The sequence below is a fragment of the Coturnix japonica genome, chromosome 1 (genome assembly GCF_054131305.1).
Source record: "Coturnix japonica strain WE chromosome 1, WE-NBRP24, whole genome shotgun sequence".
Classification (NCBI taxonomy): Eukaryota; Metazoa; Chordata; class Aves; order Galliformes; family Phasianidae; genus Coturnix; species Coturnix japonica.
In genome coordinates, this window is record NC_140663.1 from 70,571,694 (window position 1) to 70,641,976 (window position 70,283).

The 70,283-nt window shown below is 41.4% G+C and overlaps 4 protein-coding genes and 1 long non-coding RNA gene across 27 annotated transcripts in view; 2 read left to right on the top strand and 3 right to left on the bottom strand.

The window, feature by feature from the left end:
- Positions 1–2,967: 2,967 nt before the first annotated feature.
- Positions 2,968–20,799, bottom strand: STYK1 (STY kinase 1). 8 transcript variants are annotated; one of them, XM_032447207.2, is made up of 12 exons: positions 20,475–20,799; positions 20,282–20,383; positions 15,431–15,547; positions 9,809–9,918; positions 8,741–8,890; positions 7,086–7,331; positions 6,666–6,847; positions 5,369–5,452; positions 4,910–5,118; positions 4,629–4,669; positions 4,241–4,337; positions 2,968–3,557 (listed from the first exon to the last, which is right to left on the bottom strand). In XM_032447207.2, the coding sequence occupies exons 4-12, from the start codon at positions 9,873–9,875 to the stop codon at positions 3,353–3,355; spliced, it is 1,281 nt and encodes a 426-aa protein (XP_032303098.2). In that variant the 5' UTR covers positions 9,876–9,918; positions 15,431–15,547; positions 20,282–20,383; positions 20,475–20,799; the 3' UTR covers positions 2,968–3,352. The 8 variants fall into 8 exon arrangements, with proteins under 8 accessions (XP_032303098.2, XP_032303106.2, XP_015729471.2 ...); XM_032447215.2 differs by lacking the exons at positions 20,282–20,383; positions 20,475–20,799 and adding exons at positions 11,412–11,530; positions 16,335–16,599; XM_015873985.3 differs by lacking the exon at positions 15,431–15,547 and having other exon boundaries at positions 9,809–9,913.
- On the top strand, positions 4,357–23,383 carry SYCE3 (synaptonemal complex central element protein 3). 8 transcript variants are annotated; one of them, XM_085522971.1, is made up of 3 exons: positions 4,357–4,375; positions 22,186–22,294; positions 22,504–22,873. In XM_085522971.1, exons 2-3 carry the CDS (start codon positions 22,186–22,188, stop codon positions 22,671–22,673), a joined length of 279 nt encoding a protein of 92 aa, XP_085379097.1. In that variant the 5' UTR covers positions 4,357–4,375; the 3' UTR covers positions 22,674–22,873. The 8 variants fall into 8 exon arrangements, with proteins under 8 accessions (XP_085379097.1, XP_015729576.1, XP_015729567.1 ...); XM_015874090.3 differs by lacking the exon at positions 4,357–4,375 and adding an exon at positions 20,318–20,456 and having other exon boundaries at positions 22,136–22,294; XM_015874081.3 differs by lacking the exon at positions 4,357–4,375 and adding an exon at positions 20,338–20,456 and having other exon boundaries at positions 22,504–23,383.
- A 4,232-nt stretch (positions 23,384–27,615) lies between these two features.
- Positions 27,616–48,728, bottom strand: YBX3 (Y-box binding protein 3). Of its 2 annotated transcripts, none has more exons than XM_015874038.3 (9): positions 48,441–48,728; positions 44,642–44,705; positions 43,305–43,338; positions 38,966–39,055; positions 38,528–38,650; positions 33,288–33,382; positions 29,267–29,438; positions 28,783–28,883; positions 27,616–28,158 (listed from the first exon to the last, which is right to left on the bottom strand). In XM_015874038.3, exons 1-8 carry the CDS (start codon positions 48,658–48,660, stop codon positions 28,818–28,820), a joined length of 864 nt encoding a protein of 287 aa, XP_015729524.2. In that variant the 5' UTR covers positions 48,661–48,728; the 3' UTR covers positions 27,616–28,158; positions 28,783–28,817. The 2 variants fall into 2 exon arrangements, with proteins under 2 accessions (XP_015729524.2, XP_085379029.1); XM_085522903.1 differs by lacking the exon at positions 48,441–48,728 and adding an exon at positions 47,828–48,089.
- Positions 48,729–48,747: 19 nt separating this feature from the next.
- On the top strand, positions 48,748–55,324 carry LOC146762515 (uncharacterized). 6 transcript variants are annotated; one of them, XR_014936821.1, is made up of 5 exons: positions 48,780–48,879; positions 49,362–49,492; positions 49,736–49,955; positions 51,784–51,852; positions 52,652–53,001. XR_014936821.1 is itself a non-coding variant. In XM_085522915.1 (5 exons), the coding sequence occupies exons 2-5, from the start codon at positions 49,400–49,402 to the stop codon at positions 53,830–53,832; spliced, it is 315 nt and encodes a 104-aa protein (XP_085379041.1). In that variant the 5' UTR covers positions 48,780–48,879; positions 49,362–49,399; the 3' UTR covers positions 53,833–53,964. The 6 variants fall into 6 exon arrangements, 2 of the variants coding, with proteins under 2 accessions (XP_085379041.1, XP_085379044.1); XM_085522915.1 differs by lacking the exon at positions 49,736–49,955 and adding an exon at positions 53,761–53,964 and having other exon boundaries at positions 52,652–52,732; XR_014936820.1 differs by lacking the exon at positions 52,652–53,001 and having other exon boundaries at positions 50,136–52,099.
- Positions 55,325–67,605: 12,281 nt separating this feature from the next.
- LOC107319274 (uncharacterized) overlaps positions 67,606–70,283 on the bottom strand; it is an 8,895-nt gene continuing 6,217 nt past the window's right edge. The window contains exons 3-4 of one of the 3 annotated variants that reach the window (XR_014945203.1): positions 69,653–69,793; positions 67,606–68,553 (exon numbers count right to left, since the gene is read on the bottom strand). This is a non-coding gene — a long non-coding RNA (uncharacterized LOC107319274). Of the gene's footprint in view, positions 68,641–69,652; positions 69,794–70,283 lie in introns of all 3 variants that reach the window. The other 2 variants (XR_001557719.3, XR_014945204.1) reach the window with 2 other exon arrangements.

Consider the following 70,283-nt stretch of genomic DNA (forward strand, 5'->3'; position numbering starts at 1 on the left):
TTGCAAAAGGGTTTTAATTATTTAGAAGCTTCTTGGTAAGTACAGAACAAAAGACAGATCAGTCACAGATGCATCTTTTTGCTACTGGAATTCTGTGCTGCAGAGTGTGCTGGAGAATCTGGATTGGAATCATCGAATTTTTCTCATCCAGTTAATAAAAAGAATTGCACCCTCTCATAAGGCAGTGAGATGAGCAGCTGTTTGTCTCTGCAGACATTTCTGAAGGTATATAGATGCTACGTGTAATGCTGTGTATGTTAACAACAGTGACATAACAAAAGGTATTCTTTGAATGTTACGTATTTATTTCATGCAGTCTTTGGACCTTAACACCATTGAAGATGTTCATTGTGTTCACTGAATGTTCACTGAAGATGATCATTATGGTCCTTTCCAACCCAGGTCATTCTGTGATTCTATGATCCTCTTTGTTTCCTCTTTGTTTGATACTGTCCCGAATGACATCCTTGTTACCAAACTGGAGAAAAATGGTTTTGATGAACTCAGAGAGTTGCAGTCAATGGCTCAATATCCAAGTGGAGACTGATGATGAGTGGTGTTCCTCAGGGATCAGTGCTGGGACCAGTGCTATATTTAACATCTTTGTAGGTTACGTGGACAGTGGGATCAAGTACACCTTCATCAAGTTTTCAGATGAAACCAAGATGAGTGGTGCACTTGATGTACTAGAGACAAGGGATGCCATCCAGAGGGACCTGCACAGGCTTGAGAGGTGGGCCCATGCAACCTTCTGAAGTTCAGTATGGCCAAGTACAAGTTTTTGCACTTGAGTTGAGGCAATCTAAGCACAAATACAGGCTGGGCAAAGAATGGCGTAGAGAGCAGCTCAAGGAGGAGATTGATTTGGAGGTATTGGTTGATGAAAGACTCAACATAAGCCAGCAATGTGTGCTTACAGCCCAGAATGCCAACCATATCCTGAGTTGCATCAAAAGAAGCATGGTCAAGGGAGATGATTATTCCCCTTCACCTGGGGTGCTGTGTCCAGTTCTAGGGCCCCCAGCACAAGAAGGACATCAAGCTGTTGGTCACTGTTAATTGTTAGTCACTGTAAAGTGCTTAATTGTAAGGTGCATACGGGGTTGGCTGGGAAAAGGGAAATCCACAAAGGGTAAGACCACAATTAAGGTTGGGGTATCGCTACATCTATTGTAAGATAGTATAGCAGTTTAAGTGTGATAGGATTTGATTAGATTTGGTAGATTGAGTTAAAATGGAGGGATTGCAGGGGATATAAGGAAAAACTTAAAAAACTACAAGCTCGTTGGAACCTGGAAAGTTTGCTAGAGGAAGCTTGGAGAGTGTTTAGCAATCGGGAGGAGGTAGATAATAGAGAGGACAGAAAGGTATTGATGACAGCTTTGCAAGAGACAAGAAAGGGTGCGATGAACAAAGTTAGGAAGCCTCTGGAGAAGGACCAGTGCGCCCTCTGCAGGAAAAAGGGGCACTGGAAAAATGAATGCCCGCTGAGAAAGCAGAAAATGGGGGGGGGGGGGCGGGGGGGGGGGCATGGAACAAGATCCAAGCTTCCAAGCTCCTGTGGAAAAGGACTGATCAGACTGTCACTGGACTTAAAGGATGCATTCTTCTGCCTGCCCCTAAACCTCACCAAGGTGATTCCCTGCAGGGGAATCTAATGAACATGTACCCAAACTTGGGGGGAGACTATGGATTATGTATTAGTTCAGCTTATATCTGTAACATGCTTTCTCCTTATGGCGCACAAGTTTGGAGTGTTAACCCCTTGCACCGGGGCTCTGTGCACATCTCTCTATTATTAAATCATACCTGCTTTATATCCTAACAGGCTATAGAGTTTGATTCCACATGTCATTTGGACACACCTGGTCTAAACTAATGTTTGTAAAGGAAAAAACATTGATCTCCCTTCTCCTGACATCTATTTTTCTATTGTAAGAGGCTGTCATTCCTGTACACTACAGTAACAAACAAACAAAAAAAAACCCAGAACACCCAGCAGCCAGTAATTAATGCGCCTTTTTGATATTACTTTGTCACATGACAGCAGCTCTGATGTGGTGAGGCCGCTCTTCAGGTAGGACTGAACTATTCCAGCACTGGCTTCCTACTGTTCCAGCTGACAAAACAAGACTGTCTGAGACCATGTGGTCCATTTTCTTTCTTCCAGTACTTGAAGGGAGCATAAAACATGAGGGGGAATGGCTGTTTAAGAGGGTGGATAGTGATAGGACCAAGAGGGATGGTTTTAAGCTAACATGGGAGGTTTAGGTTAGATATTACGAGGAAGTTTTTCACTCAGATGGCGGTGAAGCACTGGAACAGGCTGCCCAAGGAGGTCGTGGCTGCCCCATCCCTGGAGGCCTTGGACCCTCCTGCATGGCAGCTCACTGCATGACAGAATTTCCTTTTAAGTAGGGATGGCTCCTGAGTTTACACCTGCTGTAAAGATCCCTTACACCCCAATGCCAAGAGACTCCTTGCTGATACAGAACCTCTATAAGTGACTGTTTCTTTAAGCTTTGTTAGCTTTTTTAAGATTATATCTTGGATTGATAGTGCGCATATAAGCTCTTAGACATAAGCCTTTGACCAAGTTTGGGTATGGCAGTAGATTCATCCACATCCAGGCCCTTTACCTCCATTGCTCAAGGTGTTTAGAAAGCAAAGGGCTGCACTATGAACCTCGTAACTCAACAGGAAGGTCTTCTGGATAAGCGTGTTTAACCCTACCCTTTATGTAGTAAAGTGTACTTTGACATCTCTGTCTCTGTACTCTGCCATCTAAGGTGCTGTCTTATTTATGATTAAGCTTTGCTAAATCACTATATTATTTTAATAAACACACTGCTACTTCTCCCTTACGACTGAAGCATAGTTTCCATTTGTGACAAGCACACACTCAATCTCATCACTGCCACAGAAAAGATACAGTCTATGTGGAGATGTATCACTTCAATTCAAAAATTTCTGTAGTTATAGATATGTAAGCATTTTATTTTATTTAAAATATACAGAGCCTATTCTTTCACGCGAAGCCCTGGAGAGATTCTAGTTATTTATTCAGCGCTTAACAGGCAACAATGCAAGTTAATCACAGAGGCCGTTAGTGAGTGTTTAAGTAATAGATAGTGTCTTGGTTTTATGATTGTTAGCAGTATTTCACATCATAGCATCAAAACATCATGTAGTGCATTGGGAGTTAAGGAGTTAATCCTCCAATTCTGGGAACCTGTCCCAGAAGAGAAGAAAAACTACATCTCTCTCAGGACCATTTTCTGTTCTGTTACTGTTTTCCACCCAGAGGGAAAAATAAGAACTGTTCTTATTGAGAAAGATGAGAAAGAATACTTCAAAGCACAGTATAATCACTCACTAGACTGTCCATTGCAACACCAGTGATATCAGCATAGAGTTCAGGCACCACTAGCTCAGGAACCTGCAGTACTCGCTGGTCATTGCTGGTCTTTATAGCTGTTTGTAGGCTCTGGATCAGGTCTGACGGGGAAGGCCTGTCAGCTGCATTCCACTGCCAACATGACTTCATGATGCTGTACCTGTAAGATGAAGAAGTAGAGAAGAGCTGGGAATCAAAAATACCAACAAAATTTTATCTCATATGTAAAACATCTGGAGGCCTCCTCTTTTTCTGCCTCATAGAAAGTTCTTTCAGCAAAGCCTGTACCTACACAATAATGTGTGGGGGAAAGGGCAGACAGATGTTTGCCAGGATGTCATCTCTGAGTACAGGAAAAGGGGAAATGATTAGATTTGATATTTCCTTTTGAAACAGCAACTGGGGATCCTACCAATGAAAAAGCCTCTGAATATTAAAAAAAAAAAAAAAAACAATTTTTGAAGTCTTCACAAAAAAGAAACACAATCCCTCAGATCTTCCCTGTGGTTTCTTAGTTCATTTCATAATTCAGCACTTACAGGAGATTGATTACTCTGGAATAGTCCGGTACCTTGCAGAGAAGCAGTGGAGCAACAAAATTTAAGGGCAGAATAGAAAGCAGAAATAAGAACAATTTTCAAAGCAGGTAAGAGAGTGGCAGTCGAGTTTTCATGCATGGGAATCCAGTAAGATGTGGTAGGCATGAGAACAAGTCTTTTCAACTAAGAAGATACAGTTTTGTACAGTCTAGACTTAGAAATCATCTTTAAGGTATGGTTTTGCATGCTGCATTTCTATTTATCTCTGAAAGTCTTTCAATTGTACATAAAGCAAGTGGCTTACATGGCTTGCTGGCAGCTTGAGGGCTGTTTCATGATGTTTCGTCTCTGCAGGTATGGTAAGATGTCAGAAGGTCGTACATCAGGATATGGTGGATCACCTGGAAGATGAAAGGGAAGACAGCAGAAAAGCTATGAGGTAAAGGTCACAGACAGCAACTTTAGTGCAAGAATGCCATCTCTGCCTAATAAAATCTATTCTCTTGTTCTTTCAGTTCACACTGATAGAAAAACTAAAAACAATTGTCACGACTTTTCATGTCAGAAAAAAAGTGGGTTGCTTATTATTTAAGTTAGCCTCAATTTTGCATTCTTAAATGTCCGAATTTTGATCTTGTTAATTTGTTGCTAACTTCTATATTTAAAAAACTTTTAAAATTACATCTTCTTACCTAATGTAATCATTTCATACAGTAGAATTCCAAAAGACCATCTATAAGAAAAGAAAAGAAAGCAATATTAAGTTTGTGTTCCAGCAAGCTAGCTAGCTTAAACACATACAAATGATTAGTTATGTATACTGCAGAAATGAGAAGGCATGAGATGTGAAGTTAAGCATTGTGCTGAGTACAGGCGAGCCTTGCTGTGAACTTCAAGATATGAAATAATTATACATAAAGAAGTGAAAGAGAGGTCTGACAGATGAAATTCTAGTTCAAAAATAAAATCATACATGTCTGCCTTGATGCTAGGGGGGTTCTTTAGAAGCCGCTCCGGTGCCTGCCACTTTACTGGCACCATCTCTGTGACTGAGCTGGCACCATACGTATGAGCTTCATAGGTCACCCCAAAACCACAGAGCTTGGCAGTGAAGTTGTGATGAAGTAGGACGTTCCTGGCAGCAATGTCACCATGGAACAATTTCTTCTGCTCAAGGTAAGCCTAAAAAGTTGGAAGAGACTATGATCATTTTAAAAGTAATTCTAATTGGCAGAAATTTTTAATGAGTTTGTACCCATCCTCCACAGTGCAGAACAGAAGTGTAGGCCCACCAAATCAGTACAGGTGTATTTGGCTCAGCTTTAACAAATTGCATCCTTACTGCCTAAGTTAAGAAAATCTAGGCAATCATGTGAGCTTATGTTGCAATCAAACAAGAAGCAAAAAACTGAGCAAATCTGAGCAGACTTACCAGAGCTGCTGCAACTTGTTGTCCAACTTTGTATACTTGCCTTTCAGTGAGATCATAAGGGATACCATCCATTGTCATTACATCCTAGAGACAAAAGAATAGACCTTGGATTACAGCTGCAAGGTGCTGGGGAACCTGTCTCCTTTTAATCTCATAAAATGATTATTTTATCCATATATCCAGTTTTAGTATCCATAGCACTCAGTGAAAAGGAATTCCATTAGTCAAATCCCTACTTTGTGAAGAACTACCTCCACTTGTTTGCTTTGACCATGGTACTTACTAGCCTTATTTGTTACCACCTTGTCTTTCTGCTGAACAAGACAGAGAGCAGTCTCTCTGTATTTAGTATTTCAGACGTGGAAGAAAGACAGATACAGAGACATAACAGAGCCTTGTTTCTATGCCTTTCTTACTAATTTCAAATATTTGTGGATTATTTATTTATTTATTTATTTTGCATAACTTCTTCATGACAGTATGTGTGTTCATAAAATCAGTCCCGTGATTTCACATCTGATCAGCAATAGGCTGGTATAAGGCCATCATTATGTTAAATCAAGATTGCTTTTGTACCTATGCATCATTTTATTTTTAGCTGTGCTGAATTTTATCTGTTTCATTTTACTCATTAGTTACTCAGTTTTGAAGGATTCTTCTGCAAATGCTCAAGCCCTTGCTATTCTCATTACCAGTCATCACCACCTCACTTGCAACATTTCTGCTAGGCTATCGACACACACATTGAAAAGCACCAGGTCCTAATACATTTCCTAGCACAGCTTCATGTGTGACCTCTCTCCAGTGCAAGTACTGACCGTTCTCACGTGTATTCCATTAGTTGTCTTTTTAATAATTTAGTTAATTTAATTTAGTTAATAATTTAGTTAATTTTAATTATTTAGTTAATTTAGACCTTCTCCCCATCTTCATAACTACTCTGCTGTTCTAAAAGCTCTTAAAGTAGAACTTGCACTTAAAACTCTTGGGAAAAAAAGTATATGTCAATGTATCACTTCTCCCAATGCCTGCTTAACCCTTCAAAGAATTCCAGTGGCCTGCAAAGTCAGACTTCTTACAAAACGTCAGCTTCTCCAAACTTTAACACACCTATTCAGAAATGCTTCGGTTCTATTCCAACTCAGAACTTCACTGAACTTCTCTGAGGATGGAAATGGTCTAGACTGATACAGGTGGATGCATGATTAGATGAAAGGAATCTTCCATGACTTACACACAGATATGCAAATGATCAATTTTAAGAAGATATGTTATCACATCACTTTTTTTGACTCACCTTACGACATGTCCATAGAAATTTTAGCAGGTCACCAAGAGATACATCTTCCATTATCATATAAAGTGGGAATCGATCTACACAGCATCCAACCAATTCAACCAGGTTCTCATGATGGCCAAGATTTTGATGGAATTTAATCCTTCCCAGGAAATCCTTTACTTCCTGGGGACTAACCAGGTCTGAAATAATCAAAGAAGCCTCAGTCCACCACCACACAGAAGCAGTTAGCAATTAGCTTGAAATGACAGCAGTCTTCTTTGATACTACTACAGTACCACTTCAGTAGACTAGTTAACACATTAGTATGTTACTGAACACATCTCAGTCTTGCCCAGTAATGATTACAAAATTCTGCCCACCTTCGTGTCTTTGACATGCAGATCTGTATCAAACTGGATTCTCTGCCATATGCTTTACCTTGTAAGGCTTCCAATATGACACTCTTAGTCTTCCCCGAGTTCCCAGTTTCCAGTTCTGCCCTGTAGATGCTCCCATTGCGGACATGTTTTACAATCTGCAGACTGCCTAGTGAGAGCTTCTCTCGTGGTATCTGCAGTTCTTTCAGAGTCAAGGATGCAGAACTTAGCAGGTTCTCTGTAGATACCTCACTCAGCTGTATACAGTGGTTCTCTTGTGAAGTGGATTCTTGATGGTTCTTGTTCGCTGACAAAACCAAAGTCATGTGAAACACAAAAAAAGGCAGATGAACTCTTGTAGCAAGTGGCAATGCCCATTATTCTATTTTCTTTGATTCTTGCTCCACAAAAAGGAAGAATGAGTTTGGAGACCTCTACTACATTTAACCATGCAAACTTTCTGGACTTGTAATTGATTCTTGTGCTGAAGAAATGGACATTATTTTCTTTTATTACCAGCTAGAACTATAGAATTGTAGAGTCACCAAGATTGGAAAAGACCTCCAAGATGATCATGTCCAACTGTTCACCTATCACCAGTATTTTACACTAAGCCATGCCTCTCAGTACAACATTTATATGTTTCTTGTACTCCTCCAGGGTCGGTGACTCTATCACCTCTCTGGGCAGCCCATTTTAGCACCTGACCACTCTTCTGGAGAAGTTTTTCCTAATGTCCAACTTGAATCTCCTGTGGCATAACTTGAGGCCAATTTCTCTAGTCTGCACACCAGTTGCATAAGAGAAGAGGCTCACCTTCACCTCACCACAACCTCCCTTCAGGTAGTTGTAAAGAGCAACAAAGTCTCCCCTGAGCATCCTCTTCTCCAGACTAATCTGTTTCCTCAGCTGCTCTTGTAAGACTTGTACTCCAGATCCCTCACCAGCTTCGTTGCCCTTCTCTGCACATGCTGCAGGGCCTCGATGCCTTTCTTGTAATGAGGGGCTCAAAACTGAACACCGTAGTTGAGGTGCGACCTCACCAGTGCTGAGTACAGGGGGATGATCACTTCCCTGCTCCTGCTGGTAACACTATGTCTGACACTGTTAGGTATGAAAGAGACACACAGAAGGTGCTCCCATCTATGCCTTATCATGGTTTTCAGTTACTTCCCTTAACACAGGGTTTTTTCTTGTATAGAAAGAAAATCAGTTCAGAACTAGAGTTTCATTTCAGCATAGCAGCATGCGCTTGCAGTAATGACAACCTTTTCCCCTTCTCACTGCTCCCTGTTCTGTTTTCTGTTGTCCACATAGGACACCAACTTAAGATGAAATTTCATAAATGATAATAAATGAATGGCATAACTAGGTGTGATATATATCCAAAATTATTATATACGAACTTTCATTTGTAATTATCCCTGTTGCTTGCAGGAGCATCCATGAAGGCTCTTACATAAACATACTTTGTAATTCTCAAGCGATGTTATCACTTGTTAATCCACTTACATAGTATGCTGGTTTAGGTTTCCTCAGATACCTTGGCACTATAGATTCTATAATTGCTAACAGAAGTTGGACAAAACAAAGTTCTCCAGTTTTCTTTATATTCTCTAGATGGATGAATACCACTCAGGAGCTTCAGAAACCTTATTGCCTAACAGGGGACTGAAATCAATACTCTTTCCTTAGTTTGAAAATGGTGATGTTTACCTTGTTGTCCAGATGATGATGATTCCTCCCGCTTTGTTCTTGTTCGCAAGCCACGGCAATGCAGCCAAAGGATCACAGTTAGCAGAATGACAAAAAAACCCACAAGGAGAGCTGGGACAACAATCACTTCAGTCTGATATTCACGCACAACTACAAGCAGATAAAGAAAATGGGAATTAAAGGAGCACTGCTCTGAGGACTGTGTGCAGCATTGCCTAGTGTGTGCCAATTCTACAAAACACAGCAGTAATAAACTGTTTGAGGTGTAACTATTTCAACTCTGACAATATGTGTGCGTGTCCATCCACTTGCGGCTTCTTAGAATAGCAACTGAACACCTTCTAGTGCTGCAACCCTGTTTCTCAAACCTCGCTTCTCAATGGTGCTGAAAATTTGAACCCTCATAAAGCCACTAGAACTCCTTGTACTTATTTAGATGCCTTATTCACTTATATAGATGCCTTAGTACAAAGGCAAGGAACTTCAGTCATTAGTGTAAGTATCACCCACCACTGAAACGTAGTGGCCCTGGAAGAGGTATAGGAGGGCTTTGGGAAGAGTTGGCCACTGCTGTGCCTTCACAAATCTACAGTGAAATTACAGGTTAAGCTTGTTTGATTAAAAAAATTAAGGAGCAATTTAAAGACAACAGAGCATGATGACCTACTTTGGAGTCTGACCAAAAGACACTGCCATTAATAAGGAGTTGCAGTTTACAGACAGTCTTATGTCCCCAGATTTGCATGGGACAAGGTACCAGTTCAGTTTCAAAGATGACATAAAGTGACAGAATCAAAATCTCACAAAATCGGTACTTACGAAAACAGAAGAGAATCTTTACTGACTGTGTTATGAGGTTTTAACCTCATTTTTATGGGTCATTCAAAGTAGAAATACTTGGCTGTAAAGGCCTGGGATCTTCACAGGACTTTCTGCTGTCAAATCCTCTTTTGTGGAATGAGATGTATGTGGATCCAGGGAAAGACCTTGTTCATTTTTTTTTATCAAAGTAGGCCTTCCTGCTCTGTATGTGGAAAAATACTGCCTAAAGGAACAAATGAATCTTACCACACAGCTTGTCATTGCTGTTGCATTCCAGTAGCATGCGTGTGAATCTTTTCACATCTCCTGCCATGTTCAATTACAAGCAAGCAGATCTCCAACCTCTGTCTCCTGCACTGATATGAAGAATTTTAATAAAATTTGTCAGAAGGAAGGATGATTTATTAAACAATTAACAAGCAGAATATGGATATTTCCACCCCTTAAGTTCAGAGTTAGTGTGAAGAAGAGGCACAGAGACTCAAGGCTTAGAGAATGATATGGAATATCTTCCATCAAATGCCATGAACCATGGACAGCATGACCAATGATAACTTAAGATTAAGCTTCTACAGTATTACACAAATATAGTAATTGAGCACCTGGTAGGAAGGCAGGGCCAACCCCAAGGGAGTTCATGTGCATACAATACACGAGTGACCAGAAGGGGGGGAGCCAGGATTCTCCCCTTCCCAGACCTAATTTAAGGGTTGGCAATGGAAGCAAGGGTATCTTGTTGGAGATCCCTGCCTACCAGAGGTCTCCTAAAGGTAAGCAGTTTTTCTTCCTTTGTTTCTGTGTCTATGGCTGCTGCATTTGGGTTGTTCTTATTTGTAGAAGCCTAGGATTGTGCTGCCCAGGAAAGATTTGCCTGTGTAACACAAGGAATGTATATAAGCTGAAGATCTTACATTCCAGGTATGTATGATAGGCAGAACTTATCACTCACACATCCAGCACCAAAAATAAAGAATGTCTGCTTTCTAACATCAAACAGAGTCTTAGAGAGTTTTCTGATCAACCAACTTAGAGTGACATATTTTCCAGACTTTTATCATATGTCTTACCAGAGGAATACCTCTTGCTTCACTATCATATTCATGTAATCACTTTATATATATAAAACTTGGTAGGTAAAAAGCATGGTAGTAGGCCACTCTGCTTTCAGAATGCCAAAAATCAAGGTAATGCTGATATGTTTGGTGTGGTTTCAGGCACTGAAAACCTCCTGAAAGATATCTTCTCCTTTGTACGTTGACCAGAATGCTACTTAGCTTTTCTAGAACAATGTTTCTCAGCAGGAGAGAACAACAGAAGTTTGTTCTTTACAAAGAACTTCACAACAGAGGGTGCAAAGTTCTTTGAGGAAGAGTTGAAAAGTCACCCATCTATTTCCCAGAACAGGGTGGGGGGAACAAGAACAGGTCTTTCATTAAACAAATCCAGTGATATGTGAGAGTTTTTGCTGTGGCAAATATACAGTGACTTGCAAGGCAATGCTCAATTTTTATTGTTAACAGTGTTGAGATACAACATGGTTCCATACGGACTGTAACAACAATGATAGTCAAGCCTTTCTTTGACCAGTACCCAAATCCAAAGCTCCATGTCCAAACTAAATATATATCCAAGAGTGTCATAGCTAGAAATAGCAGAAGCAACTGTCCTTGAACTGTAAGAGATATATAGCAAAATCTTAGCAGAGGCTATCCTGCAGTCAACACTGTTTGCAAACTGATACTAGCAGGCTACTGAGTAAACTGCATATGGGGCAGTTCCACAGCTATTCCTTTGCTGATAGTGCCAAGTGTGTTAGCTCTCCCATATCTGGCTCATACTGACTGCTTACCTCTCCACATCTGACAACATGATGAGCACTGGTGAAAAAGGTGGTGTTTTGTTTTCAGCCATGTGTGTTCCTCAAGCTGTTCTGCCACTTTGGTAATTGATGGTAATTGATGAACAACACTACCTCAGGAATAAGTAGGTAAAAATGTCAGTTGTGGGGTCTGTATAAATCAGTTCACTGTCCCAGTAATTAATACATGTAAAGTTTTGTGATTGAAGCCAAGCTGAACAAAGGTTCACCGCTACCAAACAGGGCAAGGGTATCTTCCCTTTCTGCTCTCTTCCCACACAGTTTTGCTCTCAACAGTGCATCTGCTCACGTGGTAAACTAATTTAAACCTCTATGCCAGTACAAATAATATTTACCACAGTAGTTTCCTATCATTTGTCATCACACAATTTAACAAGTGCCAGCACAGGCTTGAGGAAGTGGCGGGAGCGTACATTCAGGGGAAACTCTCCTTAAAGGCATGGGCACAGAACAGAGCCGGCAGCTCTTTAAGGACACCCTTCTGAGAGTGCAACAGCTTTCCATCCCCAGCAGGCGACCATCATGACCAAGGACCTGCAGCTTAAACTGAGGAAAAAGAGAGAAACATACTGCAAGTGGAAGCAGAGTTGTGTAGCCTGTGAGGAATACAGGCTGTTGTCCACATATGTAGAGATGATAGGATTAGTAAAGCCAAGGTGTAGATGGAGCTGAACTTGGCAAGAGAGGTGAAAGATAACAAGAGGGGATTCTACAGGTATGTAAGCAGGAGGAGACAGGCTAAGGTGAGTGGTTCCCCCCCTGATAAAAGTTAATGGAGAGCTGGGTTCCTCAGACATAGTGCTTTACCTCAGTCTTCACAGGTAGTCAGGCTTCCTGTGTTTGCCAGGACCCTGAAACTCTAGCTGAGGGTGTAGGGTGTTGATTCCACCCCACTGTAACACTGAAACAAGTCCAAGTCCTCCTCATAATAGAACATGTCTAAGTCCATGGGGTCAGAGTATATCCACCCTAAGGTCCTGAGAGAGATGCCTGGTGTGGTTGCCGAGCCACTTCCCATCATATTAGAAAAATCATAGCTGTCTGGTGAAGTCCCCAGTGCCTGAAAAAAGGGAAACATTACTCCCATTTTTAAGGAAGGGAGAAAGGAAGTGCTGGGGAACCACAGGCTGGCGAGCCACACCTGGGAAGATTATGAAGCAGATCCTCCTAGAAATTATGTTAAGGAACAAATGATACAAAGAGGTGATCTGAGACAGCCAGCATGGCTCCACCAAGGGTAGATTCTGCCTTGCCAATCTGGTGTTCTTCTTCGATGAAGTGAAAGCTTTGGTGGACAGGGGAAGGGCGATAGATGTCATCTACCTGGACTTTTGCAAAGCCTTTGACATGGTCCCTCACCACATCCTTCTCTCTAAACTGGAGAGGTGTGGATTTGAAGGATGGACTGTTTGATGGATTAGGAAATGGTTGGATGGACTCAGCCACATGGTTGTGCTCAATGGTTCTGTGTCAGGGTAGAGGTTGGTCACAAGTGGTGTCCCTCAAAGGTTGGTCTTGGGACCGGTGCTCTTCAAAATCTTCATCAGCAAATCAGATGGTGGCATTGAGTGCATCCTCAGCAAGTTTGCAGATGACACCAAGCCAAGTGGTACAGTTGCTACATTGGAAGGGAGGGAAGCCATCCAGAGAGACCTGGGCAAGCTGGAGAAGTGGGCCCATGAGAACCTAATGAGGTTCAATAAGGCCAAGTGCAGGGTTGGGGCAGTCCAAGGTATTTATACAAACTGGGGGAAGATCTCCTTGAGAGCAGCCATGTGGAGAAGGGCCTGGGTGTCCTGGTGGACAAGAAGATGGACATGAGCCAGTAGTGTGTACTTAGCAGGGGGGTTGAAACTGGATGATCTTAGTGGTTCTTTTCAACCCAAGTCATTCTATGATTCTGATTCTGTTTATTTAATTCCATGCAGCAAAAGAACCATAATCTCGTGCCTTTTTAGTCAGCACTTTTGTACTGCTTTTATTATTTTATTTCTCTTTTATATGACCTTTGAACGTGGCTTAGACAGACACGTGCAGAGATGTGCAAATGTGTTCCTCAGTCCACAAAGCCAAAAGAGAAGAGAGCTACTAGGAAGTGACAAATGCCAAAAATGCAGTGAAACCACAGTGTCTGATCTTCAGGTAACCTGGCAGTTTTGGACACTGAATGCGTGAGTGGCAAAAGAAAATCACAGTGGAAAAGCAGACGGTGAAATACATTTCTTCCCCATAGCACTGACAGTTTTACTTATCAGTAACATCCAAAAGAAATAAAAATCCAACTGACAGGTCCCACATCTAACAACCTGATGCCAGGACATATGCCTACGGCTCTGCATGTCCTGTCCCTTCTACTTTCAGAAGACTTTTGTGGCAATTTCTCCACCAGATTGGCAGATTGTGGCAACTTTGCAAGTTTTCCCTGGCCTACTGAGCCGCCACCTCATCATTCACCTCTGGGCTGTTTAGTCTGAGCAGTGTCTCCAGCTCTTTAGAAAGAGGAAATTCTGACTTGTCAAATCAATTCTTAACATATTTATAATGCCTCACCACTGCTCTGAACAGAGATTACCTATAGTATTCTGCAGCTTGCTGTGCTTGGTTTGATAATTCCTCAGCTACAAAGATTTGGTACTGCAGCTCACTCCCTTGTGTACCAGCTGGCAGCCATAATGTTCTATAAGAAGAAAGATAGTGCTTTAAAGAAGTAATGTACTGACTCAATATTTTCACTTGAACCAAAATTAGAAGTGGTATCTGAACATCAAACCTAGGCTAGCTGCTAATAAAGCATATTAAGGAGTGAAAGAAAATCAGGATGACAAGTTTTGAAGTGTTAAACCATGAGGAAAACAGCAAATAACGTAACCCACACCGCAATCTGAGCTGGTGAATTACTTAGAGCAAACCTGACTCCTTTTCAAGGGAGAATTAAAAACAAGCAAAGTCAGCAGCCACTGCTGCATTGAGAAACATGAGTGAAGAGCACTCTGCACTGCTTAAAGAAAGGTCAGTTCAAGCTGGCACCACAGCAATGGAGATACGCAAAATTTCAAGGTGCTTTGTTTAAACTTTGATAATTTCACAAAAAAACCAAATTTATTTGTGCAGACTGAGAAAAATCTGGCTACAGAACTGTGAAACAACACAGAAACTGAACTGTGATTGAAATAAAAACATATTTTTTTCTGATGCAAACAAGACCTTGTATATTTTCTGAAATATTAACATACACCTTGACCATATTGATCACATTCCCCCTCAAATGAGGCCACACAAAAAAATCTTATTTCTCACAGACAGTCTGAAAAATAAAAGTCTGTATTACAAAAACAAACAAATAAAAAAGACACACACATTAACCTGAAGCCCCTAATGAGGAAGTATGAAAAGTCTGGATGCCAGACTCTCAAGCATACTCTTGCCTTTGACTTTCTGAGGCTACTTTTAGAAGTGCCTCCCAGTGCTTTACCTTTCTGATTGCCTGAACTTTGACTCTGGTTGTACTTGCAAGCACTGAACCTGCATAAAACCCTATAAACCTGGTACAGTTATAAGTCTGATACTGAAACTCTGTAACACTGTGGCAGCAAAAGCTGTGGCAGGAAAGAAAAAATGTTAAGGGACCACAGCTATATGTAACTCTTGCTGTAAAAAACACTGCTGATAAAAATACACCATATTATGGTGCTGTGTAATGGCTTATGAAACACAATTTGTATCTGCTTCCAAAGCCATATTAAAACTTAACTGAGGTTGTGTACAGTTTCACCTTCACAGGTTCCTAACTTTTAGATGATTCTTGGTGAACTTAACAGAGATTTTGTTTATAATTTGATCAATAGCATGTGTGTACACACAAATACACAGAAAAAACTAAACAGATTATTTACCATCCTTACAATCAAGTAAGGCTGAAGGAAATAAAACACTAATTCTGAGTTGATAAACTGGTACACACAACTTCATCAAGCACTGAACGAACTTACTTATGTAGACAGGCGCTGCATCACTGGTGAACTGAGGTTAATTTTAAATTGAATTTCCTTCCTTTGTAATTTTCTCCCTGTTCAAAACGTGTCTGGGAGTTATTTCTCTAAACCAACCTGCAAACAGATAGATTTCAGTTTCTTTCTTCCTTTTTTTCCTCCCCAAACTTCAAAACCATTATGATCACAGAAGTATTACCAGATCAGTAACTTCTATACAATCAGTAAGTACAGATGCAGATATATATACATACAGAGGCATATACACTTTATGGCGCAGTTATATCCTAGTTTAGAGCACATTCATGTTAATAAAGTCTTTTCAAACATTTAAATATTCATTAGCTAATCCTCCAGCAGTATTTTCTCTCGCTTACCTGAATTACACCACTTCTCTTGCCCTGCGGTAGTCTCTTCCTGAAGCTTACATGCCGCTGCTTCCCTGTTTGTCTGAGGCCGCTCAATACAGATGGTTACCTCACGCTGCTGTAACTCTTATGACTAAGTTCCTTCTCACTGATATCCCTGCCCCATACCTGCCCAGCATCAGTTCTTTATTCTTCGAGTTTCTTTCATTTTTCTCCCCAGAAAGAACGTAAATCTAACACATGAGTTGACAGGTAGGCACAAACCCATGAAATGGGTCTAATCTGGCTGGCACGCACTGGCTGGCTGAGAGCAAAGCAAGGCAAAGACTCCTTGGGTGGGGACCTGGTGTGTAATTTGAAAGGCAGATAAACAGACCAAGAGGGATAGGCTAACATAACAAATGGAAACCACGCTCTTCATATTAATGTTTCACGTTTAGGAAAGAACGTGATAGAGAACATGCAAATGAGCAAAGGGAGAAGAGATTAATAAAAAACATGACAGAATAGACAGCAGCAATGCGAGTTTTTCTTACATTCAGCCTTGTCCCTTGTATTCCTCCTGCTCAGGCTGTCCACTGCATTCTGCTTTCATTTTTCAGCTCTGCCGTCACCACTTCTCTTTCTCTGTCCTTCCAGTAGTCCAGCCTGGAGCTCCCTACACCACCTCTTGAAATATGTCCTGAGCTCCCTAACAAGACCTATCAATATTCTTGAACTTGCCCTGTGATGTTATCCTGTTAACATGCCCCTGAGGACACCGTTCAGCTCTGCTAATGCTTTCAATCCTGAATCATGTGCGAGGTGTATTCCTCACTGCATTTCATTTCCTCAGTGTTTCTGCCCTGGGGACTTTCTTCCAGCCAATCAGTGTATTCCAGTCCCAGCTGCTCGACTGCATGCTCCCCACCATCAGCTCAAAGACTGTCTTTGCCTAATGCTGAAAAATCTCATGTTTCAGATTCCCGACTTCTGGTTAAACAAGCCTCTACAAGACTGTTTGCTTACCTATATCACACAAGTGGAAAGCAGTTGTATTACAAGAGGAAACAACACAAGACCTAACACTGAGAGACAAAGTTCATTTTACAGTCAATATTATGCCGCAGATAGCTTTGAGAACACCAAGACGATATGATCTCTACCAACTCCTTGAGCAAACCTGACCTACTCATATTAATACTTTGGTGCTGTGTACATTACTTTATTTAGGGATTATTTTAGTTGAGGTAGGGGGAAAGAGGTAGAGTTACATACTGAAACACAAAAGATAAATTAACTGCAAGAACAACCACATAACAATATATGTGCAGAGCAGAACATCCCAAGCTTCAACCAGGTCTGTTTAGCCTTAAGAAAAGAAGGCTGAGAGGGGACTTGATCCAGGTTTATAAATACCTGAGGTGTGGGAGCCATAGTGGTGAGGCTGGTCTCTTTTCAGTAGTGTGTGGGGACAGGACTAGGGGTAATGGGATGAAAGTACAGCAGAGGAAGTTCCTCACGAATGTGCAGAAGAACTTCTTTACAGTGAGGGTGACGGAGCACTGGAACAGGCTGCCCAGGGAGGTGGTGGAGTCTCCTTCTCTGGAGATATTCAAGACCCGCCTGGACGCCTACCTGTGTGACGTGGTGTAGGGAGCCTGCTTTGGCAGGGGGGTTGGACTCAATGATCTCTAGAGGTCCCTTCCAACCCCTACAATTCTGTGATTCTGTGATTCAGTCTGGCACTATTCTTCCAGCTGGTATTTACTGTAAAAGCGTGCAAAATGGAGAATACTGGGACTGTGTCTCTTCACTGCATGATCTCTACGTAAGCCGGTAGAACAGTAATTACAAATAGTTCAGTGATGTGGAGTTTTGTCCCTGAAAAACCAGAAGAGAAATCCCCTAGATTGTGCAAACCAACCTGTGGCCCTTATTCTGCATGTGGCCCAGTACAGCTCACAATGAAGTTCGCTCCCTGCCCCATACCATCATGCTGGTGGCTATTCCCCACCAAGAGGTCTGGGCAGGCCCTGGGTGTGCACCCATCCCTTAGCAAACAACCAAACAATTCATAGAATCATAGAATCACCAAGGTTGGAAAAGACCTAAAAGATCATCCAGTCCAACCATTCATCTATTACCAATAGCTCCCACTAAACCGTGTCCCTCAACAAAATGGTCTTTGTTGTTATATGTTTTATATACTGTCCAAGATAATTCCTCTTCACACAGTGCAGCCCAAGCATGTCAGGAAGATAGACACCCATGTTCCAGACTGAGCATTTACTTCAGTTGCAAAGATTGTTACAGCTGCAAACTTTAAGCTCAGGCTCTGGCTTCTGTCATTGTTTTATGCTGGTGCTAACTTTCATTGACTCTCAGTGTTATTTTTTCCATGAAGATGCACAGGATCTGTCCTTTAACCCATTCCTGTTTAATACATGGATACACTGAAAACAACATTTTCTCTTTTACATGTGTTATTTACTGAAATATTTTGCTTCCCACGCGCTCCTTTTGTAAGGGCAGCTGGGGGAACCTCTTCAGAGGAACCTGATTCCTATTTAGGGATTAGGGTTTAAAAATACAATAACTGATAGTCTTCCTCCTTTCACTCCTTCTTCCTCAGTTTTCTAAATACCCCTTTTGCGGGGGGGAAGGGGGGCAAAATGCAAGGGGTTAATATTCAAGGCATGCATAAGCAAAAGCAGCAATCCCCACTGCTTTTTGTTTCCTTAGTTAATCTTTCTGCTGTGCTCCCAGTCAGACTGGTCGGAGAAGATATTTAAACAGTTCAGAGTTCAGGCCTCAGACCAGTGTTCCTCACTGGTCCATAAACCCTTCCTCCTGTTCGGCTAAGGGACAGCACACATTTACTGTCACGTTTCATCTCGTTAAAAGCAAATTTCTGCTACAAGTTATTTATTCTGTCTGTGCACATCCACAGGGAGAACAATGCCTGTGTAAATGTTTGTGTTCCTCTTGCTATTTTTCCTTATGCAAGTATGATAAGGCGCACTGAAATTGGTGGAGCAGCGGTTCCGTTAACACTAGTGTCCTCTTTATCTCCGAGACATCTACAGCATATGAAGCAACCATTCAAACCACATACACAACTGCTCAGTAATCTCTACAGTGCACTTTAGAGACTGACAGCAAGCGCAGCCACAAACCATTCAGTCTTTTTCTTGTGTGAAGAGACTGTTAAAACCACAGGGCTAATCTTGTGGCTGAAAAGTCACAAAAATCAGCAAACTCCAAGTAACTGCCCAGAAAACAAGTTTCTTCTGAAAGGATCTGCTCTTTGGCATCCCAAAATCAGTACTTATCCACAGTTAGCCCATGGAGTTCTTCCCAGGACTCCAAGGGCAATAGGGCAACTGATAGACTGGAAAGTAGGTGCAGCACATATCACTTGCATTTCCATTAGCTTTGTGTAGTTTCCGGGTGTTATTGACCTTAGCAACTGGGTTCCTGAGCACATTATGTATGCATATTCTTCTGTTAATTTGACCTTTCCTCTTTCCATTTTGTTCATTCTGTTAAACATACAAACTTTCCTCTTAAGTTCCTGGGTTTTGCCACTCCATTTTTTCACGTCGTTCACTTTTCCAAGTGAGAATACAACAGTTCTTGCTGACAAAACTTAGAAGCTGTTGAACATACTTAAGCACCCTGTGTAAGTATTGAATAAATTGCACCACTTCACACAAAAAGAAGTAGAGGAGCCATCTCTCCTCCAGGAAGGTTGCCCACAGAGACCTTACTAGAACTAGGAAGTACATATAACAATATATCACATACCAGTTTCAAACAAGGGGTCCATTAATGAGCACTGTGCCTCAGACAGCTGGCAGTGGGACTTCTTAGGGAAACTAAAGCTCAAAACAACATAAAATGGTATTTCTCACAATGCTTTCCATTGCCTCCAGCAACCCGTGATACAAGAATTTATTTAGCCAAGTATTATCTTTTCTTTCATCTGTTTTGAAAGATTTTGCCTACTTTCAACACCCTGCACAATTTTAGCAACACGATACTTCATGGTAAATTCCACAGTTTTCATGTAACTTGGTATGTTTATTCTTTGCATAAGGATGGAGTGCAATATTCAAACTAGCTACTTATTGTGCACAGCTGGCAGTGAAATGAGTGATGGCTACAAGAGATGAGTAAAAGTTTCACACATAATTAAAATATTAATATATTCAATTATTTAAAAGCAAGAGGAGTTTAATGTTTGGATACTAGAAGAAACAGATTGTAAGGTTTGGATAGGAATAAAGAATAGGACACAATCAGGGGTGTGACCCATTCAAAGGGCCGTGATCCTCAGTCTCCTATATACCACTTAAAGCCTATTATCAACAACTTGGACAATCTTTGTGTCTTGTTTCTCAGCCATCATAGAATTTCCTGCCCTTCTTTGCTTAGCCCTGCAAACACCTTCTCCAATAACTGTTTATAAAGACAAAAATCATGAAGACGGCAGGTGTACCTCTGTAGGAAAGAAAGCAGATGCAGCCAACTTCGAGAGTTCGTGCTTGAGGCATCACTCGGCTCTTATCTTCAGATCTCTCACAACAACAGCTCGGGGTACCTGGTGGGTAAAGGACGCCAGCATCGAGGGGTGTTGCGGTGTAGGGCCGTGGGAACTGGGGAACCGCAGACAGGTAAGGGGGGGGGGTTACCTTCTGCTCTCCGACCTCCGGGAGTACTTATGTTTTGTGGCAGGCCGGGGACGAGGCAGCACGCAGCAGGCAGAGGGCCAGGCCTTCACAGGAGGCCATGGCCGGGGAGCAGCGCGGCAGGGGCCCGCTGAGGTGCCCGCTCTGCCGCAGCCCAGGGCCGGCCGCGACCGCGCTGGAAGGAAGGAAGGCTGGGCGGACACGACAGCGCTAGAACCAGCAAGCACCCTCCTGTCGCGGCTCCGGGGCACAGCTGTCCGGCTGCACCGCCACTTCCAGCCCCGTGTCCTTCCCCTTCTTTTCCTCACGGCCGCCTAACTGTTTGTCCAAGCGTTTCCTTGTCGTGAAACAGAAGATTAACCGAGGTGGGGAGTTCGAGGGCAGAGCAAGCACGAGCGTACAGGGAAGAACGTTTTCTCGTGTCCCGCTCCCGCCCGTCCCTGTTGTTAGAATCAGGAGGAGGGAGCCGCGCTATATACGCGAGCTCGGAGGGTTGGGGTTGAGCCGTGGGGTCTGTTAGGCGTGTCGGTTGCGGCCTGGCCCAGGGCGAGGCGGTACGGGCTGCCAGGGCGGGGAGGAGTCTAAAGGATCCTGACGGGGTTCCTCACGGACACCTGGGACTCGGGATGGGGTGGTAAAGGTGCAGGGATCACCAGCTCTCTGCCTTCTGTCCGGGCATCGCGGCGGAGTGAGGTTGCCCTGCAGTCACTGTGGTGGGTGACAGTCCGGATGAAATCGGGACTGTGGCTGCGTTTTTAAGACCCTTGGCATCCCTGCTTTGTCGGCACATAGTTATTTAGTAAGACTTAAATGCCTGGTGAGACCTCTGAACACGAAGCACCCTGATGGAGCTTTAAATCCATTATAACTCGTTGCATTCCTTCCACACTTCCACACAATAATAACCTGAAAATGGATACCCTCTGATAGCACTTGAGCAATTACATATATTTAAGATAAAACAAACAAAAATGTTGCCTACTGCATGGCGTAATTACCACAGTGAAACTCTTTCCATAGTGTCATCCCACCCCTTGTTTTCAGAGAAGGAAATAAAAGCAAGGCTGTATGTCTCATGTTTGGACAATATCAAGGTTCAGAAACTCACTGATGAGCTTGAGTCTACCTGTTTTTGCTTCCTGCACATTTAAGCTGAGGTTGCTCCTACAACTTAGCTGGGTATATAGTTACAGAATTTAGTATGTGCAGTTATCTGGTGTGCGTGTGAAATACTGGATGTAAATGGGGATTTTACAGCTCACTTTGGAAAACGGGGACTGGTCTGTGTCAGGATATTTGAGAGAGAGGCTGTAGCAGAATAATAGATAAAACTGTCTAATGATTGGTTTAGTGGGAGCTATTAGTAATAGGTGAATGGTTGGACTGGATGATCTTTTAGGTCTTTTCCAACCTTGGTGATTCTATGATTCTATGATCTCTTTGATACAGATACTAAAATCATTAATTGGCACAAATACAGCATATTGAGTGTAATTCCCTCTGAATCACTCAAAATGATTTCAAAATGGATTAAAAGTAGTATGCAACAGGCAGTTGTTGACCTGTAAATTTCAGGCCAGATTCTTAATGAATTCACATATAAATTGAGAATTGTATGTATTTTAATTACTACATTTTATTACACTATTACTTTCCCTCCACAGGGAAAATCAACTCACCTTAAAGTAAAATAAAACACCCGCTTTCCTTGTAGATGGCCAGACAAGAATCTCAAGAGAGAAACTATGACAGTATGCTAAAGATGGTGGAGGATCTGAACAAGGACCTAGAAAAACTTCTGGAGGAAATGGAAAAACTGACAGGTAAAGGTCTTTATTAAGAAAAATATGGGTTTGTTTACTAAAGTGAAGACATTGAGGATGTATTATTTATGTTTATCGCTATGAACTGTCCCATGTGATAGAAACATAAGTGGGAAAAATCACCATCATATATAAAATTTTTATTTTTCAATCACCCACTGTGTTTTTAGCCAAAATTCCTGGCTTGGTGGTATCTCTTCTGTTTATAGTGCAGGCAACCTGGATGGCATATGACATGGTAGTAATGCGTACTAACCCTGACCTGACCAATTCCATGAGGCGTTTGGAAGATGCCTTCCTGAACTGCAGAGAAGAAATGGAGAAAAAATGGCAGGAAGTGCTGAGAGAATCTAAAGGTGAAGAGCCAAAAAAGGAATGAGTTGAATTTAGTCATGCTGGCAGAACTGTATCCCTTGGAAAGTCTCCAGTTTTTTTGTATTCCAGTCATGGAGGTTTCACAAACACCATGGAAAACGAATTGCTGTTCTTCTTACTAAGAACTATGTATACGTTTACATTTGTGGAAATATTTTTATGATATATTAATATTGTTGAAGATAAAAGGTAACTATGCTTCTATTTTTTATTATGCTCACGTTGTAGTGTATGTGCGTACAGAATTTAGGTGCTATACATGGGTTATTTTTCCTGCAAGACCACACTTACTTCATAGTCAATATTTGTATGTGCAATTCTTTGATCCCTGAACAAACTGAGTGGGGGGAGAAGGGGAGGCTGTGCAGTACACAGCTACACTAATGTGCTTTTCAAGGAAAACTAAGTATTTTATTACTATTATTATTATTATTTAACCAAATTAACAATTCTAGATTTACAGACTCATCATGTTAGCTTGGTGTGAGATCACCTACTAGGTGTTCATTGACAGAACTTTATTGTTAGCTAGCTCACCTGTAATTTCTTTCGTTTTATTTCCTGAAGGTAACGTCTCATTTAAGGAAAAAAATGTTCACAGTTATTAACTACACTTTGGTCTGTGGGATTGCTGCTGAAACCAAATGAATCTTATTGTGAAACATGCCTTTCTATGTTCCTGCTGTATATTATTAAAAAAGAATAGAAAGAAAATATTTTGTAGTCAAGATGCAGACTAAGAGCACCACCTTGTGGCTTGCAGTTAATTCATAAATATTTTATCTAAGCTGGAAAGCCATGTGAGTTTCCATTATTCATCGGGCAGATTTCTAGCGAGCAGCAACATAGCAAGTAATAACACCCTAATGTCAACTTGCCCTCCCTCCCCCCAATTATACTTAGTGCTTCTAGAGGCAGATGGAAAGTTTGATCTACATTCTTGACTTCTGTTGCAGTAGGTAGGTCTTCGTTCCAACCAAGGTAGGGCAAAATAGCAGAACTTGAGGAATCTTGCAATTTCATCACTCCTTGGAGGACCTTCATGGCCTGCTTTCACTTTAGTACCTTGACTGCGTCATCCCCCTTCTTTAAATCTGCATTAAGAACTTTTAGCTTTTTTGAAGTGTCACAAGTCTTTTAATTGTTCATGTGGAGATCTCCTCAATCTTATGATTATGTGGTGTAACCTTTTGGTCATCCTTTTTCTTACTCATGGATGTTCTTACCCTAGTAATCACGTGCCCAACAAACACCCAGCTGTAATGAGTGGTAGGGAGAGAAGTTGGAAAGAGAACAAAACACTGCATGTTAGGGCTGTATTTTGCTTGGAGGATCTGGCTACTTTAGTAGACTGAACTGCATTTTCCTCTCTAAACTTTTCTTTCCAGCTGCATAATGATAACCACAGGGGAGATGCACCAGAACCGGGACAAGATTATTACACTTGTCTTTCACTACTACTAACTTTTTTTTTGAGATTTATTAATCATGAATTTGAAGGGATTTGTTTCGTACATCTCACCATCTTCCATATTTCAGCCCAGTCAGATACCTTAGACCTGCAACAGAAACATACTGAAATACACTGGTGTCCTATCACAGGGGTATGTATTATAAAAATTTAATTTACAAAAGTAAAAAGGTGCTGGATCAACATCTTCATCTAGTGTTCACATAAACAGTAATTGAGATCGCTGGGTGGACACCTCTATCATCCATCATGGAATATTTTTGTAATGAAAAGTATCAGTAACAGTTAAGCTTTATGCTCACTTGCAGTGAACTCCACTTATGTGATTTCAGCCTGTACAGCAGTTATACACAGGTACTTCCTGTACTGTATTTCACAGAAAAGCACGTTTCTGCGCAACAGCCACAAGAGCAAGAGAAGCTGGAACTGGTGGACTGCCAATCTGTGTGCCCAAATATAGCAGTAAGGAATTTTCTTTCCTTGGCTATTCTTTCCTAAGCTTCTGATGGTAAAATTTCATAAGCAAGATATAAATCAGCTGAAGTTTGTTGGTAGTTGTTTTACACACAGATCTGGACAGACAGTAGAATTTGTTAATGCTAATTTGTATTGCATGAATAAAGACAGTGCTCATCACAACAAAATTTACAGATCATTGCTATGTACCTAACTCATCTTCAAGGCAAGAGTTGGATGCCCAAGAATTAAATATCCAAGAACCAGCAAACCAAGCCACGTGCTGTCTCGTCCAAAAAGCCTGTAATGACAACATAGAGCAGAACTGAGAAGGGGCTGTGGGGCCTCTGCATTTCACTTACTTAGGCATCTCACTCCTCGCTGAAATATAGCCTAGAGCTCTAGTTAGAATATTTGTTTCAGTACTGGTGCTTTGCAGTTCTCACTACCCTTTGGCTGGTACAGCTGCTTTTCCCCAACCTATGTAGGAGCATCTCAGAACAGATACTTTCTTGCTACAACTTTACAGTGATGCTGAGGGCCAGCTGGTTTCACAGATGGAAAAAACCAGACCAATGGAAAGGACAACATCTAAGACTTAAACCTGGGATTTGCAAATAGACTTCCTGAACAGAGAAACCAAATTTACTTGTGTAGCCATTAATCTTCTATGGAAATTTCCAGGGATGTTCCAAGCTGTTAGTCTAGAGCTAAAGTCACTACAACTCTTAATAGCCAGATCATGCATTTCATTCTAGCATTCTTCCAGGGAGCCTGAAGCACAAGTCCTTGCATGAAATATACATGTACATAGAATTGTGTTTTTCAGCCCTTACAGCAAGCTTTACAACAACAAATTATATACTGTAAAATGATTACACTGTGGGTGGCCAACCTTTTGGCCTACTTGGGCCCCCTTGATCCTTTATGTTTGTACTACCAAAGAATAATGACATGAACATAACTGTAAGGCAAAGGATATTTTTCTATGTTAAGGTAGGTCTGGTAAAGGTCAAGTAAGAGACATGATCAAAATTTTGAGCTGATTGCAACTCTATACATGCTGTGCATAACTATCCAGAACGTGCTTGTCTTTTATGTTGCTGTTGCCACTGCTGAAATACACAGCTGTCCTAACACTCACTGTTTGGTCTCCATAAAGGTTCAGCAAGCATCAGTGAACATCAGCAGGTGCCATTTTTTCCCCCCACAAGAAGACACTCAGTGATGCACCTTTGCTTCATAAGCACCTCCCATGTTAGATACCATTTTGTCCAACTGCCTCTCCATGCATCACAGAGCAACAAAACGTAACAGAATATTGGCAGGAAGGCTCAGTCTCTACTGCCATACCACCAACACCTGCTTCTGACATAATGGGCCAACATAATGAAAGTAATGCCACTGTGTATAGTAAATATCAAGGCATTACTACAGAATTTAAGAGTATACCATGTCTGTTAAGATTACAATGAACAAAGACAGCCTTGCACCCACATGCCTGAAGTAGATTTAGTCCTGCTTAAGGATACTTGAGAGTATGCGTGTTTTCCTCAAGTTTTCAATTAGAGCAGCCATATTCTTTTTCTCCTAGAGAAAAATCCATGAGGATCACTGTTCCCCCCTCTTCCCTGGTCTGTAGCACAGTAGGTTCTGCACAGAACATATCTCATGATAGCCCTCACCCAGCACTTACAAAAGTAGTCACGGAAGTGACCAGTAATGCAACATGAGCTTGCTTTACAGTGAATGGATGCATTGTTACACATGCTTAAAGGAACCAAAAGCACTCTTATTCTTGAACCAAGTCTGTAGTTTTCACTGTACTGTTTATACAAAGTTCTTAACTCACTGATTACAAAAGCAAGCTAAGAAAAACGCATAGTGCTTGTGCTAGAGGCAGGGTAATCCATGCATCATGCCTTCCCTTGTCACTCCCTCGCACCAGGCACAGAGAAAGGAAGCAAGGCTCCAAAGCAATTTGCTTCCAACCCTTATTATTATTCATAACCTGAGACTCCCTTCCTTTCCCCACCCTCCATTTCCTGAGAAGTAACATGGGAATGTAAGACCCCAGAGAATCTCATCTGATTTTTAATTATTAGAGCAGAGAAACTAGAGGGGACAATGATAGAAATTACCTGCCAGGAACCTCTCTACATTCGTTTAGTTTTAAATATATATGGTGTTGCACCATAGCAAAGGAGATTTACCTAAAAGCACAATTTACTAGCAGCTGGGTAAATGTTGTATTGCTAGGAACAAAATCAGGTGTTTTAAGGAAACAAATATGGTATTCAAGGTCAGGATAACATCAACTGTAAAACAAGAACGTGAGAAATACTTGGGCCAGAGAATGAAGCATGCAACAAGATAGCTGAAGGAACACACCCATACTCAGCAGCTGGCAGTAGTGTGATAACACTTGCAAAACAGCGCAGGTTTGGGGAGGAACACTAAAAAAACCCCATACACATTAGTATGACTCCTTGGTTATTAGCACAAAATGGTGCAGGTGGAAAGATTTCACTGTTTTCAGATAAGGAAAACTGAGGAAGCTAATGAAATATACTGCCATTATTTGGAACTTTATTTGCTAGAACAAAGTACCAACTTAAGTCTTTCTGAGCAGAGAGGAACCTACAGGCTTGGATTCTACTGCTTTGATAACAAAAGCCTTGCAAACCAAAAGGGAAAAAGAAATATCCCACCAATGCACTCTAGATGTTACAAACAACTGCTGCGGTATAGTGACAGGAAAAAACCCAAGTCAGAAAAGCAGAGAGGGTAGTGTAGGTTCTAGCTCTGTTGTCTAATTACTGTGCAGAAGCTGCTTTTGTTTCCACAGTAGCCATGACTGACCCAGTCAAATCCTTGCACATGCATTGTCCAGCAGTGTTTTAGACAAGATATATCACTGCACTTTAAGAGATGCAGCTCATTTTCACATGTCAATACTGAAGCAGCAAGATTAAAGTTATTAATGATTTTAAAAGGTAAACACAAACACTTCAGTGGGTTGGTTTTGGTAGTTGAAATCACTTTTATTTGCAAGGAACGTCACCCATGCTGCACAGTTTCAAATAGACCTTACCAAGGAAAGCTGAAATTTCTCCTCCCCATGTCCTGAAGTGAACAGGACTGGCACAGAAAAAAAAGGAAATACTCAACACACCTGGGAGGTCTAGCACCAGCATCCAATAAAGAAAAGCATTTGATTTCTATTTCAGTTCTTTCATTGGGTATTTTCCCCTTTTCAGTTTGACACCAAAAGAAAAACTGAAAAATTCAATACTAGTGAAACATTGAAATTCTAAACAAGAAAAAAACCCACAGTTGCTCTTGGAACTGGGGAGGTTGCTCTTTCCAAATCTCACTCTTTATGCATCCATCTTGCAGGCGTTCCCTGGATCTCAGTTGCTGGTTTTTGTTTGTTGGTTTTTGTTGGTTTTTCTCCTCCTGCTTTTAGCTCTGATGTTTTGAATCTTTGCTTTCTTCATTGTTGCTTACTTATTGCTTGAATGTTTCTTTGGTGTTATTTCTGAGTTATATTTTAGGACACCTGTTGAAAAAAATGAATTAAAAAAAGCAGTTTAGTTTTCCTAGTGTAGAGAATATTCTATACTTATTAATGACAAGATAAGCATGACCAGCATATCTTATAAATTGAGTATCACACCTCCCTAATAGCATCTGTTGATGAGTTGGTGCTTTAACAAAGTGTACATACACAGAACCACAGAATGGCCTGGGTTGGAATGGACCTCAAGGATCCTCTTTGCCCCCTACTGCAGGCAGGGCCACCAACCTCCACATCTAATACTAGACCAGGCTGCCCAGGGCATCATCCAACCTGGCCTTGAACACCTCCAGAGTGTTCACCACTCTCACAGTAAAGAACTTCCCCCTGACATCCAACCTAAAATCTTCTCTCCTTCAGCTTAAAACCATTTCCCCTTGTCCTGCTGTTACTGACCCTTTCAAAGAATTGAGTTACCTATTACCAATAAAGCAAACTTTGTGACAGATACAGGCAGAGGCAGATAAAGATGTTCCTTGAATCACCTATAAAAGGCCATCAGAAGTTACCACCAAGTATCCAGCCTAAAACACATGGATGTGGCCACATCCCAGGAGCCCTAAAAATCCCATTTCGCTCAGAAAAGATACTAGCTATACTCCTTACCTGAGAGATAGTAGAGGTGCCTGCAGAACCTGATGTTACTCAGCACCACTCTGCTCAGTCACCGGAGCAGGATTTTCAGCAGGTGTTTCAGTCACTTTTGTCTGAGACACAAAGACAAAAAACTTTAGTTATAGGTAAAGACTGAGTTAAGTCCCTTCTCTGTCCAATAGCAGTTTTTTTGGTTTGTTTTATTATTTTTAAAGTAAGATCTGACATGGAGAGAACCACCTTGAGTGGATAGGATAGAACAATAAGGTCTTCTCCTCACTAGGGTAAAGTCTAGTTATTAACAGTTAACCTAAATCTAGTTTGTGCAGTTCAGTTCATAAGAAACAGGCAATTAAGCCAGCTACCTTTACTACCAACTTGCCATCGGTTTCCTGTAACATGCTGACAACAGACTTCTCAAATCCCCCTGCCCAAACCTCTTAACACACTCAGGCCATCAAAACTCAGCCTGTTACACAGCTAGGAGCATACTTACCTCTTTCCCATCCTGAGCTGGTGTATTGGGTGGACGAGGCCGACGCCGATAGTTGTATGGGCGCCTATACCCACGGCGAAGCGGCTGCTGACTCACAGCACCGGCCTCATGCTGGTTCTCTTTGTTCTCAGCCTCTCCAGTGACAGGGGCAGGACGTGGACGCAGGGGCCCTCTTGAAGAGGCAGGGAAATACATGTAAGTACAAAAGTAGCCTAAGACTGTTAAACTAGCTTAATTTCATAAGGAAAATCCAGGAATGGTTCATAAGAAACCAATACGGTGTTGCCTCTCTTGACCACAAAATACACATCTCAAGGAGAGTTGAAGATCACTCACAATGGAAATAAAATACTCTTTTGGGTACTTCAGGAACATTGATTACTTCATCTATGCTGTTCACAACAGTGTCAGAATATGGCTAGAAGTCACTGCTATCTTGTTCCCATTAGGTAGCTTAATTAATCCACAGTTACCCAGTTCCAAAAGCCAATTCAGACTTCCCAAGAAAAAGAAGAGAAACACTAGTATCACTAGATTTATGCATTGCTTGCACTTACATGCACTGGTAACCTAAACAGAAACATAATTCACTCACATTGGAATGAACATGTTAAGCTACCTCTCACAGGGGGTAGCCCAACACTAATGAGGACTTTCAGTAATAGTTTATACATGCCGGATTACTACACACAATGTCAGTATTATCCACATTCCTGCAGCCCCAGATAATGTTTGTGTTGAGGATGACTATGTTAAGTGTTAGAAAACCTCAGAGTGGAGAAGGAAGGCTTATAGTTCTAGACTCAGCATGAACAAGAGCATTATGTTTAACTGCATGTTAACATGGAACATGGTGTCACTGCAATTAAGGACCACCTCACTATTCCTATGAAGTTCAGCCACTTCTTACTTTTGCATTATTTTGCTCCTTTTTATTGCCTGAGTAAATATGCAAAGAACTAGAATTATCAAATTCAAATCAACCCAACCTCCATAAGCTATATTAAAAATAAGATGACCAGATAAGAAGAACCAAGTAAGGTATATCATATGGCAGACTAATTCTTCTCCTTAAAAGTAGTCTCCATAAGGCATTATATTTGTCACTCACCCTTCAAGAGGAAACAATCTGATTTACTGTGACTTATTTACTTTGCTACTTACAGGAAACTAAAAAGTGTGCAAGACCTCAAAACGTGTAACAGTTAGAGTCTAGGTATTTCATACACTAATCTCTTTAACTACATTGAATTACTCAATTATGGGATCACTCCCTCAGCATGGAGGGCTGAAACTGGAGTGGTCATGTCAGAATTAATAATAGACAATTAGGAACAGGAAAAAAAAAAAGAATGCTATACAAACCAATTTAAGGTATGACTAACATAAGTGACTCAGCAAGTTACACTGCTCACATTATATTGCTTATCCCATTGGAAAGTATTTGTGTTCATGTAAAATCCAAGTAATTCTTGATTTATTTATTTGTTTTTTAAGTAGTCCTGCTGAATCTTCAAGAACCCCTTTAGCTCAATTCCATGAATCCCTAGGGAAGAATAAAGATAAAGAAGCTTATTTCCCCTACATGGCCTCCTGATGTCCAGTTGTTTCCCACTCTGGAGATTTCCTGAACTAGATACAGTTCACCATTTAGTAATATTGCAACAGTGGTCTCTTCTATGTGACCCACATTACTCAAGCTCCTTGTTTAAGGACCCAAATTAAATGCTTCTATGCAAACACGAAGCACAGAGAATAAACAAGAGGAGTTAGTCGGACACATAAGTTTATCATGGCCCTAAAATGGAAGGATATGGGCTCTTTAGGAAGAGCAAACAGCAGACAAGAAGGAAACACTCTCTCTAAGTCAGTCTCCAGGTGGAATACATGGAGCTACACCTGGGGATGGATGAGGAGCTAACCAAGAGATTCTGGACCAGGATTAAAGGGAGGGGAATGACAGCTCACATTACACTGGGGACTACTAAAAGCCAACCAACAATGAAGATTGAGCAGATGAGGCCCTCTATAGATGGGAAGGAGCACCCTCATGTTCAACAAGGGAAAGGAAGCATATAGAGACTGGAAACAAGGATGGAACCAGCCTGGAAGGAACACAATCATTGTCTGCACAGCCAAGAATCTGATTAGAAAAGCGATATACCTAAAAGAACTGAATCTGAGGGGGGACATCAAGAGCAACAACAACAACAAAAAAAAGGCTTTTAAGTACATTGGTAATAAAAGGAAACTAGGGGAAACATGGTCTATCTTTGTAAGATAGTAGGAGACCTTGTTACCCAGAATATGGAGAAGGCTGAGGTACTCCATAATTCCACCTCCTTCCCCCCCCTTTAAGCTTAACTGGAAAGTGCTCTAACCACACTGCCCAACTCATAGAAAACCAAGAGACTGGAGGAATTAAGAACCACCTGCTGCAGGAAGAGATCAAGTTTGAGACCGTCTAAGGAACCTGAAGTTGCAAAAATCCACAAGACCTGATAAGATGCATCTAAGGGTCCCAAGGAGCTCTCTTCCATGGACAGGAGGCCCACAACCTCTCTCAAAAGCTTGCTCTGGTATCTCACCGCCCTCTCTGTAAAAGACTCCCCCTGGACATCTAAATCTCCTCCCCTTTGATTTAAAACCATTTCACCTTGTCCTATCACTATCTGCCAATGTAAGAAGTCAGTTTCCTTCCTAGTTTAGTATCCCTTCAAACATTGGAAGGGATTACACTCAATGAGGTTTCCCCTGAGCCCTCTCTCCAGAGCAACGAAGCCCAGCTCCCTTAGCCTGCCTTCCCCAAATTGGAGACATGGACGTGGCAAATACATCACTCAGTGGATAAGAAATTGCATGGTCACACTCAAACAGTTGCAGTCAGTAACTTGATGTAAAGGTCGAGATCAGTGACAAGGGCATTCCTCAGTGTCTGATATCAGGACTGGCACTATTCACATCTGTCAGTGGCATGGACAAAGTACAACTTACTGAGTACACCCTCAGTAAGTTGGCAGGTGACACCAAGGTAAGCGATGTAGCTATCACTAGTGGGAAAAAATTCCTTCCAGGGGAACCCTAACAGATTTTAGAGGTACAAACCTTATGAAATTCAATAAGGCCACGTACAAAGTCTTAGGGGTTGGGGCAATCCCAAACATGAATACCAACTAGATGACTGATGGCAGACCTGCTAAAGACTTCGGGAGTGTTAGTGGATGAAGAGATGAACATAAGCTGGCAGTATGTTAACAGCCTAGAAAGCTAACTAGACCTTTAAAAGGTACCTTCCAAGCTAAACTATTTTATGATTTTAAAGATCTTCCCTCCCTTCCCCCCCCCCCCAGCTACCTCCAAGCCTAATAGCCTTTGCTCACTCAATTGCACTACTTCCTAGCACAGCATACTACAAGGTAACTGAAATCCTACCATGTACCTGATGCTCTATAGGGGACAGAACATGACTTCATTTTTCTCCTGAAAAAACAGGCTCTCTTGTGCATACAAGCAGCATCAGTGCTTAGACCTAAGCTTGAGTGATACATCATCTGGGTCCTGAGCACACAAGCTACTAGTCTGCTACATAGTGCTAGACTACTGGCTTCAGTCCACAGGAAGCTTTACAAAGCACATCTTGCCCCTGCAGACACTGGATCAACCTGCCCCATGTCAAGCAGGACCTAGACTTGTTACTCACCTGAAGAAGTATAAGAATTTAAGCTGGGAAGACATGGAACTTCTCATAACTGAGCAACACATTGAAATGAGTTGGTACAGGACACAACCAACTTTGCCCTTTCTTGACCTGTTCCTGGATCTGAGTAACATACATTGAGATCAAACAACTTCTACAACTATTTTCTTACTCTTAAAAGTTGCAGCTTCTTCCTGGTAGTTTCAGCAGTTCTCATTCTCTCCACTTCTATGTACTTGAATGTCTGGGAATTCAGATTTCTACTCTTTAAGCTATCATAGACTACATTTATTTGCAATAATGAGCAAAGAAAACAGCACAAACCTGCGATAGCGGGGACGATAAGTAGGATTCCTTTGGACTTGCTGATGAATTTGTCCTCCTTCTGTAACCCCATCCTTGATTTCTCCCTCAACACCCTAAAACCGAGATAAAACAGACAAAATAAAAATCAGGGATACAGATGAAGTGGTACCTTACTTCACAGGCAGCATATTGACTACGTAGCCCAATGACTTCAATATCAGCTCAGACAACAGCAAGTCTGTACAGAAACCCCAAGATACTAAGCCAAAAGGCAGCAGATAAAGCTTTTATTTCAGCAAAGAAAAGATCAAGAGCAGAACAAGAGCTAGCTGCGCTGCTCATGTTCCTAATAGCGAGGGACAAAGCCAACAGTTAGTGCCCCCTCCCTGTCCCAAGGGAAAGGTAAAAGAACCTGACAGAACTTTCCAATGCATACAAAGTAGGTTTCAAGACGTGACACTGAACTGCAAAAAGGTAACTATGTTAGGGAAAGGCGGCTATTGACCTGAACACTTCTGTATTTGGAAGACTAACTGAAAGTTACCATGCTGAGCACTGCATAGCACTACTCTGACTTCATTAAGCAAGATTCTCTTTCCCCAAGAGAAAAAACACCAAGTTCAAGGACAGAAAAATACTGCACCATATCAAATACTCGCTCATATATCCACACAATATCAGCCCCTTTAGCTGAAAAATGGATGAAGTTGTATTACAGCATTCTTTTCTCCTCAAAATATAAGACTACTGGCATATGAAGTCACCGTGACTTACAGTTCCAATTTTACTATTCTTTGCTCCAAAATAAAGGATTCAACAAGAGATCTGAAAAGAGAATATTTATTGCATCTGAATCAGCACATAACAAAAGCTATTTATTCCTGATGCCTTCTATAGTCCACTTAAGAATTGTTTGAAAAAAATACATTTCTGAGCATTATAGAATTTATATCCACTTTGCAATACTACTCTATTGTTTATATTAAAACACTTTGTTCTATGTAGCTTGACAGTTAAACCTGTGAGGAGTGATCAATATCTGCCTCACACAGTGAAGCGTGTGTGCCAGTAACAGAAAGATGTGGCTATTCAGTCTAGGAAAGCACAGATATGGGAGACCAAAGAAAAAGCAACATCTGAAAGGAAAAGAAGCAAATATCAAAACAAGTGTCTTACTGTCCCCCTTGTACTATGGTCCTGTGCAAGTTTCAGCATATCACTGTTTCCCTTTTCCAGGATTTCTAACCAAGCAATTGAAATTCTAGTGCTGCAGTGCCAGACATATGAAAACACAAAGGCCTAGAAGGTCTTGTCTAAGAGACAGCATACCAGAGGTTAACAAAGCATCATCCATCTCAACAGTAAGGAAGAGTGCAAAGTCATCTTTTCATCAGCCAAAGCTCTCTTATAGCACTGGATAATTAGCGTTGCATTCACTGCTCTTTAAAAGATAGTATTGAATTCTTATGTCTTTAATAGCAAAGCCCAAACACATTCCTCCCCACAGAACACTGCACTGAAATCTCAGATAAAGAACAGTCTCTAGCTCCTTTAGTGACAAAAGCCTTGAAAAAGCTTTCACTGAAAAACAATGCAGGCACTGTTTCCCTGTTCATCTTGAACAGAATGTTGATATGTCAGTATTTTATGTGGGCTAGTTCTAAGTAGCTAGTTGAAAACATGAATTACTTAGCCTAGAAATATCAGTGATTTCCTGCATCTTCTGCAGTATCACAAGAACTCAATTAGCACATTCATATAGCTAACAATTACTCAGATTTACAGTTTAACCAGAAGACAGAACCTAAGCTTTGAGATTGTTTTATTATACTGACGATAAATTATATTCATTTACTTCAGAAACTTCATTTGTACTATTAAAAGCACCAAACTCCCAGCACATGCATGATCAACTACATGGTATACTTAACATTCTCCACTGAAACCTTCTAACTCTACATACTACCTTTTAGTAATACACCGGGTCATCCTAAGAGATGGATGTAAAGAAATATCAGCTTCTCACACTTCCCTCTGAAGACTACCAAAATAGGTAAACATGCTGTACATGACACAAAGACACCAAGTTTTAATCCCTCCCCTGAACAGAATGTCTTTAAGCATTTACTGTAACCCCAAGTCGTTTTCTTTGCCACACATCTTCAATTTTAACTCATTAGTTCTTAGATTTCTTCAAATCATTCTCTAACTTTTATACAGTAGCACTCATGTTTTCACATTCTCTCAGTAGCGTCAGTCTCTCATCAGTATCAGCCCTTATAATATTCCCCAAGAAATTTTTACCTGATATGTGTATAACTTTTGTTAGTAATACACATCGTACTGAAGAGGATATCATCAGTTCAAGGTTATTTCATGATCCATTGCCTGTACTAGTATTCTGATTACAGCTCCCTGTCATGTCTACACTATCACAGCTTGTGGAAGACTGCAGCCTCTTATCTTCAGAAAAAGAAATTGAAGATTCCTATACAAAGTCCTGTTTTCCACAGAACTCCCCACACAGTTCAAATAAAAGTCCATTATAGCTGGTTAAAAGCCTCAGGCTGCTGAAGGTTCTCTTCAAGAGTGAAGAAATTCATACTGCATACTCAAAAATAGGTCAAGTTAGTTATGTCTAGACCACAGACACACTTGAGCTAGCATGGCTAACAGAAAACAGCATCTAGCACTTAAATCCCATAGAACTAAGCAAGGAAAAATAGGTCTTGCTTGGCTAGAAGGTTGGACTGGAGTTAAGTAACATCAGTTAAAAGTTCTAGAAGGCTGAAAGTCACCTCAACATATTAAAGCTGAATATTATTACAATCCATAAACTACAGTTTTAAATTTTCCTCCCCCCACTTTTTTTTTCCCCCCTTTGGTAAACAGTATGAGCAATACAGCAGCTGAGTTGTGGAAAAATCTTTTGCCACTGTAGCCCAGTACATCAGAAGAGCAACAGGCCTAAGTACAGTGAAGTCTATTCCTTGAGGTGTGCAACAGTTGTCTATAAACAAGGAAACATTCTTTAGACATAGAAGGCTGAGCACAGCATCAGTTAAGTTTAAGTCTTGGAAGTAGAGTTACTTCCATCTAACTATTTTGCAGGACTCACAGAGAGGCACCACCTTTATTCTCCATGAATGGTACCCTACAGCTCAGACATGGCTAATTTCTCTACCCCTGCACAAAGTTCAGCAAGCATAACTGCAGCCAGAAATAGCATTCTCAGAACTCTTGACTGAGCTCTTCACTGTGAGTGAGGTATCACTTAAGCAAATCATACACACCCAAGCTTATGTGATTAGACGGCATGTATTTAAGAACATTCAAGGAACTGGCCACTATCATCTTTGAAAAGTTACCACAATCATGGAGTTTATTTGGTTATCTGTTAAAGGCAGACATAGTACTGTAAGATCTCAAAAATCTTTGATAGCAGAACAAAATCTACTTTTAAGCTCACAAGTGACACCAAATCTAAAGGAACAATCAAGACATTGTCAGGCAGGCTGGACACTCAGAGGAATCTTATACTGAAGAAGAAGATAAAAGAAACTTCATGAGCTGTTATCATCAGCACACTTTGAAGGTCATAATTCTTCCAGAATCATGGATTGCTGAGGAAGACCAGTTGCTTCTAGTTTTTAATATAATTACTATTATTATTTTACATATAAATATGTATCTCTCAAAATTTCCAGACCCCAGACACAAAAACATTGAAGTCTGCTGTGTTTTGGATACCAGTCTGAGGATTTGTATATAAGCAAGTGTAAGGAAGTGACATGGTAACTTAATTCTGCTCCCCCTCTTACACCAAGTACTGGGATCTAAGTTACACTATTACCTGCAAGTCAGAGCTCCACCTGCAGGAGTTTCTGCCAGATGTCCAAGAGAAAATGGTTCTGTGTGAGAACCTTGAGACTGAATGTTCCCTATGCCTGAGACAAGCCTCACACAATCATTCTTCAGGCAAAAGGAAAACAGATGCTTTACATACTTGCAGTACAGAGGGGTGTCAAAGCCCAGATATGTTTGCTCATTTAAAATCTGAAGCAGGTCCCAGACAATATAAATACCATCAACTAAAGCATTCACTCAACAGTTGAATGAGATACTAATTACAAGATAGCAAGAGGAAGCAGAATTGATACAAGAACATCACTAACTGACATTCCTCATTTCTGGTTTATTAGCTCACTAACAAAACTCGTAGCTCTCCGCTGCATGGAATGAAAGTGTAAGCTGCAAACTATCCCTACAAAGACACATTCAGTAATAAAGTATCAGTTACTACCACCAACTTCTAGCAGTCTCCAGGGCTTCACTCAGAAAGAATGTCTTTCATGTTATTTAAAGTTTGGTGGTACCTAGCAGCATTAAAAGAAAAGGCTTCAATAGACAAGCATCAACAGCTAGGCTATAAGGAAGGATGCCTCTATATTGGCAATGCCGCAGAACAAAATGGAGAGGTATGTTGCTTGGGTAAAGCAAGATTTTCATACTAGATCACCACATACTCCTGTATACAATCAGACTCAACTGTTAGGAAAAAAAATACATATATATACACTGTCATATATATACCTGCACTACATTCAAGTCATTGGACTGTTACAGGCATCAATAGCATAACACAGATAATAGTAGCTGCCAGAATTATAGACACACATCACTTATTTAGACTTCCCTCTGCAAAATCTCACAGGAAAGCTTTCCAAACCTACACACTACATGTTTATAACTCCTTTGTTCAAAGAGAAAAATGTGTTCTTATACTGCACTGCTGCAGACAGTTCTGTTAAGGGACACTGTGTTAAGAGTAGCAACTAGTCTGTCAAACTATTACTGCACCATAGAAAAACAGTGAGCTTTTAAGCAAAAAAGTTTCTCCAACCAACTTTCATAAGTGATTGTAACGATGCTTACTGAAGGAAGTATGAATATTTCCTATTGCTTCATGTAAAGAGCATGGTTAACTGCATAGGTGTCTTATTTCTCAACAAGCAGATATCCTAACACCCAAAAAGATACTTAAGACAGTTCTAGAATGGGATGAAAATAAAGACAGGACACCCAGTAACAGAGCTATCATTGACAACATCAGTGATGTGCTGGAAAAAGCCAGATTATTACTGAAGAACACTCACAACTTAAGTTGAACCTGTAGCTCCCTCTCTTGAGAAAACTAGAATTACTGTGGAGGTAGGGTGACCATTGTTGAAAAATAAATAAATAAAAATTAAACCTACACTTCGAGGTGGTCCACGGCGTCTGCCAAAATAGCCACGTCGGTAGCGGCGACGGTCTGCAGCATAGCGGCTGCCTTCTACAGGGACTCCATCTGGCCCAGTGACATTAGCTGCTTCTGCACCCTGGAAGACAAAAAAAAAAAAAAAGGCATGGGTATGCAAGAAAAGAGCCAGGTGTAGCAAGAAAGGGAAGGTAGATAAAACATGAAGCTTGTATGCATAACATTATTTCCTAGCTATCAAGAATCGTTCATCACAGGTAATGCAAAAGCAGACCTGTTATGCATAATTCTGATGATACAGCATGAAAATTTGAGTGCCATCCACACCAGAGATTAATACATTAAAAAGACTAGATATACAGCAAAACTGGTGTTAGTTCTCAGAAGAACACTGAGAACTCTATGAGATTATACCTCTATGCCTCAGTAATCTCACCTTCTCTCCCTCGACCACATCAAATTCTACAGTCTCTCCATCACCAACACTGCGCAGATACTTCCGTGGGTTGTTCTTCTTTATAGCAGTCTTTAAATAAAGATACAGAAAGATGCATTAGTTCACTTTACACCCTAAAAGCCTCAGAGATGAGAAAAGAATAGTCTTTCTGCTACAGTCTCAAATCCACATACCAGATTATCAGCCACCACACCAGAACACATAAAATACATAGATCTCTTCTCACAGGGTTTCCTCTTTACTGAGTCAGAATTTACTTTCTCAATACTCATGAGCTTACAAAGCAGCTGTCACCCCAAGATTCCTTCTCTCAAGCCTACTGCATATCTGGACAATTCTGGATGAATTTTTTTTTTATTTCCTGCATGCTCTACCAAGGTGCAACTGCAGAAATGATTAAGAGATGCACTGAACACTACAAAGAACTTAAAAATCAAGAGCATTTTGGAGGAGGCAACATCAATGAAAATGTATTTTAGCAATTCATGGTATCTAAAGAATTACTTCAACTCTAAAATAACAAACAAGCATTTTACCTAAGCACTGTAAGGGAGAACCCAGAAAGTTAAGCAAGTCCCTACCAAACACAGGGAAACAGTACTTGAACAGATTATTTCAGACATCTTTCAGACAAACACTAAAATGTTATTAACAACATCATTTAGATCCAGTTGGTATTACTCTCAATCCCTGAACTCACAGAAACAATTGAGCATCCACTATTGATAGGCTGCAAAATCATTCTAGGGTGCTTTCCAGTTGGAGGCATGCTACCAGATTCCTAAAATGCTCTAGGCAAGGCAAACCAAGGCAAGGCTACTATCAGTTCATTAAGTACAGACTTACAAACGTAAGAGACTAAGGAACACTAAGCAACACGTACACTCAAGATGCCAATATGTCAAGCCAGCATTTGATTATTTTTTTTTTTTTACTGAAGTACTCTTCAATTAAAGACCAATATACTTCAAGTTTCCTGATACAGGTGTCTTGTTAGCATAAATGAGGTAGGTATTGATCTAATACTTAGAAGTACACAAAGCCCACTACAGGATGGGGCACAAGGTAAAAACAGAAGAAGTCATCTGCAATTTACAAAAAGCAGGCCAAATGAAGATTATCCAAGTTGCTGCCAGTGCATGGCAACTATAGTCACTTATCAACAGTGGGGAATATTTTAGGCTACTGAAGTAACAAATGAGAAAGTCAGTTTAAATTCAGCCTGACCAGTTTAGAAAACATACTTCTTTTTGTTGATGAAAAACCACCCCCCTTCTTTTAAGGCAATAGGCCTACATGTCCTTGTAGCACTGCAGCTGCACACCTAGACAGTTATTCTCTGTACACTGCAGTGTCCCTGAGGAATGTGAGAGCATAGACAGTATTGATACCAAAGCAAAATAACAATCCAAGAATTTTTCTGATACAGGAGCAGAACGAACCGCTCATGTACATTCTTTTGGGAAACAACACAACTGGCAGACTCCCACTCTCCAAAAGAGACAGCTCTGCTTTCCTGCTAACCTTTTAGTAACATAACATTACTAAAACCATCTGGAAGTGCTAGCTTTTCAATAAGCAAGTAATATTAACACTAGAATTGTTAACTTACTGTAGATTAAGAGTTTAATTATTCCACTACTACTTGTATTGAAATAATTGCCAAGACCTCAATAGACTTGTGCTCTGACACGTTAACAAGATGTATTTATTATTACAAGATGTAGTTTATTGCTCAGTGCTAAGATCTTTTCCAAAGGGACACCAAAGAACAGAAGGCTATGACAGAATGAGGTACTTCTGCACTCTGTTTGGAAAAGTTCTTTCCACACACACAATATCACATCATGTTTACATCCGGTACAGTTGCAATAAAAGCCACATCTGCCACACCAGTTACTGATACATCTATATTAGGCTGCACTATAGGCACTATAACATAAGAGGAATACAGATCAGTTCAGAAAAGAAAGCCATTTACCTCATTCACTGCACTAGCTTCCTCTTTGCTGCTTCTTGATTCCAAGTCTTTCTCATAAAGTTTAACTTCTCTGGCTATGCATACTTCCAATAGGGTTAAACTGCAAGATACCCCAACACACTCCACCTAGACAGCACTCCACAAGTCAACTGCACAAAGATGCAAGTAAGACAAAGCCAAGCAAGACTCTCTCTTCACCATACTACTGTTTGTGCCTCTGCAAGGCAAAGGGTTAATTCAAAGCAAGCCATGCATGTCCTAAAGCGAAAAGCATTTTAATCTGTGCTCAGTTTATAGATAGCATCCAATAGCCATACACTGAGAATTAACCCCCTATCCTGATCATGAGACCAGGCTGTTCCCTTCTGTGTGTGTACACATGGGCAGTGGAGGGGGGTGGTCTCTGTTTAACTAGGTCAACCTTATTCTTAAAGGATTAGCTGTGTAATCCAGCCCATCCAGACTGGGTGCAGGGGAAGTAGAGGAGGAGCTGCACATGCACTAACCACCAAAGACAGGGAGCTCTCAGCAGTAGGACTCACTCTCCTTCCTCACAGCCCAGCAGATCTGGCTCCCCAACACTGAGCAGTGACCATCAAGTATCTCCTCCCAGCAAATTATGGGAGGAAAAAGAAGGCATATCACCCCTTTACACCCTCACTTCCTGATGCTGTGTATTAAAACAACTCAAAACTAAGAAGCTTCAGAATGTGACTGCAGCTGAGGCAGGCTGCATTTGGGAGACCCTACTCTATCACACAGAGTCCACAAACAAGTTCTATTTGATGTGAGCTTGCATGCCATGTAGTATTTCTAAAACATCAAGCTAGTTTCGCTTTAGTGTTTATACCTAGAGCATCTCATTTTCTGTGGTGGAAAGGAAATCAAAGTTCTACCACCAGTTTACAAACATCTCCACACATGATAAAACAGCACAGACAGTAGCTTGCCGCTGGCCTTCATTGCTTTTGAAGCTTCCGCAGACAGTCTTCCCATAGAAAATGATGCTCCGAGTCATTTTTGTCATCAGAAGGACAGCTGGATGTCCTCAGACAAATCTCAGAGACACCCTGTTGTTCATGCTACCTATGCAAAATAGGTTTTACTACAAGAAATTTTGTGTACCTTTTTCTAGATACACTGCCACTGTGCTGTTGATATTCATCTGAATCAGTGTGCACAGAACAAGGTTGTTAAAGCAGAGGGACTGTTAGAGATTTGTTTATTAAGACCTCTTGAGACATTCATACACACATCAAGAGCTCTCACTACTAGTCCACTAACTCAACTAGGAATGCATACTGAGAACATGGACTGGCACTACGTTAAGTTGTTCCAGGCACTAGTCTTACTCAGTTTCATCCATTTTAGGAATAATGAGTCTAAACCCCTTGTTATGACAAGAAACAGTTATGATGTTTAGTTTAGTTCGTGGCTTCATGACTAATTTGGCATTCAGCAGCAATTTTAACTACACACAAACACCCTCTTCCCTCAGAGACCAACTCTGAGGGTAAGTTCACCAGTTATATTTCATGGAGATTCTGTCACTTTCATGCTACAGAGGAATCTTGCAATTTTAACAATCACATAGCCAGCAGACCTTTCATACGAGACAAGCTCCAAGTGCAGTATTTCATTTGTTGCTAAAGCTTTAGATGATGCAAAAGCAGATCTAAGCCAGCCAATCAGTTAGCATCAGAATGCAGGCAGCATCCTCTGCCTTCCCACAAGTTGTCTGTGACCCAAGACTCGTGATATAAACTTAGAACAGCCTACCAACAGTTCATGGAAGGTTAGCCAATGGCAGGCTGATTGGCAGCCTCTCCCTCCTTGGGCACACTCAGCACACAGGCTTCCATCCCTTCTTCTCAAGAACAGCTGCCTCATGCAGCAACAGCTGATGGCAACCTAACCTGGTCAAAAGCCAGACCAGATCACTTTCTCTCCAATACCAGGGAGGGCAGACAGAACAGACCCACAGATTAAGATGGTGGGAAAAAACAAGACACAGGATGAAAATGACAAAGTAGAGGAAAAGGGGGGGAAACCTGGGTGCAGGTGGAGCTTTAAAGTTCAAATTAAGGCAGACACAAGAAAGCATGAAGGTCTGCAGTATCTACTCCTTCAAATTTGACTTTGAGAGAGGAAGGAAACACACCCTTGTATTCCTCCCTGAAACACATGCATGCCAAATTGAGATATCTGAAGTAAATACTCTAAGAAGCAGCCAAGGTAAGCTGACCCCAGTGAACCAGCTGTTCTAAAAGTTACACTAGAAGCCTATTGTAGGCCAAGGACAACATTTATCTTTAACTACAAATACCACACTCTTACCTGATGAACAAACACATCTTCTTTGGTATCATTTCTGCAAAAAGAAAGTAACAAGTCATAAGAGTTCAGACTAACAGACTTAAATAGAGATCTCTGACTTCACAAGTAAGGCCTCCCTTCCACCAGCCCATCACACATCGCCTGGATTCCACACATTCTGTATTAGGCTATGCTACCAAGACCCCAGCCTGACTTTTCCAGTATCCTACCTTTAATAGCAGTAAGGACTTCTCATTCCTCAGAGAAGTGGGGGAAAGGGAGGGAGGTGCCCCATAATTCATAGGGAAGTGTTTTGTGTTGAAACAAGACACTGAATAAGTAATGACTGGACTACTTGCCTTTCACTGTACCACTACCCCACCTCCCAGAACCTCCACAGTGCCTGCAACCTGATCTGTTATCCCAGAGGTCAAGCAACACTACCAACAGGACTGGCCACAGCTGTTAACAGCTCTCCTTTCAGTGAAGCTTAAAGCAACCCTGCACAAGGTGCTAACAGCATCCACTGGAGGGAGAGCCAGAAAACGACTCATATGGTTGTCTAGATTACACCAGCCATTTCAGCCTCCCACATGTAAAACCTGAAGATGTATGTATGAGGATACAGAACTGACACAACAGGAAAAACCTAGATTCAACAGTCTAGTCTGTTCACCCAGTTCTCTGTAGAAGGAGCGGGTACGTCCTTCATAAAGGCTTTGTGAAGATAATATCATTCTAACCTTGCTATGCTTAGAATAAGTAACTTCAGCTTTGTGAGACAGTTATTATACCACATCCAGCAGAAGACCCTCCCTTAAAAGTGCTCTGAAAGACTTTAGAAGTATTTATCAATTCAAGCATTTCTTCAACCATACATAGCAGCAGACAGTAGTTGCCAGACACGGGGCTACAATAAAGTGAGCTTCAGATCCACAAAACAGGACTCTTCTACCCCATTCTAGTGTTCAACTAACCCAGACCTGCCTGCCACATAGCAATTCGTGGGCTTGCAAGACAAGAAGTATGTATCCTGCAAGACATGTGACCTACAGGCTGGTAACCCTGCCACAGCAGGGGGGTTAGAACTTCAACATCTTTAAGGCCCCTTCCAACCCAAGCAGTTCTATGAGTCTAAGTGTTCACTATGCAGGAACCACTCTATATTTTCCACCCTACACACGCCACTGGGCAAAGGACCTCCTCAGAGGAAACCCAAGGTTACTGAATGCCTGGCCACTAAGTACACAAGCTTGCAGTCAGCTCCTTGGGTCACCGTTTGAACCAATAACACATGGTATATTATCCATATAACGAGTCCTTATACAGTATATGCATGGCCACCAATTTAAACATACCTGTTGATAAAGCCATATCCATTTCTGACGTTGAACCACTTGACTGTGCCAAGAACTTTTGTTGCTGGAAAAATAGTTCAAACAATAATTATTACAATCAATAATAACACAAAAGTGTCACAAGAATGCTTTTATATCTGCATGTGAGGTCTCAGACCAGACCTGGTCTCCTTCCTTAATTCTGAAGTTGTACCTTAAACTCCATTTCAGTATTTCAGCTTATGCCAATGTAGTAGCAGGAAATATTGCTTCCACTTGCTGCATGATTGTAGATGGTGGAAGCTACCAAGTCCACCCTTATTTTATATAGAATCAACCATTCATCTTTCATCTCCATTTTATTTCTTATTCCAGAAACAAGAAATGAACCTTTAAACCTCTGGTGATTGCCAGTCACCTGTTCTCTTTCACTTAGTAGTTGTATGTTTTTCACATCTAGCAGAAAGAAGCTGTTTAGAAGCACTCTTTCACTCAAACATCCCTCCTTTCCTCTTCCTTGGAAACCTGAGCTGGCTGAAGCAGCAGTATGGCAGAGACCATCCAACAATCTCATGCAAGAATGGCAGCACACGTTTATTTTTATGCATTATCTCTCTCTTGCATCATAAACCTCACTCTAAACAAAAGCCCAACATCTGCTTCATGTTTATATTTCTCACTCCGGAGCTCTTCCACGAAGTATCAGCTGTAAACTGATCAACTATATGCCCCGAAGCTTCGAGAAAGAAGACAACTTCTTGTCTCACAATAGCAAACTCACGTCTTAAGTAGAAATCAGATTGTAGTGTCTTAAAGGACCTGGTGGAACTTGTTCCACCAACACATGGGCAATGTGTGGGAGGGACTCCGTTGTGATGGAGGTAGTTCAGCCTCTTCCTTGTCAGCAACTGGGTGGGGACTACAAGCTTTTCCCTTCCCAAAGGTGCAGGAAAGGGAGAACTTGGGGATCTATAAAAGTTATTTGGTACACTGCAACTGTGTGGCAGTGCTGTATGTAATACACCAAGTCAAGCAGTCACACTGCATAATTCGACCAGCAGACACGTGCTAAGGATCTAGTCAGACAAATGCCAACTTTCTAAGGAAAAAAATAAATAACAATTAAATGGGAAAAAGACTTCTAGGGACAACCTCAGCCTGCTTGAGGCAAAAAGAAAACATACTGGAAACAGTTACCTTCTTTTGTATTCTTCCCTAAACATTCACAGGGCAATAGCATAGCTAAGCAGACCCCTGGCCTTAGGCAGTCTTGCCACTGACATACACACCTTCCTGACAGACAAAAAGTGACCTTAACCTCCAGATACACAGCTGCAATAGAAATGTTTGCTGGTAGCAGTTCATTGCTAAACTGTTGTTGAGGTCTACTGGAAGAAGCAACAGACTGCTTTATCATCACACTTCAGCAAAGGTTTTGGCAAATGCTCATATTTCAGCAGCAAACAATTACAGTCTCCCATGATTTTGCCTTTTCTGAATGTAATTGTCACTAGAGGAAAAAGAGGCTGTATCTAGTACAGCATCCATTCCCAGCTTTCCCCTCATTTTCAAGAAGGGGAAAGTCCATGTTTTGCTACCCGGCATTGACTGAAGGATAACAGTTACCACTCTTACAATTGGTTTAGTTTCATCAGGTCATATCTAGGTCCAGATACTTGTTGCTATTATGAAGGCACAAAACACAGGTAAGAGCTCACTGCACTGAGCAAGTCAACAGAGGGAAGTGAGAGAGAAGACAATCTGAGGGTTTTAGTCTGCTTTAATAAACAAAGCTAATACCACCAATTGCCTTATCATTCTTTCCTTCTCTCAAAATAGCCATGAATATGTTGGCCTGCTTCAATCAGACCAGGAGGAGGATGAGAAGCCTGACAATCACAAAGCTCTCAGAGGAGCCAGAAAACTAGTGGAAGGAAAGGTAGTCAGAACTCATCCTATGTGGCCAGATGGCTGCTGATAAATGGAAATCTGCACACACAGCTTCAGAGCTAGGTAGAACAACACTCTTCCTTTTGCACAAGCTGTCATAGACTGCAGGAAGCCTCCAGCACATTCCTAAGGTGGTATACTAGGCAAGTAGTATTTCCTCGCCTGTATTAGTGTAACAGTGTCCCCTTAAGCATCACCAAGAGGGTAAGAACATTAGACTCTTTATTATGCTCCATGTGATCACAGCACAGCTGTTGTTAAGCCTGAGCTGTCATAGTGGAGAGATCAGGCAGGTAGGACAAGCCCAGAGGAAATCATAACCAGTTTCACTGACAATTCAAAGAAGGCAGTTAATGCGATGAGTCTTATCCCACTGGCAAGCAAAAGCTCAGAGATTCCCTACAAGATGCTGTGCACATATCAGGGGACTCATCAGCCACTCCCACCCACATTTAAATAGCCTTGTTTTCCTTAATTCAGCAGTGAAAAAGCACATGAAAGCTGATCTGTCCTTATACCTTAGGAGTTAGCCACTCGGACACACTAGGGAAGCCTCAAACCTTGCTTCCAATGTGATCTTTTGGAGAGGAGATTGAAGTGCATTGTACCATAAGACCTATTACAAGACTACTACATCCGTTTGAGCCCATTTTTAATTACATCATTTCCTCGTGTCTGAGGAAAAAGCTTGCCTAACATTAAAGTCAGTTTCCAGAAGCATCACTATGGTGGGTTATTCTTCCAACTAGACCAGGAAAAGCACTCTCTCTCTTCACCCCCTCCAGGAAAAGGTGGGGCTGGAAGTGGGGGCCTGATCTGCATGAAAATATTACCAAGAACATACCACTAATCTACTTTGCTAGGCTGCTTCCCACTGGAGTTCCAATGAGGTCTTTACCTGCTCCTGCATCTGCTGCACTAAGATTTCAATTCTAAAGGGAAGAGAAGATGCAGCTCAGGAAGCTGAGGGCTCTGTAAGCCTTATTTTTGTCTTGTTAACCTCTTAAAAGTTAAGTGGTTATTAATAGCCGATTATAAGTAAGATAAACAGGTTACAAACAGTAGCTTGCTTCCACTTGAGCAGTTTCAGCTTAGACTTACATCCATGCCATTTCAACAGGTTGGTCCTGTTTAGCTACAGTTTAAGCAGAAATAAAACATACTAGGTATGTACAGGGCCGGAGCACTGAGGCAGCAATTTGGCACTTTCGCTATTGTAAAAGCAACAGTTACAAAAAAAAACCAAACAAACAGAACCTAGAGACATTATTAGAGCAGCCGCTGTCCTTTAAGAGTAAAGAAGTTCCGCCAAGACTTCAGAGATCGGGCTCACTTCTATCCACTCGCTCTGCCAACAGCCGATTCCGGCTCGCAGCCCCACGCCCGCCCGTATCGCTCCGGGCGGTGCCGGGACGCTCACCCCGCAGCACGGATCGGGCACGCAGCAGGTGCCGGCAAGCCGGCCCCGCAGCCAGCGGCTCTCCAACATGGCTGCGCTCGCTTTCCCCGCTGCCCACGCATCCCCCGCCCGACGCTCCTCGACACGGGGGCCCCGTAGAATAAGGAGTGGGAAGCCGCGCCCCGGCTCCACGCACGACCGGCAGCGGCGCCGCCGCCCAACTTCGCGTTGAGTTGCGTGCGAGCCAGGCCCCGCTCCGCCGACGGCTCCCCCCGAAGCCGCCGCCACCCCGCGCCCAGCCTGACTCACGGCTGCGGGAAACGGGGGCAGGACTGGGGGTGTCTGCGAGCGGGCAGCGGCTCCACCCGACCCGGGGCGCAACGTGAGCGCACCGCCAGCCCTCCTCCCGCAGCCGCTACGCGATGCCACGCGATCCCCCCCGCACCCACCGAGCACCCACCGAGCACCCACCGAGCACTTTCTTCTCCGTCTCCCCCGCGGCTGCGGCGGTCGCGGAGCCGGACGGGGCTGGTGCCACCTCGCCGCCCGATGCTCCCGGCGCGGCGCCGCCGACGGGGCTCTTGGGCTTGACGTCCGGTTGGGATCCGGCAGCAGGGGGCGGCGGCGGCGTGGGGGCAGCGGCGGCGGGCGCCGTGCCGGTAGCGGTGCTGGTCTCCGCCGCCTCGCTCATATTAGTTGGCAGCAGGACGGGTGCGCGGCGCGGAGCAGCTGTTCTTCGTGCCCGCGCAGGGTCTTACTGCCCCTAAAATGGCCCCGCCGAAGTTTTAACACAGTCAGCGGGGGCCGGCGCCGGGACTTGCGCCGCCTCATTAGCATTTAAAGGGGCCGCACTGGGCTCGCGGCTGCACCGAGTGAGAGGGGAGACGGCGTGGGGATCGGTCACGGTGAGGTGAGGGGTGCGCACCGTACACGGGTGAGTGTGTCGGAGCGATGTACAGGTGGCCGTGTGTGCCACAAGAGTGAGGGTGTGAACGCCGAGCTTGTGTGTGTGTGTGTGTGTGTGTGCGTGCCTGGAACAGGCTGCCCAGGGAGGTTGTGGATGCCCCGTCCTTGGAGGTGTTCAAGACCAGGTTGGACGGGGCCCTGGGCAACCTGATCTAGTAAATGTGTATGTTTGGTGGCCCTGCCAGGCAGGGGGGTTGGAACTACATGATCCTTGAGGTCCCTTCCAACCCGGGTCATTCTGTGATTCTGTGTGTGCGTGTGGAGCTGAGCGCCGCGAGTGCATGCCCGTCTGCGTGGGTACCCGCAAGAGCCCCGCTGTGCGTGGGGTTGTATATAGATACATACGCACACACGACTGCAGTCGAGAGTCCGAGATGTCAGTAGGCTCGTGGCCGTGTATTGCTGCTTGCTCCCATCCGTGTGCAGACAAACCCGCTTCTGTGCTCTGGCGGCGGTGCCTGTGAATGCGCCTCTGCCCCGTGCTCTGTATGGCGGATCAGTTCGTTCTGGACCCGAGTTCGTGTGCACTCCGTTGGAGACAAACGTCTAGAGATGAGGTGAGCATGTGTGTGCGCCTTGGTTTTGTTGCCCCTGTTTTCTTGCCACGCTGCTACTTACTTACCCGTGGTGTAATCTGCAGCCCCTCGAACTTAGTTTCATCCCACTGCTGCCTCTTTCCCTCGCAGCTGTGCTTGTATCTCTCTCACCTTCCTGCCTTGTCTTTTTTTCCTGCTCTTCCCAGTTTTTGAACAGCCTCCCTAAGTGTCCTTTTGGTGATGCTTCTGCTCTCTCTTTTGCAGTTTGCCATGTAGTCGTCATTAATTATTGCCTCTGCCTTGTGTCCTTCATTCCCTACGAGGTTCAAGCATCGTGCACCTCCATCTTCTCCACTTTCCTCAAGTTCAGCTTTGCTAGTCTGTGTTCACAGAATCACAGAATTGCAGGGGTTGGAAGGGACCTCTAGAGATCACCGAGTCCAACCCCCCTGCCAAAGCAGGCTCCCTACACCATGTCACACAGGTAGGTGTCCAGGCGGGTCTTGAATATCTCCAGAGCAAGTTCCTTGGCAAGGCACTTCTTAGGTCTAAACTTTCTGGCATGCCTGGGCCTCATTGAGTGAAGAGGAATTGTCTTGGACTGCGTATGATGTGTATATTATAGCTAATATATGTAAGTAACAAAACTCCTTTTATCTTTTAGTGAAGCATTTTGAGAAGGAGAACATCAAAACAGAACTAGTGGGATATTTGACCTTGGTTTTGTGAAACGAATGCATCAGTGTCTGGTTCAGTGAAAGTGGTTGCAGTTCTTAGCGAATTCTTGGGGTGTTTGTCAAAGATTCTTGATGAAATTTTGCTCTTCCCGTACTCCAGCCTTGACAACATGTGTATACTGCCAAAAAGTGATGACATGAATAAGGTGTGATTGTGAAGCGAGAGCTATTTTTCTCTGGTAGGATCCGTCTGATGAAGCCTTTTGAGTTGAATATCTGATTACAACTCCATATATTCCATGTGAAACTTTGCAAGTGATGGACACCGACTGAAAATGGAGTTGTGCGTATACCAAAAAACTGATTATTTTTTTGGCAGTACTGAAACCTATTCTCCGATTCTGTTATGAGGATGGAAAGCACGGCTGCGTGTTCACTGTTCACAGTGAACTGTGTTCAACCAATGTCTTGAAATGCATAAAACGTGCCAGAACTTGAGCTGGCCAGCATTTAATTTTCATTTCAGACTGTGTTACTGTTTGAAACATAGCACATATAAGTTGATTTTTCACCATGAAGAAGCACGTTTAACTCATTTAAATGAGTGGTCATTGTAGTCAGAGCTGCTGTGTTGGACAAAAGTGCTATTCCCCAGAATGTTCAGGTTTTACTCTCAGAAGGAAACTGAAATGCATTTTGCAAAAGCTGCAAAGTTATGCAAGGAAAAGTTAAGAAATACTAGAACTGAGATTACTTTTAAGCTTGAAATTCAGTCCCCCTTTGAGTAGGAATAATTATACATTTCTTAATTAGATGATCACACCTTCCTCTTCTCTCAGAATCTTGCCTTTATCAGTGAATGAGCTGCTTTTCAGAGATCCGTTTCAGCCTCCTCACTCAACACGCAGATCAAGCTATTATTTAATACATATTATATTAACACTTAGAATAGATGCAGAATTTATTGGGACTGCTTCTATTTAGCATCTTTATTCATGGTCTTGATGAGGGGATTGAGTGCATCCTCAGTAAGTTTGCAGATGACACCAGGTTGGGTGGGAGTGTTGGTCTACCAGAAAGGAGAAAAGCACTACAGAGGGACCTGGATAGGCTGGATCGATGGGCCAAGGTTAATGGCATGAGTTTCAATAGGGCCAAGTGTCGGATCCTGCATTTTGGTCACAACAACCCCAGGCAACCCTAAAGGCTTGGGGAGGAATGGCTGGAAAGCTGCCTGATGGAAAGGGACCTTGGTGTGCTGATGGACAGTTGGCTGAAAATGAGCCAGCAGTGTGCCCAGGTGGTCAAGAAGGCCAGTGGCATCCTGACTTGTCCCAGGAATGGTGTGGTGAGCAGTCATCCTGCCCCTGTATTCAGCACTGGTGAGGACTCACCTCGAGTATTGTTTACAGTTTTGGACATCTCAATACAGAAAGGACACTGAGGTTCTGTTTATACCCTGACTCCAGGTAAAGCTGCTTTTGCAGATCCTGAGTGAGATATGTCTTCCGACCATGTCAGGCTGAAAGCCTGCCCTTCTTGTAGAGTTGGGCTTTGAACCCCATTTTTTCTCTTGCTCTTTTACACTGTCAAGCATAGGTCATCATTCATTGTGTGCAGTGTTTCTCTCCTCAGGTTACTGATTCTTCCAGTGTTCCATGTGGGCTTCTCAGGGAATTGCAATCCATGTTTTGGATCCCCCAGGTACCTGCTTTCGACTTGAAAATACTTTGTGATTTTTGTGACCAATATTACACTTTACCCCCAGGGCTCTCTTTCATAACTGTTGCCTCTCGAGTCCTATTATAACCTGAAAATCTGTGCTTGCATTCCTTTGTACAAAACTCGCTTAATCCATGCTAGCTGTAGAAAAAGTATTGCTTTAAACATAAATCATACAAGAGATTAAAAAATCATCCTTTATTTTTTAAAAATAAAGATTTTAAACCAATCTGTGCAATTTTTGTGTTACTGAAATTTACAGTAGTGTGACATAAGAATTCTAGAACAGATAGATGGAGTCTATTGGATGATTTGTGGAGATTAATACTATTTTCTGTTTATAAAGTAGCTTTTTAGGGACCATAGTTTCTACTGAAGATTCTAAGAGGAAAATGGGAATTCTGGAGATTTTGCATAGTGTGTGATATGCAGATTGAGCTAACAAGTTTTGTAATTAGAAAATGTGTTAAATGAAGCTGAAATATCTGGGGATGTAAAATAACTTCTGCAATGTATTTCGTGGGGGGGAAAAAAAGAGATGACTTTCAGTGAAGTGGAATGGTTTTGTTTCAACAGTTGCAGAGAGTAATATTTAAATACAGAATATCCAAATGATTTAATGAACAGAAATTATTTTCTGTAATATGAATAAAAAAGATATTTTTAATAGTAAGCAGTATTTTTTTATTTTTTAATTTTTTTAATTTTTTTTTTTTTTTATTTTTCCTGGGGACATGTTTCATAAAATGCAGAAATTAAGAAATACCCTTTTTTCTTCCAGTTTTGGAAAATAAAGACATTCAAAGCTGAAGAACTGGCTTCAAAATGGAAAACATTCATCTTCCCAGGTCTAGTTGGAAATGTAAGAGACTCATTGCATTTTAATTGAGAATTTAAACCACAGATTCAGGGTAGAATGTGTCCTACAGTACACTCTTACACACATGCTATCATATTTAGGACCTTATGTTCACTACATCTGGTATCCATGTTGATGTCCTAACATTGTTAGTACAATGAACTGCCACATTTGAACTCTTCTCTTTACCTTCCATATTGAAAATTTAAGGTTATGGCATTCATGTAACAACAGTAACAACAACAAAAATTAAAATGTGCATTAAAATGCAAGGTTTGGTCCACTGAGTCAGTGGAAGAATTTGTTTGTGATTCAGCCTGAAGTGTATGATTGGATCTAAAATGTAGAGGATTGAATTACTGATATTATTTAATTTTACATCACAGTTTTCTGTGATCAATAGGTACTTCTCAAACACCTTCTCTGATATTGGTTTGAAGTCAGTTTGTTGACATTCTACAAAATCCAGCCACTTTGGCTTTGGGGTATCTTGGTGTTATATTTCTTGGGAGGGAGGCGTGATGTTTTATTTGTTTGTTATTGAAAGACTTTATTAGAAAATACTGATAGCCTGTAAGTCCTTTAATCTAGAAGGAAACAGAATAGTTTGTAGATAAAATACCCTCAGGACACAGCAGATGAAGGTAAAATGTTGCTCCATCAGCCTGTGTTCAGGGTACCTTTCAGTAATGACATAGGAGAGAAGCAAAGAATATCTAACAAGTATTCCACGTTGAAACTATGGTAGTCTCTCTTAGAAAGTATAACAAAGTTTCAGTGGTAGGAAAGCAAATTACTCACTCCAGTAATCATTTTCCCTTGATCTTCATATTTTCCTGTGAGAATCTTGAAGCCCATTCTGAGAAACTTGATACTGAACATGGGACTTTTTTTTTTCCAGTGGACAATTTATCAGAGAATACAGTAAAATTGGATTATGTTTATCAATGTATTTACCCAAAATAAAATTAACAAAGTACATACAAAGGTTAAAGAATTCATTTGAATGTGCTAAATGTCTGTGTTGATAGCCTATGTTACACTGCTTCAGAATAGCAAATGAAGAACAGTCCATCGCAAAACAGCCTGTGGCTTCACGCTGAGCTAGGAAGTGTTGGATCAAAGGGCTGACGTGCTCTACCAGAAGATATGCTTCAAATTTGGTTACAGTATCTGAGAATTACTGCCTATAAATAATGTTGGATACTTCCAGGTGGAGGGACTTCTTAAATGGGCTGATAGTGTTTCCAGCAGGACTGATATGTAACCAAATGCAGAAAAGCTTATGAGCAAGTAATTTTGACTCTGCCTATCTCTGAAATGCCAAGAACCTGATTGCAGGCCAGAGCTGAAAGACCCACACTTGAGAAAAAGATGCTGCTTCCAGGGAATAAGAATTTCTTTGCTAAGAGATCAAGGATCAGACCAATGGTCTGCAAAGACTGTGGAAAATTCTCCATTGACAGACTTGCATTTAAAAAAAACTTTGATCAGTTCCCAAGTCTGTCAAAAACTGGATAGCTGACAAGGCTAAAATATAAGACTGTATTACCATGCCAGTATACCTTTTAATGAAGAAACCAAGGAAAGAATTTAACACAAGCTTGCTAGAATTGTTCTCAGGCTCATTCAGTCCCCAGAATGCCTCTCTTGACCCATTACCCTCACTCACCTTCCCAGTTTTGTACTGTCCTTCAGAAGAGGGCTCAGCTCTATGCAGAAGCTTATATTCCAGGATAATTCATACCCTTCTCTACAGTGGAGTATTTTCAAAGCATGCTTAAAAAAAAGTGCAAGCATTTGCATGCACAGACTAAAGAAGACACTGTGTTAATTTTCTAGAAGAAGAACCTTAAAGCCAACTGAACTGCACATACATCCACTGAACCTTCTTTTGTGTCTCTGGCTCCTTTCTAGGCTACTAAATAGTAGCTAATGCAGGGAAAGCCTGTTTGCCTACTCATGACCTCCTGTGTCTTTTCCTTGCTGCACACACAGAACCCATCCTTTCCTTCTGCCCTACCTAAATCTACATTGGCTTCCTCCTCCATTCCTTTTTTTCTGGATGCTCCCTTTTATCACTTATCCAGCTAAGGCTTCATTGATTAATGTTCACATGGATTAATATTACCTAAAGTGAATTCACAATAGAACGTGTTTTTCTAACCGTCTATTAAGTATATCTGGAAAGTCTTTATCAAGGTGAGGAATCTATTCACTCAAGCACTGAACTGTGAGGTGACAGTCATGCTGATTTGTTTCCATATATTTTATTATTTACCATTTTTAAAACACTGGATGAATGCTGGCTGTTGGCTGAAAGGAACAAGGTGTCTACAGGCTTGAGCTCTGTGATTCTCCTCCAGTCAGGGCTGCTCTTCAGAGACAACTTTTCTCCTATTCCTCTGAACCAGGTCCCAGTAATGGTAGCAAGTATACAAGTATCCTTTCTATTTACTTGAAAAGGAGCTTAGCGAGAATATTTGGCATCTATGGATCTTTAAGAGTCTGGAAAACTGTAGTGGTTTTGTTATTTTTGTGTAATTTTAGTGGTATATTTTTATTCACATTTTGAAAATAAACATTTCACAGTAATTTCTACCTGCCAAAATTATTATTGTTTGCCACCAGTAATTCAGTATCTGTACTTAAAAGCTGACAGTGAATCAAAGTGACTTAAATGGGAAAGGAAGACAGACCTTCCAAGTGCAGCAGAAATGATGTTTGCATTAAAACTTGTAGCTCTTACATACATAGTGTAAAACAGAAAAATGTTTAAGGGCCAACGATGAATCTTTCAGTCATAGCCAATAGGTGGCAGTAAAAGTCGAGGAATAATGAAGATTAGACCTGTAATATAGAAATGGCTTGTGAATTCTCATTTCTATGCAGGGATTTTATTGGTGTCCTGGTACACTATTGTTTTCAGTGAGACTCAGAAAACTGCACTACATGGTTTTTTGGAGATCTATTTTTCCTTGTGGTTTGTATCTTTCTCCTTAGGTTTTTTGGATGCATGGGAAATGTCAACATATCTGTACAATAAATGTTAACAGTTTAGCTCCACACACAAGACTCCTTGTAGAAATGTTGCAAGCGCAATGACCAGCTTATAGATAGAATCACCCACAAACTGCTGAAACTCAGCTTCCCCTCAAAGGCCCATTAACTAGTAGGTGTGATCCATCAATAGAACAACAGCTCATGGAGAAAGTGAAGACTACAGCCTGCTGACATACAGATAGCCAGTGGAAGCAACTGGGAGCCCATTTGTCCACAGTAATGTCTGGTCAGCGTTTGGATTAGCAAATTGAGTATAGCAAAGAAAAATAATCCCAGGACCTTAAACAAGTGCGGTGGTCAAAGCCCAGGCTGTGCATTTTATACAAAGCAAAGCCTTGTGCAGCAGAATACTGCATAGGCATGCATTGTGTGAAATGAATGAAACACTCAGCATTGTAGCTTGTGCTAGTTACAATGTCACTCTGCAATAGCTGAGCACTTCCCACCTGGGCGTTAAGGGACATGACTATCTTCTGCCATAGCAAGAGAGGTGAAACATAGGAGTATCAACCTTGGGGGGAATCCAGGGTCCCTTATGTTCTACACTGACTTTGCAGGTATTCTAGCCATGTTACATCTCTGGAAGATTTAACACATTCTAACCTTAAACTAGTTTGTTTACCTTCTCCTCCTCCCCAGAATGTCTTTTAGTTATCACCTGTAGTGTTTCATACTTCTATGCTGTGCTCTGCTCCAGCTATAACATATAACCATATAAACTGCAATGAACATAAAGTAATTATGCTAATACAATATAGAAAATAGAGAATTAATGACATCTAAATCTGAATAATAAGATGTGCAGTTCAGATTGAAAATGGTTTGACATCTTTTCACACCTTTTCCAATAAGAGAAAAATTAATTGAGAGTTCTTCAAAATATGAACATTTTTTGACAGATAAAACTTTTCAATGAAAGTAGAAGCATCCATTCTACAGAAGAGTTTTCTCAGGGAAAAGCCATTTAATCACAAGCTCTATATAACACAGGAAATAGCATCCTTTGTTGAATCACTAGCTACCACAAAGACTCCTCAGTTTTCTATAGTGGTCCTGTCCCTGCTGAGAGTGAGCGATTCCTCATGTCCATGGCCCTGCAAGGGTTTAAATTAGACCTACCTTACACACATTGTGGGAGGCTGAATTTAATTTAATGGCTTCAGCCCAAAATCCAGAGGGGTACATGTTCTCTGAAGACGCTTCCACAAGACACTTTGGTAAGTACCAATTTGTTTGAATTTCTCCTTGAAATGTACTATTTATTGTTCCTTTTCCTTTCCTTTTTCACAATCATCTCCATTTTAAAGCACAGAAAAATTTATGTGGGAGGAAGGTCATCTAGTTCAATTCTCTGCTTAGAGTGGGGCAAACTTCAAAGTTTGATCAAGACACATAGATTTTCTTGTAGAGCTGAGAAGTGTAATACAATGCTGTAACTAAGACAACTGAAAAGCTCATTGAATGGCAAGGAAATTGTCATGTCGTTTATTCAAGGCAGAACTGAAGGCATTCAGTGACACACCATTATTAATATAGTGCCTTGTTTCCGTTTCAGCCTCTACAAAGAACCAGTATAAACTGCACATGATTTCCCTTCCTGCTTTGTTTAAACAGGACTATGAGTTTACATCAGACTTGTGTAAGTTAGAGTGTATACAGCAGTAATGCATGGAGACACCCAGATAGATCTTTATTGATGGTATTAATTTCTTTCTTGTTTAATGCCATGAAAACTGTCTGCAAGTTCTGTTCACTGCCTAGTAAGGAGGTGGCTTTCTCTTGCCAAGTACTTTTTGCACTTAGATCTGGAGGTCAGTAGTTCTCTAGAGGAGTGTTAAAACTGAATACCAAATAAAGGTATGAATCACGGGGGAACTCTTGTGGAGTTGAATTACACCTACCCAAGGGTGCTGAGAGAGATGGTAAAGATGATCACCAAGCCAGTTTTCACCATCAGTATTCCTAGTCAACCAAAGTGGTCGCTGAGGATTGGCAGCTTGCCAGTGTAGCTCTTATCTACAAGGAGGCTGGCACTGTGACCAGTCCTGTTTAATGTCTTTATTGATGATTTGGATGAGGGAATTGAGTGCACTCTCAGTAAGCCTGCAGACAAGTTGGGAGGAAGTGTCAATCTGCCTGAGGACAGGAAGGCCCTACAGAGGAGCCTGGACAGGTTGGATCAATGGGCTGAGGTCAGTGGGATGAAATTCAGCAAGACCAAATGTCAGGTCCTGAACTTTGTCCACAAAATCCCTGGGCAATGCTACAGGCTTGGGGTGGAGTGACTGGAAGACTATGTGGAGGAAGTGGACCTGGGGTCTTGGTGATGCTTGTCTGAATATGAACCAACAGTGTGCCCAAGTAGCCTTATGACTTTCTCCATCTCCCTGAAAAGAGATTGTAGTGAGGTGGGGATTGGCTTCTTATCCTGTGTAACAGTGATAGGATGAGGGGTGGTGGCCTTAAGTTGTGCCAGGGGAGGTTCAGGTTGAATATTAGAAAAAATTTCTTCTCAGAAAGAGTGGTCAGGTACTGGAATGGGCTGCCCTGGGAGGTAGTTGAGTCTCTGTCCCTGGAGGTGTTCAAGAAACATTTAGATGTGGTACTAAGGAGCATGGTTTAACAGGGAAATATTAGTTGTATGAGGATGGTTAGACTAGTTGATCTTGGTGGTCTTTTCCAACCTCAGTGATTCTATGATACAAAGTTTGTGTTTGAATAAAATCTGCCTGGAGATAGCTTGATAATGCTGTTATAGCAATACCTTGGACAAGCCTTATGTTTGCAGAAAAGCCTTCACAGCTACATGGAACAGTTTAAGAAACCTCCTGGAGCTAATCTACATTTGTATGTAAACTGAGTGAACTTATTTGGACAAAGGGCCAATTCAAATCTTCTGAGTACTGCAGGCAAAGTCATGTTTTGTTGTCCCAAATTAAGGTGCAAGAACCAGACTGTTCTTGACTTTGGATGTGGAATGTGGAAGGGAAAGGTAAGGGATAGAGTGCACGAGAGCTGTACTTGCCCATTCTGTCTGGGGAGAATGGCACCTGCTTCCCACTGGCACAATCATGTCAGCAGCAGCTCCCAAACCATCCTTAATGGAATACAACAAAACAACAGCAAGCCTGGTTTTTCTGTGCTGCTCCTGGATACTTCCTCCCCCAGGATGTTTGTCTTTGCTTGGGTCTATGACTGTTCTTGTGCATACTGTCTATGTGTTGTCAGCATCTGCAAGAAGTAAATGCTTCACTTGTGTTTGGTTTAGTGCTTGTCTCCTCTGTGGGAATGATTTCAGTGTGTCTGCAAAACAGCAAGGTATGGGATTACTCTGTGCAAGAGGTACAGGACCATCTCACCTACATCTAGCCTTCACACTTCAAGCTTCATGAGTAGCAAGCCGTTCCTCCAGCAAGCACCGGCAGCCAGGATGAGAGCTGATAAAAGGGGATGCTGGGATTCTTTCACCACCAGCTTTAGCCAGAGGCTCCATGTCTGTTCTGCCAAGAATATCAGTCCCAAGGACTTCTGGGAAGTCTGTTGCTCCTGTGTGGCTGAAATTCTCCATATTAATTTCTCCTATCATGGTATTTTCATCAAGATTTACATTTTCACTTAAGTGTTGTCTATAGAATGTGGTTTCAAATTGTTCTTTTTCAAAAGAAGACACAGGGATCATATTAAGAACCATTTTGTTGGTGTCTGAAAAAGTGTGGATAGGTTCAGTTGTTTGAATACAGCCATGTAATTCATCTGGGATTACTGCTGTTTCTGAGACAACTATACAGAACTGGCAGATGTTTTGCAGGATCTACAGAAGGTCTTTTCCTTCTGTGGAGGCTGACAGAGTTGTTGTACAAGATGGTTCTAGATATTTATATTTAGGCACCCCACTGGTAAACTGCATATGACTTCCATTTCTTCAGGATAATGTCTTCAGGAATCAGTTTGCTAATTTCAGAAATGAACAATTTTGCAGTAATTCAGTCTCAGATGGCTTTGAGCTCAGCCCTATTCCTGCTTCTAACCTCCTTCTAGCTTCAACCTTGCAGCAACTTACAGGCAGCCACCCAGCTGTCATTACTATCTCTGGCCACCACTGGGTTGCCATGTTAAAATGGCCACTTACAAGGCTGAGGGTTGGGCTGTGAGCCTGGAAGCTTATTGCTTTACACTTCAGGCATTTGTAAGAAGCTGATTAACTGTTCTGGGCTGTCTGACCCTTTGCTGCAACCATGACTCTGTCATTTACTTTATTCCTAAGTTCTCAGTGACCCAGGTAGAGAAGAGCTAGAGGGAAAATAAAAGGGCTGGAAGCAAGTTTTTGTATCTACAAATCCTTCTATATCCTAGAACTATATTTATCTGATGACTATTCTGTATTGACTCATCCCAGTACTCAGCTTCTGACACATGCCTGTGAACTGACAGGAAGAATATCTACCCATGTGTCTTCCAACCCACTGCTCTCCTTCCTATAATGTAGCAGTGCTTCAGAACATGAGAGAAACAGTACAGAATTTCTTTTTAACAAGACCCAGTGATACACATGCAACAACACAGCGGTATGTTCCACTGGCTCTTTATAATGAGGATATACTGAAATTTTCTGAAAATTGAAGTGAACATGAGTGGCATTGCTATAATCTGGAATAGCTGGACTTCTGTAGCACAGCTAATATGGTCCTAAACCAAAGTCTGAAAGTGATTTGGCAAAATTATCTCATGTTCAGTAAGACCATACTTGAATAGTCTTCTTCCCTGAAGCAGATCTATCTATAGGTTTGCTCCTTCCTCAAACTGATTCAGTGTCCTTTTAAAAGGGCACAAATAACATGCTTGCCTTTGAAATTCATACACTGTGAATTTCCCAGCTTGATATTCCTGAGTATCAGTTCAGTTGAATATTCCCCATGATACTGTTTCTCATGTTACTTACGCTGGATTTCTTTAGATAATAGCTGCCTTCCTATCACCAAAGTATTATAGAATCACTTCCATTGATAAATCATTTTCACTATGATTTTTAAGTATATGTTATCATTGTTATACAGCTCTTTTTACAAGATCTGCATAAATATTCTCTTCATTTAACCACAGACTCCAGGTACAGACATTTGAAATAGGAAATAATTCCCTAGTTCAATCCCTTGTCATCTTTACATGATGGATCTCCTCCAGCAGTTCCTGAACTCCTCAACCAACAGGGATCTTCTGTATCCCATAATTCCCTTTCACTGAAGTTCTTTTCACTTTATATGCCTTCTACATACAGTCTGCTAAACTTTGTGTGGTATCACTCATATGCAAAGATTTTGGACTACATGGGATTTTCCTCAGGTAAATTGAGAAAAAAAATTCTTATATATATACTTCAGCCTCAGTTTATAAACACTGTCTGGGAATACTCCTCATATTAACCAGTGAGATTAGTACTTAATTCCTGTAAGGCCTGAGAGCAAACTGGTAAATTAGGGATTCAGTAAAATACTATTCCCAAATGTATTATCCTTTTACCTCGTGACTTATCGTGTTTGTTGTATTTAGAGGTCATGGTTGGGTACATCACTGTGACAAAGGAAGAATCTTTCCCTTTTTTCCCCCGCTAATTATTATTGTCCAGTTTGTTTCTTTTTGTCTCCACTGTCTTCTCGTTCTTAGAATCCATGATAAATTCAGGAACTAGTCAGGATCAGAACAAGTAGCAAACTTGTGCTTTCTTTCCTAAGATGATAATAGCATAAAAGAAAGAATGCAAAAACAGCTGGCATGTATCTGTTTTCCTTCATTTATCCTTACTCTGAAAACTCTGAAATGATCGTCTTTTGGGAAGAAGAAATATGAATTACTGGTTAAAAAGATTTGGTCCAGGTTATCAGCATTTCTTTTGTCTTCTTTGTCAAACCTTGTGATCAGTTTTACCACCTCTTCTGTCTGAAACATCAAAGCCTGTTTTCCTCTTCTCTTAAACACCACAGAGGATGCCCACATGGCCTTCCTCACAGGCCCAAACTAATCTCTCTGGGTGACAAAATTACATGTAGCATCTGAAAGGCTTCTTGCTTGGGGAGGCTGTCTTGAGTGTTGGGGAGGGTCAGAGCCCACATTCCCTTCCTACCTTCCACCACAGTTGGTCTACTTTATCTTACATATACAACCATAGTAATTACAGAGACTGTGAAGGAGAATGCAAGCTTTCTGTAAATGCCCACTATGAAGTGTGTGAAACCTTACAATCATAGAATCATTAAGGTTGGAAAAGACCTCTAAGATCACAAAGTCCAACACAAATCCATCCCCACCATGTCACTAACCATGTCCTTCAGTACCAAATCTCCATTCCTTAACTCTTCCAGGGACAGTGATTCACCCACCTCCCTGGGCAGCCCATTCCAGCACCTGACTACTCTTTCTGAGAATAAATTTATCATAATATTCAACCTGAATCTCTCCTGGCACAACCAGACTAAACAATCCCAGTTCTCTCAGACACTCTAACTTTGAATGCCTAGCTGTACAATGCAAAAGGCACTCATCTAAACTGAAGCTGTTGTGAGGAAAAAATGTATATATATTAACACACACATTTTCCAGGTGTGTTTATATAATGTTGTGAATGAACTCCCACAACACTGGCAATAAGATGTCAGCTTTATAGCCCTAGAAACTCTCTGAGAATAAAAAAATCCTTCGAGTTGGAAGGGAGATTTAAATGTAATTTAGTCCAACTCCCCTGCAATGAACAGGGACATCAACAGCTTTATTAGCTTGCTCAGAGCCTGGTCCAGCCAGGCCTTGAATGTTTTCAGGAACAGGGTTACCACCATCTCTCTCAGAAGCCTGTGCCAGTGCCTCACCACCCTCCCTGCAAAAGACTTTTTCCTCATATCCAACCTAAATCTATGTTCTTTGTGTTTGAAACCATTTCTCTTTGTCCTATCACCACAGACTCTGCTAAAGAGTCTCAATTACATTAAGAGGACTAAGAGCACAGACTCTGCTAAAGACTCCGTTCCCTTCCTTATTGTAGCTCCCCTTTAGATACTGATAGGCTGCTATCAGGTCACCTCAGGGTCTTCTCTTCTCCAGGCTGAGCAGCCACAGATCTTTCAACCTGTCCTGGTAGGGGAGGTGTCCCCTCACTTGGATAATTTTTGTGGCCCTTCTCTTGATGTGCTCCAACAGATCTATGTCTCTTCTGTACTGAGGACTTCACATCTGGATGCAGCACAGCAGGTGAGCCTCACCAGCACAGAGTAACTTGGCCACATCACCTCTCTCTCCCTTCTGGCCACTCTTCTTTTGATGCAGTCCAGAGTACAGATGGCTTTCTGGACTGTGAGGGCACAAATGAATAATGTGATATGAGTATACTGTGTTTGCTATTTAGCCACTTCTCCCAGAGGTTATGAGGTATTTGACCTACTTTTTGTTGCTTTGTTTTTCAGCAGGCAAAGATACAGCAGGTAGTGGTGTCTTCTCAATTACATTAAGAGGACTAAGAGAACAGAGGTCTCAGCCAGTGGAGGGCAGCAACAGCTGTGCCTTTACACAACAGTTACCAGCTGAAAAGTGCTAAGTTTGCAGTTCAGCTTCAGGACACTGAGAAATATTTTAATACTGCTAGTGACTATTACAAAACCTGTTTATGTTTCTAACCTATGAATGAAGAGATGGACTTACAGACAGCATCATGGCTGCTTTTTGCAATGTGCTATTTACCCTTGTGCTATCACTATAAAACCACGTAAAAAGTTGATCCCCACTCCTGCTTATAAGTTCCCTTCAAGTACTGGAAGGTCACAATCAGGTCCTTCCTGGTACATTCTTTTTTCCAAGCTGAGCAAGCCTAGCTTCCTCAGTCATCATAGGAGAGGTGCTCCAGCCCTTTGAAATCTTTGTGGCCCTCCTTTGGACCTGCTCAAGAGCTCCACATTATTCTAATGCTGAACTGTGCAAGTTCACAAAGAATGAAAGCGAGCATTTACATCTGAAAACAAGTTTTGCTATAGCTTGTTATATCTTATATACTTTTGAATGATCTGAAAAATGTGTAGAGAGTGTGTAAATCCCATCAATACTGATTTTTTTAGGATCATAAAAACAAAATCAAACTGTTAAGAAATACTAAGTAACTAGGACTAAGTCACTAGAGAGTGAAGCAGCAGATGGCATTAATTGTTGAAAAATGGAGAGACATACATCAAGGAAAACAGTAATACACAGACAGATGGATTGGCTCTGAATTGTGGTCAATTAGGAAAAAGATGTCAGTCTAAAAACATTTGTGTTATAGTTGCAGTACAGGACATTCCTAGTTAGCAATTTTGGCATATATTAATTCATCAGATGGCAGGGCCAAGATAGAAAACATTGTGAACTTTTTGCATTTCATTAGAATACACTGTCAACTTGTTTACAAAATGATGTACAAGCCCCAAATCTACATCTACAATAGGTAACTACATAAATAGGGTGAAAATCCTTTGATTTAGTAGATATTAATATGCAAATCTTTATATGGAAAGTCATTAACATATCACCATTAGGATGAGAAGCAGTATCGCTGCAGAATTACCCCATCCTTATCTTCCCTCCGTATCTGCTTTTGGCAGCTAAGTGAGAGAACATTCCAACAACGTAGGTAGATATACAAGGGCACTATGGCCCCTCCTTGTACACAGCTTGCTGTATATCAAAAGTACATTACTACTGACAGATACAGACCATCTGAGTGGCAGTGTAACCTTACATGAGGGTAAGGTTACACTGTAAACCATCACCAACTCAGACCAGGAAAAATGCTTCCTACAAAAGGAAACAAAAAAAAACATTAATTTAAATCCTGTCCAAGTTGCTGACATTGAATTTGTGAATGTTTTTTCCTCATTTCACAGACAGACACTGAAACTCATAGCATGTGAGTGTTAGAGAGTGTTAGTAACACATCACAGATTCAGGAGAAATTTTCAGTGACTGGCTTATTTGAAAATAAAGCTAATAGGTCTGTCCCAGAACCTGTGACAGCCATTATTCACAGCCACCAGACTGTGCTGTATAGCAGCATCTCGATATCTTAAAAGATTTTACTACATTCTTCCATCATCTGTTTGCTTATCCATTCCTGCTGGTGCTCCTAGAGACGATGAAGCACTCTTACATCACCAAACACAGGATGAGAGGAAATGTTCCCAAGTTCTGCCAGAGAAGGTTCAGTTTAGATATTAGTAGAAACTCTGAAAGAGTGGTCAGGTGCTAGAATGGGCTGGCCAGGGAGATGGCTGACTCATGTCCCTGGAGGTGTTCAAGAATAGTGGAGATGTGGTACTAAGGAACATGGTTTAGTTGGATATATTGGTAGTAGGTGAATGGTTGAACTAGATGATCTTAGAGGTCTTTTCCAACCTTATTGATTCTGTGACTCTGTAATTACTTTGGGAGACTACATTTTCAATGACTTTTTGACTTGTTCATAATTTCTGTTGGTCCTTTTCATTATCTAGAACCACACTCTTGTTCCTCCTTGCATAGGTTTCAGGCTATGTCAGCAAAGAGAAATAAGCCATACTGAAGATCAGATCCGGGCACAGAAGCTGACAGGTATCTTAGTTTCAGCTGGGAATGAATTGTTTTCTTTGGTGTGTTCAATATGATGCTACATTTTGGTTCTAGGAGAAAAACAATGCTGACAACACAACAATGTTTATAACTGCCTGCTAAGCACTATATAGAACCAAGGCCATCTGCAGCGAAGGGTCAAAGAAGCTGGGAGGGAACAGAATTAGGGCAGCTGACTTGAATTGGCCAAAGGGATAGTCCATATCATATGGCATCAAGTGGAAGAAGTTCTAAAGGGGAGTAAGAGTTCATCTCATTTTTTTCCTTTGCTCAGGGGGCATTGGTCAGGTAAAGGTAAGTAATCACTTGTGTGCCACTTGTTAAATACGTTCATTTACATATTTGTCATAATTATTATTTTGTTTTTCTCAATCTTAGTATATAGTTGTCTCAAAATAAGTGCCCACAGACATATTTCTTTCCTTTGCTTTTGTTTTATGTACACTGCTTGCATCTGCTACAGACTTGGAGAATCTGTGACAAGAATAAAAATTAGTAACATGCAGGCTGTACAACAAACAAAAATGAAAACTGTGTCAAATGAGGATATTTGGATACTTTTAAATGGGGTTTTTGGAGTTCTGTTTAAATTTATCTTGTTTCTATGGCATACAGCTAGAGAAAGTAAATAGATACAAACTTTCTCTCACTTCCAGCTTAATATAGCATACTAAAAGTAACAAATTCATCCCTGAGAGCTTCAAGAAGTTTTCTTACTAAACTAGGAGACCAGACTTAAAATGTTTAAATATTTTTAAGATGAAAAAATAGGAAGGAAGCAGCAAACAAGTTCAGTCCTCCTGCCTCTCATCATACTTCACAAATACGAATACACTAAGAAAGTTTTCTTCCTTCTTTCTATATGCCATAGCACACCGTAGGAATCTAAAAGATGCGTGAGTATATGTGTGAGACCATTGGCAATGTTATTTACATATAGAAGGGTTAAAGAAACAAGTCACTGGATGTACTGGATGGGAACAATGATTATAAGGAATAATTATAAGAAATAATTATCTTTTGTATGCTCAGAGACATGCTTTCCAGAAGCCTTCATCTCCACAGAAAATTCCCAGCACTCTTCATTGTCTTGAAAGACATTCAACTGTGGGTCAGTGAGAGCTGTTTTGATCGAGGTCTGTCTCAAGCATGTGCAGTAACAATAACAGCAGATTTTTTATCAGTGCTTCCCAACAGCACCCTGGGTCTGTGGCTTGCCACAGTCTGTGGCAAACTGTGCTTGCATTGTTCTTTGCTCAGCTGCCTACAGCACCTGGAACAAGAGCTAGAAGAATCTCCTCTACAGATAAAATCTTAACAAGGATTCACCTATTGCAACATTTATCTCAGCTGTTTGTTTGGTGCTGTCTTATAAAGTACATCCTTGTGATGATGTGTTCTTTTAATTATCTCCTTCAGTGTTCATATATACATCATGGAGTCCATGAACAAAAGGGACAAGGGGTAAGAGAATGTGTGAAAAGCCAGAAAAATCAGGAGAGCAGGAATGAGTGTCACTTAAGGCTTCGGGATATTCCTGAAGTAAAAGGTAAGGAGAGTGCAGAGAAGGAGGAGGAATCAAACAGTCTCCAGGGAAAGCTAAAGGGAAAAAGAGCAAAGGAGAGTGGCAGCTTTCTAGTGTCAGATTTACAGTCATGTTATATATAACATATGTAATGTGTATATAACCAGTGACCAGGCAACCTTGTTTTAATGATTCCGTGACTGATAGGTCACTTCCCCCTCAAACTGAATCTAAGAACCATGTGGTTGAGAGCAGGATCAGACCAAAGTTTGTTAGATTGGCCTTAAATAGTCTAGTGGGCTCATTGTCAAAACCACAAGTCAGTGTGCAGAGTTCTCAGTAAACAGCAAAGTAGTCACTTCAATTTTTAGATGTTAGTTACTTCTCACTTTAAATAAACTACTTTATCTCCTTCAGAGTTACAAAGCAACATACAAAGCATCGCATGCACGCTTCTTACCCAGTTGTCTATGCAATGCACCCCTCAGATGGTAGGGTCTGCCACTGAAGTTCCCAAAGATCTGCTATGATTGCATTGTGAGGCAGGGATTCTGTCTTTAGAAAGGACTCATCAGATTAGCACCTTTCTTCATGATGGAAGCTCAGAAATGCTACAGTCATAGTCTTGCTAAATTTTAACTACTGTAAGAATAAACACGAGTATGTCAAGTGCTTTACTAGATTTCTTTACTGATTTTTGGTAAATATATTATAAAAACACAGAATCTTACCAACAGCAAAAACGTAGCCTATGTACAGATAATCTTAGGCATAGGGAACAGTTCTACAAATATTTGCTATACTATGTAGTCCCTTCTATTCAGGAATCGCAAATCATTGACAACAGCATGTCTCAGAGGAATTATAATGGATGAAAATTCAAAATAAAGAAAAACAGACACCAAAATACTAATTACAAACAAATTTGTTTGCATCTGAGGTGGTTTAGCACTATTGAAGGACTCTGACTTAACTGAAGCTACAACATTTGGGAAAAGAATGGAAAGAAAAAATGAACTACTGCTCCAAGACAGAACCAACGTACTGTGACTCTGTGAAACACTCCTCTGGACAAGCAGAACAGAATAATTTTATTCATTCCTATGGGGGAATGAGACTGAGACTTCTCTGATGAACTAATTAAGTTCCTTCATCTTCAGTACTCCACTCTTATAAATCTCATCAAAACCCATCAGAACAGTAAAAATCACATATGGGTATGGATCTCACTAAGAAATACACCCACATAGTGCAACCACTCACATTCTCTATTTTATCCATGTATTTTTGCACTTGATCATATCAAAACCTAAAAGCTTATCTACATGGCAGATTACTGTAAAATCAAGTCATGTGAAATAAAAGTGAGATTTCCAAAGGGTCCTCCTGGTCATTTGTGTAGGCAAGACTTAGATCCAGCTAATGATGCAGTTGCTTGAGCTAAAGCATTGTTACATGCACTGATACCAAGTGGTGGTTGCTGGTATTATTACATCAATAATATATATATATATATATATATTTTCCCATATACAGAGAGGTTAAAGGTTTCATGAAAATCCTGGAAGAAGTAACTGAAGAGTGGTCAGACTGTAGGCATGTCTTCTTCCATAGAAATCTATGCAGAGGAAAAAACGTCATAGTTATTCTTGTCTTATTTTGTCTTGTTTTATTGAAGAAGCAGAGCCTTTCTGATCTGACTTTCCTGGGAAAACAAAAACAAAAAGAAAAACATAGCTAATAGAACATCTTACTGAAGGATCCTCTTAAATAAAGGAAGGGCACTTGTGCATCATGGGGGCCATGGGTAAATGCGCCACGCCTTGACGTGGAGATCTGGTAGAGCAAATATGATGGTGAGCCACTGCCCCTCCTGTTGTGATTTAGCTGCAGTGAAGAGAACACTGCTCAGTGGCAGGGGCACTGCTTTCAGCACAGGATCTGAGATGGAGTCCTCAGCATAGCTATTGACAGCTGCCAGGGAGGGCAATGCTGTGTAGTGATTAAGCATACATTATAGCTCTACAAGGAGTGTGTCTTAATACTAGATCTGCTTGCCATGCAACGTGTCCTTTTCCCAAATGATTTACCAAAAGGTTCCCAAAAAGCACAAACATGAGATAGGCATGGATGCTTATATTTTCTCTTTTTTATCCATATGTCCCATGTCAGCTATGTTGGCATGAAAGTGTCACTGCTTTTCCAGTGCTGCCCACAGAGGACCCTGGTAGCTGTTCCCTGCCATTTCTGGTCCAAATTGGACAATTGTTCTTCAGCTTTCCTTCAAAGGTTGGACTGATCAACAGAGCTTGTTTGTCTCATGCCATTCCAGTAGGTCCCTGTTCATCCTGGCCTGAGCAGCCATTGTAGGCATCCTCTCCATCTGCACTAGCAATTTGTTAACTTTGCTTCATGGCAGGCTGGTGGGGTTATTTCCCTACACAACTGAGAGGTGCCTATGATTAAACAATGAGGCAAAACTGAAGACCTGCTCTGAAAGGCAGTTCTGCCAAAGCACTTGGCTATTAAAATGTGCTCAGTTACATGCACTATGTATCATCAGCAGGGAGCTAGAGATTACCTAGCATGACTGTGAATTGCTAGCTGGGTGGATTTTTGACAGAAACTTTATCATACAGGTAGAATGCTTCCTGTTACCTCTTCTGGTAATGTCAAAGTATTAAATGAAAATACAAATATGGATAGAAATGTCTTACCCCATTTGTCAGCAGTGCCATATCATCTGTCTCAGGGCTAACATTTCAGTGCTAAGAGGACCACAGTGATGAGTTGAATCACTGCGAGGAAGTACAGGACGATGGCAACATAACACCATTGCGCATTCTTGGAGCAGGCTGCTAGTGAAGAGAAAAGAAAGAAAGCTCTCACAACAGACAAAAGCAACTGAAGTCTTTTCTCCAAGTTATGTATTGTTCATGGTGAGGAGAGAGAGGGTTGGGGGAAAGAGTCTTGCTGGAGGGAAGCTGTCTTGTCACTGTGATCTACACATCTAGTGCCTGTAGAAAGTGAAGTTTATAAGGATATCTACAATGTGCTGTAGATACAATTGAAAAAGTTGGGGTTGCTTTTTGTTATTTCCCAGTTAAATGTATTTGTAGAAACTTAATATTCATTTGGAAAATATTTTTATTAATTTTATTTATAGTTATAACTTCAGTTATTAAGTGAAAATAAAACCCTTATTTATGTATGCTTATATATGAACTCACATTTTCAGGATCAGAAGAAACTGGCTAGTTCTAGTTTTTGTCATGCTACATGCTGAAAAGACACCTAAAAACATGACCTCCCATTTTCTGAAGCTGTACACAGCTTTGCCAGCACTCT

Coding starts and splice junctions, on each gene's coding strand:
- STYK1 (XM_015873985.3), bottom strand. CDS start 9,875: ATGGCAGGAGATGTGAAAAGATTCACACGCATGCTACTGGAATGCAAC. Junction 8,891..9,808: donor CAGCAATGACAAGCTGTGTG/GTAAGATTCATT, acceptor ATCTGCTTGTAG/TTGTGCGTGAATATCAGACT. Junction 5,453..6,665: donor TTCTATGGACATGTCGTAAG/GTGAGTCAAAAA, acceptor TTTTGTCTCTAG/GATGTAATGACAATGGATGG.
- SYCE3 (XM_085522971.1), top strand. CDS start 22,186: ATGGCCAGACAAGAATCTCAAGAGAGAAACTATGACAGTATGCTAAAG. Junction 22,295..22,503: donor GGAAATGGAAAAACTGACAG/GTAAAGGTCTTT, acceptor TTCTGTTTATAG/TGCAGGCAACCTGGATGGCA.
- YBX3 (XM_015874038.3), bottom strand. CDS start 48,660: ATGAGCGAGGCGGCGGAGACCAGCACCGCTACCGGCACGGCGCCCGCC. Junction 38,651..38,965: donor ATGTGGTCGAGGGAGAGAAG/GTGAGATTACTG, acceptor TTTGTCTTCCAG/GGTGCAGAAGCAGCTAATGT. Junction 28,884..29,266: donor CAGCTCAGGATGGGAAAGAG/GTAAGTATGCTC, acceptor TTTGTGTCTCAG/ACAAAAGTGACTGAAACACC.
- LOC146762515 (XM_085522915.1), top strand. CDS start 49,400: ATGCGCCTCTGCCCCGTGCTCTGTATGGCGGATCAGTTCGTTCTGGAC. Junction 49,493..51,783: donor GACAAACGTCTAGAGATGAG/GTGAGCATGTGT, acceptor TTCTCTCCTCAG/GTTACTGATTCTTCCAGTGT. Junction 51,853..52,651: donor CCATGTTTTGGATCCCCCAG/GTACCTGCTTTC, acceptor TTTTTCTTCCAG/TTTTGGAAAATAAAGACATT.